The 72,089-nt window shown below is 36.9% G+C and overlaps 2 protein-coding genes across 13 annotated transcripts; both read right to left on the bottom strand.

Moving 5' to 3' along the window:
• Positions 1-14,258: 14,258 nt before the first annotated feature.
• On the bottom strand, positions 14,259-35,450 carry LOC149188176 (putative LRR receptor-like serine/threonine-protein kinase At1g67720). Of its 12 annotated transcripts, XM_089411604.1 has the most exons (15): positions 35,156-35,447; positions 34,458-34,986; positions 21,874-22,388; positions 21,628-21,760; positions 21,478-21,549; positions 20,801-20,869; positions 16,997-17,068; positions 16,841-16,912; positions 16,470-16,666; positions 16,049-16,257; positions 15,803-15,929; positions 15,546-15,614; positions 15,002-15,191; positions 14,758-14,890; positions 14,259-14,625 (listed from the first exon to the last, which is right to left on the bottom strand). In XM_089411604.1, exons 1-15 carry the CDS (start codon positions 35,391-35,393, stop codon positions 14,284-14,286), a joined length of 2,967 nt encoding a protein of 988 aa, XP_089267730.1. In that variant the 5' UTR covers positions 35,394-35,447; the 3' UTR covers positions 14,259-14,283. The 12 variants fall into 12 exon arrangements, 11 of the variants coding, with proteins under 11 accessions (XP_089267730.1, XP_089267729.1, XP_089267728.1 ...); XM_089411603.1 differs by having other exon boundaries at positions 14,758-15,191; positions 21,628-21,700; positions 35,156-35,448; XM_089411602.1 differs by having other exon boundaries at positions 14,758-15,191; positions 21,628-21,754; positions 35,156-35,448.
• On the bottom strand, positions 18,156-19,185 carry LOC149188177 (uncharacterized). Its single transcript, XM_089412953.1, has 2 exons — positions 19,098-19,185; positions 18,156-19,043 (listed from the first exon to the last, which is right to left on the bottom strand). Exons 1-2 carry the CDS (start codon positions 19,110-19,112, stop codon positions 18,642-18,644), a joined length of 417 nt encoding a protein of 138 aa, XP_089269079.1. The 5' UTR covers positions 19,113-19,185; the 3' UTR covers positions 18,156-18,641.
• Positions 35,451-72,089: the final 36,639 nt, after the last annotated feature.

Here is a 72,089-nt window from a genome sequence, read left to right on the forward strand (position 1 = left end):
CCAAGAAACAACATGCATTCATGCATGCCAAAACTAGCAACAAAATCAAACATGCAACTCGGTATCTGCAAGAAAAAACCAATGTAGTTGTTGATCACGTTGTCCTCTTACACTTTCCTACTCTTCCTTTTCCTTTTTTCTCCAAATCCCAAGTATGCCACCCTCCTCCAAGAGTGCTCCAATAAAACCCTAAGTGTCCAATAGTATGAGAGAGAGAGAGAATAGAATGAGAGCTCCAAAACTGAACTGATAAAAAGCTCAACTGACAAAAGCTATGAACTAATCCTCATAAGCATTTTTGTATTTGAGGCCTCTAATTTCTTCATTTTCCTTCAATTTCCTTCAATTTCATCCTCACATGCAACCTGCGACATTTCACCTTCTTTTTCTCCCATTTTCCATTATTTTCATAAATAAAATGCCAATTAATGCCACTTTACCTTTGCCAATGCATTTGTCAATTTCCTTAGCCATTATAAACCAAAATGAACACCCACTAGGATGATTTTCCCACTATTTAGCTTGGAATACATGTCCCATGACCTTGGTCTTATATTTTTTACATGAATTTTTAACCTGGGTTGTTACAGGTTTGAAGTGAGGCAAGGTGGCTCATTCAATGGAAAGTTTCAGTGAAAGTGTGAGCTTTGGGAGAAGCTAGGGAGACTTTCCAAGAAAAAATCCTTAGAAGAAAGCCTACACAAGACCTAGGGTTGACATATTTGATGGGATAAGAGTTCATCCAAGGAGAAAGGGTTGTGAACGATATACTTCAACAAGTACTAAAACATAAACCTTCAAAGAATCCCCAAGTTGAAGGATTAGCTTCTAGGTTTCCCAATTGGTTTCATGGCTAGAGAATCCAGTATATTGAGATTCCACTATCATAAATTGTTCAAAACTTGTGGATGACTAGAGGAGACACTAAGAACAACATATATTTAGATAAAATTCAAAATGCACCCTCCTATTGAAATTTCACGAATCCTTAGAGAGGCCTCCTTCTCCTTAAAGGGGTGACAAAAAGAACCAAGGAGAAGGTGAAAAGAAAGATGATTCATTGAATTAGGGGTGATCACCAAGAATTTAGGATGACTGCCTAGCTATTAGACGAATTGGAGTCAAAATGATCTTAATTTATTAACTCCACACTTCAAGGAGACATATAGGGAACTTTCCTAGCCCTAGTGGAGGCATCTACATGGATACTCTAGATATTTATACTTTGATCGAAAAATTTAATGGAGTTTGAAGGGTGAAACATGCATTATAACCACTAGGAACATTCATTCATTCATTATCCATGAGTAACACATGAAAAATATCCAATAGCTTCAATGTTATAACAAAATGTCATTAATTAGGGCACATTAAAGAGCATAGGACAATATTCCACACATTAGAAATTTATTAGAGCATAAATATAGCATCAAATAAAACTTACTAGAAAATGAAGAATATATCCTCAAAAGGATATATCTTGAGGATAAACCTCACAAGTAGGTTTGAAATGTCGAAAAATTCTAAATCTTATGCGATGGATCTAGAAACTATTCTCCAAAAAAATAATATATCCATCCATCAAAATACCAAAAGAGGCTCCAAGAGAGCGATATTTTTCCAAACATCAAAATCCATTTAATTCATCCAAATCACTCCACAAAATTACAAGCTAAAAATCTCTAATGAGCTAGCCAAAAATCCAAGTGATGATGCGTTTCAAATGAGATAGGTGCTCTCCTATTTATACATGACTTGTGAGTTTGTATTCCTAAAGAGTAAGCCCCTGAAGAGTCAAATGAGGTAACAAAACCCTTTTTTACAAGCCACCAAAATAGCTTAAACATTAATCAATATTAAATTTCTCCTTTAGCCCACATCATCTATGTTAGCTACTCTCCAATGCTAGCGGTGAGGCATCTTATGCTCAAAGAGTGGGAGAGGGATTCATAAGTGATGAAGAAGAGGGGAATACCCTTGTTTGGACTTTGTGGGCTCCAAATAGGTCTCATGGTTCTCCAAGTGGCACAAGATCAAGTCCATGCTCCATCAATGAAGACTAGAAGATGACACATGCCCTACCATGTCTCCCTAAGAAAGATAAAACCTCCTCCATGCCTTAGATCAGCTGTCAAGTGTTAGGTAAAATGTGTAGCCAGCTGAGCAATGTGGTCCATGTGCATCATCATTTTTTTATAACTAGGGAATGAATAAGAAATAGGGTGGTGTTGATGAAGCCCATGGCATGGAAATTAAGGCTTTACATGTCTGGAGGCCCATGGATCTCAATGTTGACCCTACAAGTGCCATTATTACCCTCTAGAAGGCTTGGATCCCATATAGGGAGGCCAAGTCCAATATGAAGAGCTATATGCAATATTTGATAATATCTAATGTGTTTCCTCACCTTCAAGTACAATAATTCATTAGTGCAATTGGGTAAATAAGCTTGATAATCAGGGCCAGAGATGGACATTTCATAGTAGCATGCCCTTCTAAATGGGCTTTTAATAGGTACTAATAATTCCCTCCTTGACATGAGAGGATAATTAAGGACCCTATAAATTGGTTTCAACCTCCAAGGAAATAGCAGGTCCACGATACATCCATCAAATGGTAGGTGTCATGTGAAATAGTGATGGAACAAAGTTGGGGCAAGAGGGAGGCTCCAAACCACATGTCATTGTACAAGGGTAGTTATGATGAGGGAGGCCCACATCATGGGTGTATGAATGTATGATGGAGAAATTGTGGTACATGAGTTACATCGACCTTTGTTTTTCCACCATTCTTCATATGTCTTTTACTTTTTATTTATTTTTCTTCATTTGTAATATGTAGTAGTGATTAACCCCTTAAGGTTGGGAAGTTCATCACCCACCAAGGTTGGGACAATAACGGGTTCCTCAATGATGTAGGGGGAACTCAGAGGGGCCTTGAGAACCAAGTTGATGGCTATAATGATAGGGGGTAGAGCTCATGTTTTGATTTTTCCCACCCACTAAATTTTATTATCCACGCCATATTTTGCAATTTTTGGTACATTTCCTATTATATGTGGCCATATTGTGCTTTTATCTTTATTTTTAGTTGCATCAACAATTGGGGCATCATTCCAGGCCTAACCCAAGGTGTGGACAAGGGGAAGGGGAAGCAAACACCATGTGGACCTGATGGACAAATTTGGACCCAGATGGAGAAAATGTAAAAAGGGCTTATAATGAGTGCAGGGGAGTGAGATAAATGGTATTGGGAAGCGAGACCATGCAACCAAAATCAAGGTTTCCCATGTATTTCCACTCCAAAAGCTAATAGCCAATAATGTAGACCCCACAGGACTAGGATACAAAATTAACCCCAAAACCCAAGATAAGGGAATAAGAGTAAATTCAAAGACCTTTCTTTCTTCTGAATCCCACCACTAATCCATGTCCAAATGTGCCAAAAAGCACAAGCAAAAACACCCAATTACATATGAAAAATCACACATTTGAGGTTAGGTAGACCACCTTCAAAGCTACGACCATAATAGATGAGCAAGGGCACACAATGGTTGGCTTAGGTGGTGGAGAATAGTAGCATATCAATCTATCTAGTGCCTACAAGGGGTCGTTGGCTACCAAATAAACACAAATCTAGGAGAAAATGTCTCCTATAGGGGTCGCCCACTATTGGTGGGTAACACGACCATTTCCCAAGAGACCTAGACAGACTGGAGAAAAATATATTATAACAACATTGGAATATCTAATGAAGTGGGAAGAGGTGGAAGAGGTCGAATTGTGTACAAAAGAAGTAGCAACAAAAAATATATATGAAAGTATAGTAACATCGTCATGTTTTCCTTATGTCATTGTTAGTGATAGAGGGACTCATTTTGTAAATGATTCAATTAAAACAGATATGAAGAGCTTATGATCAGACATAGGAAGACCACTCCCTACCACCCACAAGGAAATGACGTTGTCAAATATTTTGATAAACATTACATAAAGGATTAACAAATGTTTGTAATCAATATAGAGATGACTAGGATGACAAGGTACCAAACATCCTTTGGGCTTATCCCATAGTGTATAAGCATTCAACAAGATCAAAACCTTTCAAACTTGTCTATGTATAGGAAGCAGTCTTTCCATTCCATTGCTCGGTGAACGCAGTATATGAATTGCCTATATTGAAGTATAATATAAAAATGCAAAAAGAATGATTCCAACAACTACACCAACTAGAGGAAGATCAACTCCATGCACTCTATCACTATAAAACTATTAAATACCAACAAAAGACATGGCATGACAAATATTTACAAATAAAGAATCTTAAAGTCGGTGATTTAGTCCTGTTATATGACAATCATGTGAAGGGTAAACCAAGGAAACTAGAAATTGCATGGTTGGGACCCCTCATTATTGAAGACATATGACCTTCAGGAGTTGTACAATTGAAGACATTACAAGGGCATCTATTCAATTCACTTGTCAATGATGCCCAACTCAAGAAGTATGTCTCTTAACAGCAATGGCGTGTTCCTCGTGAAAACCTTCTTGAGACACCAAGGACATGGGTTAGCTTGAAAACCACTTTGTGGCAAGTTAACTGACTAAATAATTTGTATAATTAGTAGTTTTCTTTCTTAAATAGAATTGAGCAATTTCATTACAAAGAAAAGTTATAAATTAGAAATAAAGTAAATGAGAGAGTAGTTGGGGATCTAATGAAAAGAGGAAAAACACAATAAATTAGACAATATTGAGAGAAATATGCAATTAGAAGTGGATTCTACGTAATATCTTAAATCGCGGAGCTAAACAAAATATGGATTGACATCATTCCAAGGATGAAATATGGAAAGAATGCAAACATAAATTCAAAGAACATTATAAAGGATCTCACTTAGCAGAAAAATTAAGAAACCAACTCCAAGAGAAAAAGAATTATTTGGCAGATCGTGAACATAAATAATATATCGACAGGACAGATAACCCAGATAAAGGCTTTGACCATGTGTTGGAGGGAAGTTTAGAAAACTAGTTGCAAATAAATACCAAGCACGTGAGTCTGACAATGCAGTTCACAAGAGATAAAAATCGGAATTAAAAATTCAAAATACTCAAATACATCTGTTATGTAACCATCTCACAAAATATAAGAAAAGAGAGATCAACGACTTCAAAATTAGCCTCTACGAGGGGGAACCTCCTTTACATAACACAAATGAACAATTCTTGGATGATTCAAATGACATAACCTCCTTTCTATATATAGGAGTCTAAGGGGTCACAATATAATCAGTGTCGACATAGCAATAATAATGTAAGGGCACAACAATAACAAAAGTGGGCTTATATGGGGCACAATAATAACAATATGAGGACAACATGCGTACAACAATAACAATAAGGGGATACCATGACAATAATAATAAGGGAATACACTATTATTATAGGGAACTAACATGCCCCTCTCATTCAAAAAAAAAAAATCCTCAATACTTAAGTAGTTTTGGATGCTTCTATATAAAATTCTCATCCTCCCATGTGGAATCTTCAGCAGGTAAGTTCTTCCACTTGATGAGATACTCTGAAATTGATTGATTTCATAGCTGTCAATTTCTTGTTTTTGTGATTACTTCAAGTTCCAATATGATTTTTCCTTCCTCGTCAAGTTCTGGAAATATTGTTTGAACTAGGAGCTTGTCACCTATAACCTTTTTTAAGCATGAAACATGGAAATCTGGGTGCACTCAAGAAGATGCAGGAAGCTCCAATTTGTATACCATAGTACCAATCTTTTGTAACACCTTGTATGGACCATAATACTTTGGTGATAATTTATTATCCTTCTTAGCTTGCTTGAGGGACATTTGTTTTTATGGTTGTAGTCGTAGAAATACCCAGTCACCTACATCAAAGCTTCTTTCATTGTGATGTTGATCTCCCTGTTGTTTCATTCTATTCTGCGTCAAATTTAGGTTATCCTTTAAGAGTTGGAGAACTTGTTGTTGATGCTTAATGAAATCTTCCACTTTTTGAACCTTAGGAATTTCTTTTAGAGATGATGTTATGGATGGTGGATGATATCCATAAAGTGCCATAAATGGGGTCATTTTTGCTACAGTATGGAAGGAAGTGTTATACTACCATTCAACTAGAGGCAACCACTTGACCCATTGTGTTTGTTTATCAGATACAAAGCAACGAATATATCCTTCCAAACATTTGTTCACTATCTCAGTTTTCCCATCAGATTGAGGATGATAAGATGAGCTATGAGCTAACTGAGCACCCAGGCAAGAAAATAATTATGTCCAAAAATTTCTAGTGAAAATGGGATCTCTGTCACTTACAATAATCGTTGAGTTTCCATGTAGATTTTGAATTGTTTCCACAAATGCACGAGCAACTGTATTGGCTTTAAATGGATGAGATAATGCACAAAAGTGTGCATACTTGGTAAGTTTATCATCTACCACCATGATGACACTCTTTCCTTTGGACTTGGGTAAACCTATGATAAAATCCATTGAAACCTCCTCCCAACGTTGACTTGGAATGGATAAACGTTGTAACAGACCCGGAGTCTTAATTGTCTCAATTTTATTTTGTTGGAAAACCAAACATTCTGCCACAAACTTTTGAATATCAAATTTAAGGTCATCCAAAAACAAATCCTTCTCAACCCTGTGGTAAGTTTTCAAAAATCCCAAGTTCCCTCCTAAGGGAGAAGTGTGCAATTCTAAAAGAATCTTTTGTTTGAGTTGGGAATTCTTACATAGGTATAACCAATCTTTGTACCATAACGAATCATTTTTTCAATTAAATGTATCAGATGTACTGGGATCTTGCTGTAAATTTTGAATGAGTTCTCACACTTCTTCGTCCTTCTTCCACTCATCCCTTGCTTCATTTATCCAATCGGGTTGGATAATAGAAATCACACAAAGCAATGCTTCCACATCCTCATCCTTTCTTGAGAGTGCATCTAGAACAACATTTTTCTTCCCTTTTTTGTACATGATTTCAAAGTCATAACCCAACATATTTGTGACCCATTTTTGCTGCTCTTCTGAAGGTAATCTTTGTTCTAAAAATTATTTAAGATTATCATGATCCGTTTTTACCTTGAAGTGTCTTCCCATTAGGTAAGGTCTCCATTTATTAAGTGCAAGTAGTATTTCCAACATTTCCTTCTCATAAATAGCTTTGTGTAAATACATTCATTTGATTGGATGACTTTTGAAAGAAATGGGTCTTTCTTCTTGCATTAAACAGTGCCAATTCCATTTCTTGAGGCATCACATTCCACAATAAAGGTTTTTGTGAAGTCTAGAGTAGCTAAGACTAGTGCATGGCACATTGCCTCTTTAAGATGTTCAAAGACCTTCGTTGCTTCTGGATTCCAAGTAAATGGATCTTTCTTTAGTAATGTTGTTAGAGGTGTTGTTATTCTCCCATAATTCTTAACAAATTTGCGATAATACCCTGTCAACCCGAGAAATCCTTGCAGATGCTTTATGGATGTGGGAATTTCCCATTCCTTAATGGATTTAATTTTGCTAGGGTCTACCTTAACACCTTCATGAGATACAATATGACCCAGATAATCCACCTCTTGTACTCTAAAGAAACATTTGTAGGTTTTTCATATAATTATTTCTCCTCCAATAGTTTGAGCAACCTATCAACACGTTGAAGATGATTGTTCCAAGACTTTTTGTAGATTAGTATATCATCAAAAAATACTAACACAAATTTTCTAAGGAAGGGTTTGAAAATGGAATTTATCAAACCTTGAAATGTAGAAGGTGCATTGGTAAGACCAAAAGGCATGACCAAAATTTCATAATGACCCTCATGATTTCTAAATGTTTCTTTTGGAATGTCTTCAATCTTCATTCTGATTTGATGATATCCTGAAAAACGATCCAACTTGGTGAAGTAAATTTCTCCATGTAATTCATCCAATAATTCATCAATGGCAGGAATGGGAAATTTATCTTTAATAGTGAGCTTGTTGAGCTCCCTATAATCCCAAAAAATGCGTTATGATCCATCCTTCTTGTGCACCTATACTACTGGAGCAGAGAAAGAACTTTGACTAGGTTGAATTATACCAGCCTCTAGCATTTCTGCAACCATACGTTCAATTTAACTCTTTTGGGAATATGGATATTTGTAAGGCCTGATGTTTGGAGGAACACTTTGATCATGAACACGAATAGGTGGGAGGCCTTTGGGAGTCTCAAATACCTGGGAATGATTGTCCAAAACTTTTTGGAGATCTAGAGAAATAGATGATTTCAATGTTGGAACTGCTAGTGAACATAACAGTATAATTACACCCCATTGTTATTTCTTTAGAAGCTTTGTCATGGTGTTAGAGTTGATTATCTTTCCCAGTTTCCCTGTGATACCCCTTAATTCAACTTCCTTTCCTTCCCAAAAAAAATTCAAGAAAAGTTCTTGAAAATTAAAAGCTATCTTACCCAAAGATTGTAGCCATTAGACTCTTGGTTCAACATCAGCACCACCCATTGGAATGGAAAGCATTGAACTATTCAATACATATTCTCCCATGGATAGCTTGATATTATGGCACTATGGTTCCTCCATTTGAAACCATTACTTGACACTCTGGCACTGGATATAGGAAGTAATTCAATTCCTTGGCTATCTTACAATGAATAAAATTATGGGTACTACCTGAATCAATCAAAACTATTACTTTTTTCTTCTTGGTATGTCCTTCTATCTTGAGAGTTTGAGGAGTGGTAACTCATGCCAATTCATTTCAAGATATGTTCAGATTCATTTCTTCTTTCTCTAGGGTTATTTCCTGGTGTATATCCTTTTCTTTTGATGTTTCTTGTTCCTTTTCTTCCTCCTCTTCACAATCTACGTAAAATAATTTCTTCTGGGCACACTTATGAACTTTAGTGTATTTTCTATCACAACTGTAACAAAGCTCTTTTGCTATTTTTTCTTCCAATTGTTGAGGTGTCAACCTTGTAGGTTGTGGAAGGCTAGGAGCAGTAATACTTCCATCTTTATAGTTGTGAGTGGTAGACTTCCTTGTTGCCATAATTTTTCTTTCAATTTTTCTTGCCAACCTGAATTCCTTCACCAATGAATCAGGTTCCCAAAGGAGAACCTCATGTTGATGCTATCCTTTAAAGTCCCTATGAACACAACAATCCTATGCTCCTCTCGAATATATTTTACTCTTATATTCATTTTTTGGAAGTCCTCAGTGTGATCCACTATTGTACCCCTTTGTTTGAGATTTATCAATTGGCTAAAGAAGGTGTTGCTTTTTGTATCCTCATAATGTGCTATCATTTCCTCCATAAAACCTGACAAAGTGACAATTTGTTTACGACAACAAAGCCATCAATACCATACAAACTGATTGGTTTCCAAATATAAAGTTGCAACGCATACCTTTTCTGTGTTTTGCACGTTATGGAGATCGAAATGTTGTTCCATATGTAGTATCCATGTTAGGGGATCCTTGCCATCAAACTTCCCCTTATCGATCTTTGGATAATGGTGGGTCTTCAATCCAATTTTATATTCTATGAAATCATGATTAACATTTCTTTTGTTCTCATCATGAGTTTCCTCTACTACCTTTTCACCATTAGGAAGCGTTTCTTATAGCAACTTTACCAAACCCCCTTTCAAACCTTTCATGTCTTTATTCAAATCTTTAATGTTTACTTCTAAATCATCCATCTTAAATTCCACGCCATCCATCTTAGCTTCCATGCCTTTCTTTAAACCATCCATCTTAGCTTCTGTTACTTTTTGTAAGAGTGAAATTTTTTGCACTTGGTCTCGTAATTTTGATATATCATGTTGCATTTCTTCCTATTCTTCATGAATCATGCTAGATATTTCAGGTTTCTTACTAGGTGTTTCCATTTTATTTCTTCGAGGCATCAATTAATGATAATTATGCTTCACTATGCCCTTTGAATCGCTTCAAACTAATTTTTCAAACCAAGCTTATGCAAATTTTTAAAAATACTACACATTTTTTCTCTTTGTAGGAGCTCGATATTGAATCTATTATATCTCTGTAATTTCAGATCTACGGGGTCTAAAATTTCATTTTGTGATATCTCTCTGCATCATCTTTCCAACACCACAAGTCTGATCAAGATTGGATTCTCCAAGAAAGATTTATGTCAAATCTCCCTCGATGACTTGATTATACTCTGGTTCAGTAGAGCGAACTTGTATGGAGTTCCACATGTCACTATTTCGACCTTCGACTCTAAAAACGATACCCAACCAACTACATTCTGCACTATTTTTGTCAATCTTTACAAAATTTGAATCCTATGCTCATAGAGAAAGTTGTGATGATTTTCCCAAGGTCACTTGTTTGAGATGGACTTCGGGAGCTTCCAAAAACTCTAACTTCCTCAAATCGTATCTCTGAAAATATAGCGAGATAATCTCTGAAATTCGGCCACGACGTTTATCCCGATTTCTTCTCAACTGGGGTTTTTTTCAGCTTCTGAAGCTTCGTATAAAAAAATTTATAGCTAAAATTCCACGATGACCTTTTTGAAGCAGTGAAACCCTAGAATCCAAAACCTCTGATACCAAATGTTATGCAACCAGCTCACAAAATAGAAGAACAGAGAGATCAAGTACTTCAAAATCAGCCTCTTCGAAGGGTCAACCTTCTTTACATTACACAAATGAACAATTCTTGGATGATTCAAATGAAAAAACCTCCTTTCTATATATAGGAGTCTAAGGGGTCACAATATAATGAGAGTCGACATAACAATAATAATGTAAGAGCACAATAATAACAATATGGGGACAACATGGGCACAATGATAACAATAAGGGGTCACTATGACAATAATAATAAGGGAATATACTAGTATTATAGGGACCTAACAACATCAATCCAATTTTGACATGTCATATGCTCCACATGTCCCATCACTCTGCGAAGAAGGTAGCAATCAGGTGGCATGAACACACTACCTATTGTAGGAATTTTAGGTATTTTGTTGATTGTTTGTGATCAGATTAGTTATGGTGAAGAGAATGTGTTGGAGATACAATATTTCGTTGATGTTCTCATTGTATGTTGTGAGTCCAGTGTGAAAATGAGATGAAACAAAGCTCATTGTTTTTTTGTATGCATGTGATTTGGGCCATAGTTTGAAAATAGATGAATGAGGTCCATGAGATGTGTTGAAGGTCAGCGGTTTCAATGAGCAAGTGGTGACTTGCATATTTAGGGTGTAGTGGCATCCTTCAGGTAGTGGCTTGATAACTTAGGAGTGGTGGCTTCCATCCAATGGTGGTTGAATAGTCTGGTGGTGGCTAGGCAAGACTTATTGGGAGTAGTGCCTTCCAGCAGGTGGTTCCCTACATTGGCGAGGCAGTGGTGGCTTCCTACAATTGGTGGCCTGCAAAGTTCATAGAAGTTCTTGTCTGGAGTGAGTAGCAGCTCACACGATTAGTAAGTTGTGGCTCTCACACTAGTGGTGTCCAATGAATTAGATGCAAAATCATTTTTACATAATAGAAGAGACAATGACAATGACTATCTATCAACGATGGTTTTTACCCTTGTGGTTTCCACCTTACATACGGTGTCCTTGCATGATGTGATTATCGATGTGTTGTGATGGTTTATGGTTTATGCATTGTTGGTCTCATGGTTATATGCTCATTTTTTTTGTTGGTTATACACATGCTAACTACTACTAATACATTGTGATGTGCTGCTAATTTCGTGCATGATTCAACGGTTGAAAATAAAAGAGGTTAAAATTGGTATAAATTGGTCATAAGTTACAGTATTGATTCACCATCCCCCTTTCGGCAGTGCTCAAGGTTTCAAACAAACTGGTAAAAAATTTCTTGTGGTTGCTACATACACTATTTGAAACCCTCCACCTCTCCATGTGCCTTTAATTTTTTTGTTGGATTATGGAAGTCTTCTTTACATTCCTCCTTAAAAAGCAAGATAGATGTGGCATGTGAATTATTTCTTCCAGCAAGATATTTTTTATGACATTTCTTCTTGCAGAATTAACATACCATTAAGTACCAATAGTTGGAAATGTTATGTCTCAAGGTTCTTCTCTATCTCTGCCACCCGTAAGCTAAATAACTTTTGAACTATATATTTATATTCCTAGTATTTAAAATGGATACATGGCTTATGTTTTCTATGTAACATATACTGAGGATTGATTATTTGGCTTCTTTCTCTATGTCACCTACAATTAAGAATCCATATGATAGTGCAATGGAAAATGAATCTTACTTCTTAATGTATCAATCAATGTTAGGTCTTTAAGTTCTCTATACCTATATACCTTCTATTTTTTCACAAGCATAGGTTTTATGATCTCAATATTCTATTGAGAAAAGAATAACCATCAAACTGTAAATGAGCTAGAATGTTATTTGGATTTTTCTCTACGTTTATCTATTTCTAAGAACTTAATCAAAGAATCAAAAAAGAAGTCCCAAAGAACGCGTCAAGGACCACAAATATGGCTAGCAACCAGTGGAATTAGTGGGAATTCAAACATATTTTAACATATAAAGGATAGCTAAATCAACCATTGCCTACTAAAGAATTGAAGCCAAATATTCCCCACAAGTAGAATACATTTTTCAGGTCATTTTTCTTCAATAATATGCTTTCAATACCTTAAGAGAGCACTAGCCATATAGAGGAAGGACTTTTCAAAGTTCTTATTTCTATGAACATTAACTTTCTTAGATTTCACTAACCTATTTCTAGATCAACCTTGTTTCCATAAAGAACATCAGAATTTTCTCACACACTTGCAAAGATCTCTATGTTGAATTTAATACATTCTCGTAATCCAAGTAAAAGAGGTAACACCAAATATGGTGACTGACACTACCCATGAATATGGTAACCATACCTCAGACACCAAAATTCCCTTTCCCAATTACTTTATAACAACAATTCTCCTTCAAGGAAGACAGAGTGGTTGACACAATGGAATGTTGTCCCCTCCATTTAATTCAAATCCCATGAGGGCATCTTTAGCCCTTTTAATATTATATATAAAATAAAAATAAAAAAATAAACTACAATAATAAGCTCATGTTTCTTTAAAAAAAAATCCATAATAAGATAATGATTTAGAAAAATAGTTTAATCTGATTAGTGTGGTAACATCAATAAAAGCAAACAACATTATGAACAATGCAATTTTAGCTCCAAACTGTCATTATGAACGGTGCAACTTTATCTAGAATGAAAATAAATATACATAGATATTTGATTAGCAATAAAAAGAAAGCAATTATAAAACACAATGTTTGGGAGTCATATAGTACAATAATTGCTTCATTTCAACCAATACAAGGCTAATGGAACCATTTTTTAAACAAGGAAATAACAAATGAATTATAGAGGTAAATTTGCATCTATGAATGGTTTGTTATTTTTTTTCTCCTGACATTTTGGTTTAAGCAATATACTTTGAGACTAAATTAAAAAAGTCAACGACCAATGGATGTGTAAACTTAAAAAAAAGTCATCAATCAACACAGTAATTCTTACTTTCATAGCATAATAAGGAAAATTCAAGTGTTAAACGCTATAGATTATTAAAAGAAAATCTTTGGGTTTAGTATTTAAGTATTCCGCATCAAAATTTATGGTGATTAATTAATTCAGTACTACGGATCGGGTGTTTGTGTTCTTCTATTTGTTTCACATAATCTTCATTAACGCAGTTAATTAAAGACGAAATTGACTTATAAAGGATAACAAGCTGATAAGGTTTTACCGAAATACCAACAATTAAAATATTTACAGGTTTATTTTATATGCGAACAACTCTCAAAACAGTCTTTTTGGCTGCACTATTTTGATGATTCAATTTATTTGGGAATGTAATGTCTTCAAAGATATTAGAGGCGGTCTTATTTTGATGTCACTTCTCATATTGATTTAGTTTATTATGGAATGTGATGTTTCTAGAGATATTAGAGAAAGTAATGGGAATATATTAATATTGATTTTTTTAGAGTTTTGTTTTCAAAAAAGATCCGTGGAAAATTGAACCAGCTCATAATCACTTAGTATAAAAAACACTTTAAAAAAAACAATCTAAATTACAAAAAAAACTAATAATCTAAACTATTTTTATTCTCATAAACTTTAAAATGTCATTTCATTACTAATCCATACTCTATAATGTCATTTCATTACTAATCCATATATTTATATCAATCTCAATCTCGTGACATATCATCTTTGTTTAGATATTTTTGAGCTGCTATCAGTAGAGTCCATTTCTTTGGGTCCACTGAAATCTACAGATAAACAGGCCGAGCTCGCACCTAAATCTTCGTATTCAATATCAATTTCCGAAATTAGGGAATCCTTATCCTTCTCGAGTTTGATAACCTCTTTGAGCTTTGCCACTACCTCATCTACGCTCGGCCTAGAGGATGGTTCCGGCTGAACACATCGGATCGCTAATTTGGCAACCCCAATGATGGAGTTCATGTCGTATTTTCTACCCAACCTCTTGTCTATGATTTCCTCCATTTTTGCAGGATTTTCGTCCATCTCCACATACGGTGTCACCTATAATTAATACAATAATTATTATTATTGTTGGTCTATAGAAGAAAATTTACCAGAAAACCCATAATCAGAATTCGATGTTAAATACGTTGTTGCGAATTTTAATCATTGGCATTCAATGGGATCGCTTACCCATCGAATAAGGTTCAGTTGGTCTCCAGGTAATTTTACATTTATGGGCCGTCTACCGCAGATGATCTCCAGCAAAACAACTCCAAAACTATATACATCGCTCTTCTCCGTCAACATGTGAGTGCTAAAATACCTGTGAAAGCATCCCGTTGAAAAATAAGTTAAGAAGCTCAAACAAAAATGAATTACGTCTGCTAAATTAGCAATTACTCGGAATATTGCAAAAGTTGTATGTGTCAAATACGCTGGATCCAGGTATCCTAAGGTTCCTTTCACTGAAGTAATAACATAAGAAGCCTCCCCATCAATTGTCATTCTTGAAAGGCCGAAATCCGCGAGCTTTCCATTGAAATTCCTGTCTAGAAGAATGTTGGCCGTCTTGATATCCCTGTGAATTATCTTTGGGGTGCAACCTACATGCAGGTATTCCAGTCCTTCAAAAAGAAATTGCAGGTGGATGAGATCAGAAATATATTAATAGATAATGAGAACGACCTTTTATATCAAAAGATTTATAATGAAACTACATAAGAAGCCTCCCCATCCATTGTCATTCTTGAAAGGCCGAAATCGGCAAGTTTTCCATTGAAATTCCTGTCTAGAAGAATGTTGGCCGTCTTGATATCCCTGTGAATTATCTTTGGAGTGCAACCTATATGGAGGTATTCCAGTCCTTCAAAAAGAAATTGCAGGTGGATGAGATCAGAAATATATTAATAAATAATGAGAACGAATTTTTATATCAGGAAAAATTTATAATGAAATTAATTAAGAAGGAAAAGAGTTACCCTGAGCTGCATCTGAAGCTATTTGGAGCCTGGTTTTCCAATTTAGTTGAGAATGTTCTGCAATAGGACCTGGAAGGAAAAAATAGAAGGCAAATAAGTTTTATTTACTTCGGCTATTTAATATTAGTATACACCAATTAGCAAATTAAATTTTCGATATTTTGGCTATTTGATATATGATACACGCCAACTTAATCTAACATGTCTATGGTCAAAACATATTTACCCTAACATGTCTCTGGTCAAAACATATTTACCATATAGGCGATCCCTTAAGGACCCTCCAGACATGTGCTCGTAGACAAGCATAAGTTCTCTTGATTCAATGCAGTATCCCAGTAATGACACCAAGTTCTTATGATGGACTCTAGAAAAAAGTTCAACCTGGTCATCAAGTGAAACTTCGCATGAATTTTACTACAGATATATAATTTGAATTTTTTGTTAATACTAATGAGAGTAGATAGGGTCCAAAAATTGACCTATATTATATTCTAATTTACCTCATTAAGGAACTCCTGAACTCCTTGTTTGGAGACGACGGAGAGCACTTTGACCGCTATATCTTCTCCTTGCTCCAATCTACCAAAGAAAACCGATCCAAAACCCCCTTGACCAATCTTGTGACTGAAGTTTTGTGTGGCTGCCGTCATCTCTTCTAGAGTAAATGCGCGGGACTTTGTTGTATTGGGCACTATAACCATGGACTTACCTGCACTTTATCCATCGAAGTTGAATTAGATTTACTATGGGTCAAATCCTTATCCTTAAGTACATTTCTTATACTACAAACAAAATAAAATTTCTTATATCTTAAATTTAGGTTATTCATCACCTTATAATTAAATAATAATAATAATAATAGATAAGATCACCTACTACCATGGGTCATATAAACAATCGTAAAATCAAGGGGTTCCTGACCTTGGTCAACGACATGTTTGGATTCCTTTTCCAACCTGCTCGCTTTTTTCTTCTTGTATTTCTTGCGATCCACGGCAATAATCACTATTAAACATAAAACGATGACAAGGGTTCCACTTATTGTTATCCCGAGGATAAGCCTCAGTTTGTCCTTGTTTGACTTCGACGGGACACGTAGGAGGGGGTTCCCGGAGTATCTGCAACACATCAAACGAACGACAATTGATGCAACTCGATTCAGATTCATTTCTTTCCACAGCATTCGTTTCATAACTAGTAGTACCGAATTTAAAGCTAATCTGAACCAGAAAATCATATAATGCGAATCCGTGGGTGAACAAAACGAATACGAGCAATAAAAAATACATTACGTGAGATTCAATGAAGGCATGTCGTAAAATTGCGGAGGAATTACGCCACTGAAGTTATTGTTGTCTATAAACCTGTCAAGTTATTGAGCTTTATAAGACCATAACATTAAATATTACTATATTTTTTTTTGTTAAAAGAACGAGAAAGGGGCGTACAATTCTGTCAAGTTCTTGAATTCAGAGAGCCAATCTGGAATGGTACCGGTCAGATTGTTGTTTTGTAGATGTCTGCACAATAAGTAAATTGAATGGATGCATCCTTACTAAAACAAGGGGAGCTGCGACGCAGCGAGTCCCTGCGTGAAGTTGAGCCTGTAATATATAGTCAATGGCATAAAACAATGAACTGAGTTTTTCCTAAGTGGCATAATTCTTAAATGAATGTGACACTAACTCATTGAAATGAAGTGTTCGAAAGGTGTGGTCATAAAAGCGTATATAGCCGGAGGCCCTGGTTACTTTGGTTATGAAGTCTGCGTAAGCGCACCCAAACCTTACCATCTTGATCAAAAGTTATTCTTCGTATGCTTTACACATGCTCACAATGTTTTTGGAGGGAGTTGAAGATTTCTGCAGAGAAAAATTCCTTTATATAGTGAAGGAACGGCAATTCTGAGATATTGCTTAGTTTTGAGGCAATTCTGGTATTTTGCTTGGTTTTGAGTAAATTTCCTTTATATAGTGAAGGAACGGCAATCCTGGTGGATTGCTTAGTTTCGAGGCAATTCTGGAATTTTTGAGGGTGTGGTTTGATGGATAAGTAGAAGGTTTCGTTTCTATAAGTTTTATGGTCCGGGAGGCTGTACGTACCTGAGAACTACTCCAGCCAAAGCCAACTGAAGCTATTTCTTCAGTTGGAAAAAAATTCATGCTTGCTATATTGCCTTGGCGGAAGGAGAGCTTCTCCCGGAATCCAATGTGCTCTCCACTGCGCCATTTGCGTTCATGAGGAAGGCCCATTGGATCCGAGAAATGCTCCGGTTCTCCGTGCTCATTCGATTTCACTCCATTTAATAAAATTGCACGATTCAATCCTTTGACGAGATATGAAATACTATGCATTCTTTCGAGAAATGAAAATATACCAGATTATGGTAGGGTTTATATTGAGGTGCATTAACATATCAAATCCATTTTATTGTCACTGTAAATTGCTTTTCGTTATTTTGATTTCAGATGGGGCGGGAGAATATCACGCGCAACTGCCGAGGGTTTGGTAAGGGCCGGGCGAGGTAGGCGTGCCTCTGCGGCGTTCAGGAAAAATGAAATACTTATAACCTTTTAGGGAGAACACTGGATTTAAACTAACTAATCAAATTCCTGCTCCATTCCGTCTGCTAAAAACAATGCTTGACTCCCAATCATTTTCACTGCTCACGACTGTACTATGTTATAGGCAGCCGGAAACCATAATAGAAGGTTCAATGGAATCAAGTTTTATGTAATCAATATTAACAGCAACAACTAAATACACTAAATAATTTTTTCCGAAGTTCAAATTTTGATTAAAGAGTAGATATCGCTACATATATTATATTGCAGTACAGCTATGCGTCTTAAACCTGCAATTGCTTTGCAGTATAAATTGAATAATAAGAGTTAGCAATCAGTCAAACACTGAACATAATGCGCTGGCAAGGCTTGCACGACCATTCGGGAATCACCCTATGTAATCATATGCCAACAATAAAACTCTAGAAAAATCCCTTTTATCCGACGTGAGTGATGTTTTTTAAGAACTCAAGCAAGAAACAGACTAGGAACCAAATCAAAGGTGTATGTGGCACGTTCGAATGACTCATTAAAACTCCACGCGTGAAGCCCTTTCAGAAGTAGCTCTCCACGCGTGAAGCCACTCTCCACCCGTCAAACGATGATGTTGATGGTGGTAAGTATTAACGGCGAGGCAGATTCCACTGGTGTGGTCGGTGGACTTGGAGGCTGCGGCCACTGTCTTCTGAGGGCGCCGCAGACTCATATAAAGGACTGCATTTTGTTCGCCGAATTCGAATCTGGGGCTGTTCCAGTTCCTGCTCCCGAACGAAGGTGCAGGCGAAGGCGATGGCGATGACGCTCGGGGTGTCTGAAACCTTGATCTGCTGTTCTTGGAAGAATCCATGGAATTCTTTCGTTGGTGACTTTCAAGCTTGAGGACTTGGAACGAAGCAAGGGACCCGCCACGTCCAATCCTAAGTCTGCGATCCTGCTTATGCTATAGCATTATATTTTGTTACTTCATTTTGTAGGGCGCACTCACCTTCAAGTAATTCATCCATCACCTTCAAATGCCCACCAGCAACAGCAAGATGTAGAGTGGCCCCAGGACCTTTTGGGCCAAATGCAGGTACATTCACATGTGCACCCATATTGAGAAGTCGTCTCACCTACACCATATAAATAACAGAAGAAAGACTGTCAAGCAAGAAAGCACTTTTTTCCAATATTTTTGCATATGCAAAAGAATGGTGAAATCAACCAAGAACAGTGGTAAGTAACAGACGATTTCGTTAATTTCGAAATTTATATCCAATTAGAAAAGACTCTTCTTTTGCATGTATAGCTAATATGATTCTATCAACGAAAAACAGTGATCAGTACTCACAGACAAGGTGAACACATTTGAAATTAGGTTCTGTGAACACATTTGAAATTAGGATAAACATATGAAATTTCATTATTTGCGCAATAATCAGATGAAAAGCAAAAATAGAAAAAATAAGGCAGAGATTAAATATTTGTGTCTGGTGCCTTGTTTCTCCAGGATTTCTCAACAGATTTTAACCGACGCTAGCAACCCCCTGTGATTTTGTTGTCTGTTTTCCCAGGCTAACTGAACCTAATTTAAGAAAAAAAGCACGCCACTACTAATTGCTCTTCGAAAAGGAACATTTACCCAGAAAGGGGGTTTTTCACGCCTGATGAGATCAACATTAGTCCAGCAAGATTCATCAACGAAGTCCATGTATTCGCCCTTGTCTTTCAGGGCAGATGCTGCGGTTATGGACGAGGTGTAAGTGCAAGCGCTCAGAATATCCAGACTCCCATTCACCGCGGCTTGGATAACACCAGTCTGAAGCGCAAAAAAGGGAAAAAAAAAACAGAAGTTAAAACCCCATACTCACAAAGTTGAATGGGAACCCTAAATAATTATTTACCTCTTTACCTCTGGATCTTTGGTGTAATCCGTGGGAGTGGCCATGTGAACCACGAAGTCACAGCCGTGAACGGCAGAATCGAAGCTGCCCTGTGCATTAATGTCAGCTTTGAAAAGCGTAAGCCTCTCCGTGGCTCCCGGCAGCGACAGAATATGGCGAGTTGAACAAACCCCAGCAGAACCCCAGCAGAAGCTAACATGCAACAGAATGCAATAAAGAAGGAAGACCAGGCGCAGGGCCAAAGGCAGCATAGTACAGAAAAGACGATGAGCTCGGTTGACTGCTTTGCTCGACTCATCCGGTTCAGGCGTTCCCTTATGCAGCAAGGGAAAGTGGGCGGGGAATCAGCATCTGTTGTGCATGCAGAGTGACACCTCCCGCCATGCAAACATTGACCATACGGCCGACACCTGCGAAAGAACAAGCACGTTAGCAGCAAAAGAACAAGCAAGTTAGCAGACAACGAATTGAACACTTAACATTAAACATTAAGGGATTAATGTCAGCATTAAAACTAAACCGCACACCGTCAGGGAGACTTGAATATGGGTAAGTATCAGTTTAACATATGGTCCGGCCTCTTCCGCCTCGGGAAGAGGCCAAATAAGATCGCGAACAGAAGATCGGCTGCAAACTTTAGCATATAAGTGATAATACCACTAAAAAACCCCGCGATTTAATGCTATCTCCCCGCCGAACAGTTACTATAGTCCCTGCCGGATGCCAGATGGCAGGGACTAATAATTATCAGTCTTTGTTTTATAAAAAACAAAGGTACGGTTTATGTTGAGAAGAATATACTTACAGTCTCTCCAACATGGTTAAATTGGATAAATTGGGCAATTGTCCTATCAGATGGTTGTTCTCTATTGACCTGATAATGTGATCAATACGAATGGATGAGTGCGGGCGCTTCCAATTTGATATTGAAAAACCAACTATGTTTCTTTCATAAGCCATTAGCCAGGAATGGATGCAAAACATCTAAACCAAGAGTGGTGTCCAAAAAGTTGGACTTTGGAGAAAATTCAAAATAATCATTTTTTTATCGTTTTTTATATAGAAACCTAGGTTCTTGATTCCTGAGCTTATCTCTAGGGTTGATTCTTTGATTGACCACACCTATATATGTTGATTCCCAAATATTAAGGTGTTTATGTTCGTCTGATTGCTAAATATGGAGGGAATTTGATAGCCAATGTCTATCTATTGCTAAATATGGAGAGAATTTGATAGCCTATGTCCATCTATTGCTAAATATTGAGAGAATTTGACAGTCCCATGTCCATCTGATTACTAAATATAAATATTGAGGGAATTTAACAGTCCATGTCCATCTGATTGCCAAATATAAGGTAATCAACGATTAAGGTAATCAACGATCAAAAGTCCATCTGATTACTAAATATAAATATTGAGGGAATTTGACAGCCCATGTCCACAACGATCGAAATAAAAATAGAAGAGTAAAATTTTACTTACACGTTAACTAATGCGGTCAATTGTGCAATATTCTGAGGTATAGATCCTGTAAGATTCCTTCTGGACAAATTACTGGCAACAAAGAAAACTATTAAGTTTCTGCAATTTCAACTAAAGGTAGTAAAGCATAAAACTTAGAATTCAGCTTACATTTCAGAAATCCTCATAGACGAACCGCTTTTATCACAGCTAATTCCGTCCCAGTCGATAACATGGCAAGGATCTGAAATCCATTCTTTTATATCAAACATGCTTTTGATAGCGTCGAGAGCTTTAACTGCAGCTTTAAACTCTACTTGGTGAGGCCTAATACCAACGGCGTCTTTAATATCTACTTGGCTAGGCCTTATATCAGCAATTTCAATATGTCGAGTTTTATAAGGAGAGGGCACTTACTATCTTGCGGATATGTTAGCTGGTCCGTATCAACGATCGAGAAATACTCAAAAGCGTTGATTATTAGGGGAAGAGCAGAGTGAGGAGCCTGCTGCAGTTCCAAAGAGTAACTTGTATTCGTGTTCGGTAGTGATATTGGTACCTCAATGGCAGAATAATTTTGCAGAATAGTCATAGAGTTGGAAATTTTTTTCCCATTTATTCTAAGGTCAAAGGATATAGTTTCTGTTCTATGAACTGGGAATATATCTGCAAAATATAATAAGAGTAATGACTCCTGAGCTAATGATTCGCTGCTTTCTAACATCTCCCTAGGTAATGTTAATTCTATGGTGTTGCCATTGGCAAGGGTTACTAACGCCGTCTGCATCACAATACTTGGAGGAAGATCGGGGGTCTTGTTTGCTGAAATGCTTTTGCTTGAATTTACAACTGGATATCCTCCACTAATGTATCCTTCTCCAATGGCCACATTATTGGGTTCCCAGAAACGGCCGAATACGTCTTGTGGGTACCTGCACAATAAGAAAAAGTATCAAAGACGCCCATCTCATGTGTTGGGTATTTTTACATGGAGAAAATACCAAAAACCAAATATTCAAACACACAGAGGCAATGCTCTGTTTTTACTTTGCTCCAGGATCTTTTATGCACAGGGAGACTTAAAAAATTTCACAGAGAAACAGAGTAATTCACCACCATAAAACTTTCTATTCATTAAAAACTGATACAAAGATTTACCACTGTAAAATCATTTTCATATTCACTGCTGTAAAAAAAAACTTACTGCTGTAACAAAAGTTTACATGAGCTTACTGCTGTAAAACAAAATTTACATTCACTGGTGTGAAAAACAACTTAGGCTCCACCATTTTCTTTATCCACTACTTGTCCAAAACCACACATGGTTTTTCAGTTTTTACTGCATCTTCGTATTACAATGCTCCAGACAAAAACATTACAACATATTTTGTGCACTGCTGTGCATTCACCCTCTGGTTCTTCACATTTTACACACTGCTGTGTGTTTTTCTTTTTTTACTAAAAAAAAATGAGCAAGACCCGTGCATATATGTTTTACTCGCCATATGAAACATAATACATAAAAAAAATCTATATATCCGTGGCCTTTCTTTTTACATTACATATGGTCAACGCTCGATTTAAAATATAACACATATAAAATTTATGCCCATACCTCCCGCATAAAAGAAACATTAAAACTTCACCTACGCATATGACAGTTCATTAATTAAAACGTATGGTCAACCATGCTTTTAATTTACTCCACGCAAAATATGATTTGACCTTGGTTTGTATGCAGCTTCAATGGATCAACGGACGAAAATACGGGAGCAGATCCTACGGACGAGAAGGATATCGGAAGCCCTCACATGAGTGAACGATATCTCCCGATGGGTCAAAGTTGAGTACGTCAGGTGAGACCCACGTGCCTTCACCAAAACGCATCGGAGCACAACCATACGGAAACCACTTTTCATGGATGGTGGTGCGATATGATCCTGGGCAGTTTTGTGGTTTTGCAGGCGGTTTTGGTTGATAGCGTACGGCAGCGTTGAAATTAGATTTCAACACTCCCCTTTAATTTCAACAGCTGGGCATTCGGTCATACCCAAACACTTCCTCAAAAATTCAAAGCTTTTCTGATCCAGCGGCTTTGTCAAGATGTCCGCAACCTGTTCTTGAGTCCTGCAATGTTCCAAGACAATTTCTCCATTGTTCACCAATTCTCTGATGTAGTGAAACCTTGTATCAATGTGCTTCGTTCTCTTGTGAAACACTGAATTCTTTGACAATGCAATAGCTGAGCTATTGTCACAAAATATCACTGTCGCTTTTGCCTGCTCTTGGCCTAAGCTTCTCAACATTCTTCTCATCCACACTGCTTGACATGCTGCTGCTGTAGCTGCCACATATTCAGCCTCTGCTGTAGACAATGCTACAATGGACTGCTTCTTAGAAGCCCATGAAATGGCTCCTGAACCCATATGAAAAACATAACCGGAAGTGCTCTTCCGATCATCTACACTTCCAGCCCAATCGCTATCAGTGTAACCAACCAAATCTGAATGTTCTGAGGCATGATATAAAATTCCAAACATTTTGGTACCTTTGACATACCTCAAAATTCTCTTTGCTGCCTGCCAATGTGCCTCCTTTGGCCTCTCCATGAACCTGGAAATTAAACTAACAGCATACATTAAATCAGGCCTAGTTGCTGTTAAATACATAAGGCTGCCAACAATACTTTTATACAAGCTAGGATCAAAATCCTTGCTGCTGTCCTCTCTGCTGAGCTTTAATCCCATCACTGTGGGAGTGATTGCTGCCTTGCATTCTTCCATCTTAAATCTGCCCAAAACTTGATTTACATATTTTGCTTGAGATATGAAAATTCCTTTTTCATTTTGCTCTACTTCTATGCCTAAGAAGTATCTCAACAAACCCATGTCAGTCATTTCAAATTCATCCTTCATGACTGATTTAAAATTCTCAATAAGATAAATATCATTTCCAGTGAAAATAACATCATCTACATACAAGACAACAATTAAAATTTTACCATCCTTTTCCTTGATGTAGACTGTGGGTTCTCCTTCACATTTGTCAAATTCATTCTCCAATAGATATGAATCTATCCTGCTGTACCATGCTCTTGGCGCTTGCTTCAGCCCATAAAGAGCTTTCTTCAATTTGCACACTTTGTGCTCTTCACCTTTCTTCTCATATCCGAGAGGCTGTTCCACATAGACCTCTTCCATTAACACTCCATTTAGGAATGCTGACTTCACGTCCATTTGGTAGACTTTCCATTTGTTTTGAGCTGCTATGGACAGCACTGCTCTCACGGTTTCCATTCTTGCAACCGGTGCGAAAGTCTCCTCATAATCTCTCCCATACTGCTGCTTGTACCCTTTGACAACCAGCCTTGCCTTGTGCCTTTCAATCTTGCCTTCAGCATTGCTCTTGGTCTTGTAGACCCATTTCACACCAATGACTTCTTTGCCTTTTGGTAACTCTACCAAATCCCATGTTTTGTTTCTCTCTATGGCATTAATTTCCTCATCCATAGCTTCTATCCATTTCCTATCTTTGATTGCATCCTCGAAATGAATAGGATCATCAACATGACAATACAAGGCAAATAAGGAATTCATTCCTTCTTCATAAATGTCACTTAGATTTCTAAACTTCTTACCTCGTTCACTTGGTGTGCAAGTGCTTGAAGATGCACTTGAATTTCCTCCTTGTGGTGTGCTTGGAGAAGCACTCTCATTGATCCTCAATGGTGTTCCTTGCTGTCCTTGTGTTGGCCTCAATGGTGTTCCTTGCTGTCCTTGTGTTGGCGCTGCTGTTTGGGGATGTACTTCAGCCACTTCCTCTTCATCTTCATCATGAGACAAACAGTTCTTGACATTAACTGTTTTCTCTATGCTTCCATCCCAAGCTTCCTCTTCAATGAATTGAACATCCCTGCTGACAAAGAACTTCTTGGTAGATGGAATGTACAGCCTGTAGGCTTTGGATTCATCACTGTATCCAATGAAGATGCATTTCTCCCCTTTGTTGTCCAACTTCCTCCTTAGCTGATCTGGTATGTGTGCATAGGCCACACACCCAAAAACTCTCATGTGGGTGACTCCTTGCTTTCTCCCACTCCATGCCTCTTCTGGCACTTTGTTCATGACTGCCTTTGTAGGACACCTGTTCAATATATAAACTGCAAAATATACAGCTTCAGCCCAATACTCATTTGGCAAATGCTTTGCCTTCAACATGCTCCTTGCCATATCCATAATGGTCCTGTTCTTCCTTTCAGCAACTCCATTTTGCTGTGGGGTGTACCGAGTTGTAAACTGTTTATGAATTCCATTTTCTCTACAGAATCTTAGGAATTCCTTGGAGATATACTCACCTCCTCTATCAGTTCTCAAAACTTTAATGTGCAGCCCGCTTTGGTTTTCAACAAATGCCTTGAAGTTTTGGAATTTCTCAAACACTTCACTTTTGTTCTTGAGGAAATATATCCAAGTCTTTCTTGTAAAGTCGTCAATGAATGTTAAGAAATATAGGCTGCCTGCTAATGATGGAGCTTGCATTGGTCCACACAAATCTGAGTGGATAATTTCTAAGGGTGTCTTTGCCCTTATGCTTTTCCCTGATGGAAAACTTTCTCTGTGTTGTTTTCCCAAAATGCAGCCTTCACATATGCTGTCTGGTTTCTCTATCAATGGTAATCCCTTTACCATTCCTTTTCTGCTCAATAAGTTTAGACCTCCAAAATTTAGATGCCCGAATCTCAAGTGCCATAACCAGTTCTCATCCTTTGGCACGCTTTGGAAGGCCTCTTGGGTGACTGCTGCCATTTCCCTTTTGTTCTTCATGTCTGCCCTGATCCGGAGAGGGAACATCCTGTTCCTTGTCATCTTCACTTCAACAATGCATCTTTTGCTGGGTGGTATGTCTATGATGGTGCACACATCATTTTTAAAGAAAACATTGTACCCCTTATGGACAAGCTGTCCAATACTCAAGAGATTACATCTCATTCCGGGGACATAGTATACATCTGCTATGGTTTTCCTTTCTCCTTGCTTTGAGAGTATTTTTATTTCTCCTTTTCCCATAACAGACACTTTACTATCAGTTCCTAGTGTGACTTCTGATTTCACATTTTTATCTAGGGCAGAAAAGAAGGCTATGTTTCCGGTCATATGGTTGCTGCAACCTGAGTCTAAAAACCATATGTCTTCACTATGTGTTTCAGCCATGTTACAAGCTAACAAGACATTTTCATGACTGTTGTTTTCTCTTGTAACATTTGCATTTTGTCTGTTGTTCATATCATGGTGTTTCTTTCTACAATCACTAGCATAATGTCCATACTTTTTGCAATAATAGCATTGAACATTAGACTTATCATACCTTTGTCCTTGAGCATGATGTTGTCCTCCTTGTTGGCTGCTGCCTTGACCTTGATTCTAATTTGGATTGCTGCCTCTTCCTTGTGCATTTGATGGGTTGTTCCTTCCATCTCTGTTCTGGCTTCTGCCTCTTCCTCTTTTGTTTCCTCTTCCTTGACCTCTTCCTCTTCCAAAGGACATCTGGGTCTTGAAGGCTTGCTCAAGAGATGAGTTTTCATTCCTACTCAACCTCTGCTCATGAGTTATCAGTGATGCATGTAGCTCATCAACTGAATAGTTTGAGAGATCCTTTGTCTCTTCAATAGTGGTGACTATGGCATCAAACCTTGAGGGTAAGACCCTCAATATTTTCTCCACAATCCTCCTATCTTCAATGGTTTCTCCATGAGTTCTCATTTGTGTGATTACTCCAATCACATGAGTGAAGAATGAGTCAATGTTATCTGACTCCTTCATGTTCAAGTTCTCAAAATCCTTTCTCAGCAATTGTAGTTTTGCTGTCTTCACTCTCTCCATGCCTTGATAGGCTGTCTTAAGGGTTTGCCATGCTTCATTTGATGTTTTAGCTGCTGCTATCCTTGGAAATATACTCTGGTCTACTGCTAGATGCAACAATAAAATGGCCTTTGCATCCTTCCTCCTATTGCTCTTCAGTTGATCTCTCTCTCCCTGAGTTAGTGCATTGAACTCATTTTCATCTGCTACTTCTTCAAAACCTTCCTCAACTATTTCCCATAAATCTTGAGAGGCAAACAGGGCTCTCATAGTTATTGACCAGTAGTCATAGTTCTTCCCATTAAACTGTGGGAGCTGGGTGTTAAACAAACCCATACCAGTGCTTGTGCTGGCCATTCCTTGTATTCTGATCTATGCCTCTAAATCCTTGACTGTGTGTTTAAAACAGCTGACTGTTTCTTCAGCAACACAAAAAAAACTTTGTGAAATACCTGAGTATTCTCTTGACTGAGCCTTCACTTTGCTTGAGAAGTTTTACTGCTGCAACAGGTCCTTCTTTCAGCTTCTTTGTCACCTTCAAAGAGCCTAAACCTGGCTCCGATACCACTGTTGGGTATTTTTACATGGAGAAAATACCAAAAACCAAATATTCAAACACACAGAGGCAATGCTCTGTTTTTACTTTGCTCCAGGATCTTTTATGCACAGGGAGACTTAAAAAATTTCACAGAAAAACAGAGTAATTCACCACCATAAAACTTTCTATTCATTAAAAACTGATACAAAGATTTACCACTGTAAAATCATTTTCATATTCACTGCTGTAAAAAAAAAACTTACTGCTGTAACAAAAGTTTACATGAGCTTACTGCTGTAAAACAAAATTTACATTCACTGGTGTGAAAAACAACTTACGCTCTACCATTTTCTTTATCCACTACTTGTCCAAAACCACACATGGTTTTTCAGTTTTTACTGCATCTTCGTATTACAATGCTCCAGACAAAAACATTACAACATATTTTGTGCATTGCTGTGCATTCACCCTCTGGTTCTTCACATTTTACACACTGCTCTGTGTTTTTCTTTTTTTACTAAAAAACAATAAGCAAGACCCGAGCATATATGTTTTACTCGCCATATGAAACATAATACATAAAAAAAAATCTATATATCCGTGGCCTTTCTTTTTACATTACATATGGTCAACATATAACACATATAAAATTTATGCCCATACCTCCCGCATAAAAGAAACATTAAAACTTCACCTACGCATATGACAGTTCATTAATTAAAACGTATGGTCAACCATGCTTTTAATTTACTCCACGCAAAATATGATTTGACCTTGGTTTGTATGCAGCTTCAATCGATCAACAGCGGAGAACACGGGAGCTGATCCTACGGTGGAGAACGATATCGGAAGCCCTCACATGAGTGAACGATATCTCCCGATGGGTCAAAGTTGCCTACGTCAGGCGAGAGCCACGTGCCTTCACCAAATTGCATCGGAGCTCAACAATACGGAAACCACTTTTCATGGATGGCGGTGCGATATGATCCTGGCCGGTTTTATGGTTTTGCAGGCGGTTTTGGTTGAAAGCGTACGGCAGCGTTGAAATTAGATTTCAACACTCCCCTTTAATTTCAACAGCTGGGCATTCGGTCATACCCAAACACTTCCTCAAAAATTCAAAGCTTTTCTGATCCAGCGGCTTTGTCAAGATGTCCGCAACCTGTTCTTGAGTCCTGCAATGTTCCAAGACAATTTCTCCATTGTTCACCAATTCTCTGATGTAGTGAAACCTTGTATCAATGTGCTTCGTTCTCTTGTGAAACACTGAATTCTTTGACAATGCAATAGCTGAGCTATTGTCACAAAATATCACTGTCGCTTTTGCCTGCTCTTGGCCTAAGCTTCTCAACATTCTTCTCATCCACACTGCTTGACATGCTGCTGCTGTAGCTGCCACATATTCAGCCTCTGCTGTAGACAATGCTACAATGGACTGCTTCTTAGAAGCCCATGAAATGGCTCCTGAACCCATATGAAAAACATAACCGGAAGTGCTCTTCCGATCATCTACACTTCCAGCCCAATCGCTATCAGTGTAACCAACCAAATCTGAATGTTCTGAGGCATGATATAAAATTCCAAACATTTTGGTACCTTTGACATACCTCAAAATTCTCTTTGCTGCCTGCCAATGTGCCTCCTTTGGCCTCTCCATGAACCTGGAAATTAAACTAACAGCATACATTAAATCAGGCCTAGTTGCTGTTAAATACATAAGGCTGCCAACAATACTTTTATACAAGCTAGGATCAAAATCCTTGCTGCTGTCCTCTCTGCTGAGCTTTAATCCCATCACTGTGGGAGTGATTGCTGCCTTGCATTCTTCCATCTTAAATCTGCCCAAAACTTGATTTACATATTTTGCTTGAGATATGAAAATTCCTTTTTCATTTTGCTCTACTTCTATGCCTAAGAAGTATCTCAACAAACCCATGTCAGTCATTTCAAATTCATCCTTCATGACTGATTTAAAATTCTCAATAAGATAAATATCATTTCCAGTGAAAATAACATCATCTACATACAAGACAACAATTAAAATTTTACCATCCTTTTCCTTGATGTAGACTGTGGGTTCTCCTTCACATTTGTCAAATTCATTCTCCAATAGATATGAATCTATCCTGCTGTACCATGCTCTTGGCGCTTGCTTCAGCCCATAAAGAGCTTTCTTCAATTTGCACACTTTGTGCTCTTCACCTTTCTTCTCATATCCGAGAGGCTGTTCCACATAGACCTCTTCCATTAACACTCCATTTAGGAATGCTGACTTCACGTCCATTTGGTAGACTTTCCATTTGTTTTGAGCTGCTATGGACAGCACTGCTCTCACGGTTTCCATTCTTGCAACCGGTGCGAAAGTCTCCTCATAATCTCTCCCATACTGCTGCTTGTACCCTTTGACAACCAGCCTTGCCTTGTGCCTTTCAATCTTGCCTTCAGCATTGCTCTTGGTCTTGTAGACCCATTTCACACCAATGACTTCTTTGCCTTTTGGTAACTCTACCAAATCCCATGTTTTGTTTCTTTCTATGGCATTAATTTCCTCATCCATAGCTTCTATCCATTTCCTATCTTTGATTGCATCCTCGAAATGAATAGGATCATCAACATGACAATACAAGGCAAATAAGGAATTCATTCCTTCTTCATAAATGTCACTTAGATTTCTAAACTTCTTACCTCGTTCACTTGGTGTGCAAGTGCTTGAAGATGCACTTGAATTTCCTCCTTGTGGTGTGCTTGGAGAAGCACTCTCATTGATCCTAAATGGTGTTCCTTGCTGTCCTTGTGTTGGCCTCAATGGTGTTCCTTGCTGTCCTTGTGTTGGCGCTGCTGTTTGGGGATGTACTTCAGCCACTTCCTCTTCATCTTCATCATGAGACAAACAGTTCTTGACATTAACTGTTTTCTCTATGCTTCCATCCCAAGCTTCCTCTTCAATGAATTGAACATCCCTGCTGACAAAGAACTTCTTGGTAGATGGAATGTACAGTCTGTAGGCTTTGGATTCATCACTGTATCCAATGAAGATGCATTTCTACCCTTTGTTGTCCAACTTCCTCCTTAGCTGATCTGGTATGTGTGCATAGGCCACACACCCAAAAACTCTCATGTGGGTGACTCCTTGCTTTCTCCCACTCCATGCCTCTTCTGGCACTTTGTTCATGACTGTCTTTGTAGGACACCTGTTCAATATATAAACTGCAAAATATACAGCTTCAGCCCAATACTCATTTGGCAAATGCTTTGCCTTCAACATGCTCCTTGCCATATCCATAATGGTCCTGTTCTTCCTTTCAGCAACTCCATTTTGCTGTGGGGTGTACCGAGTTGTAAACTGTTTATGAATTCCATTTTCTCTACAGAATCTTAGGAATTCCTTGGAGATATACTCACCTCCTCTATCAGTTCTCAAAACTTTAATGTGCAGCCCGCTTTGGTTTTCAACAAATGCCTTGAAGTTTTGGAATTTCTCAAACACTTCACTTTTGTTCTTGAGGAAATATATCCAAGTCTTTCTTGTAAAGTCGTCAATGAATGTTAAGAAATATAGGCTGCCTGCTAATGATGGAGCTTGCATTGGTCCACACAAATCTGAGTGGATAATTTCTAAGGGTGTCTTTGCCCTTATGCTTTTCCCTGATGGAAAACTTTCTCTGTGTTGTTTTCCCAAAATGCAGCCTTCACATAGGCTGTCTGGTTTCTCTATCAATGGTAATCCCTTTACCATTCCTTTTCTGCTCAATAAGTTTAGACCTCCAAAATTTAGATGCCCGAATCTCAAGTGCCATAACCAGTTCTCATCCTTTGGCACGCTTTGGAAGGCCTCTTGGGTGACTGCTGCCATTTCCCTTTTGTTCTTCATGTCTGCCCTGATCCGGAGAGGGAACATCCTGTTCCTTGTCATCTTCACTTCAGCAATGCATCTTTTGCTGGGTGGTATGTCCATGATGGTGCACACATCATTTTTAAAGAAAACATTGTACCCCTTATGGACAAGCTGTCCAATACTCAAGAGATTACATCTCATTCCGGGGACATAGTATACATCTGCTATGGTTTTCCTTTCTCCTTGCTTTGAGAGTATTTTTATTTCTCCTTTTCCCATAACAGACACTTTACTATCAGTTCCTAGTGTGACTTCTGATTTCACATTTTTATCTAGGGCAGAAAAGAAGGCTATGTTTCCGGTCATATGGTTGCTGCAACCTGAGTCTAAAAACCATATGTCTTCACTATGTGTTTCAGCCATGTTACAAGCTAACAAGACATTTTCATGACTGTTGTTTTCTCTTGTAACATTTGCATTTTGTCTGTTGTTCATATCATGGTGTTTCTTTCTACAATCACTAGCATAATGTCCATACTTTTTGCAATAATAGCATTGAACATTAGACTTATCATACCTTTGTCCTTGAGCATGATGTTGTCCTCCTTGTTGGCTGCTGCCTTGACCTTGATTCTAATTTGGATTGCTGCCTCTTCCTTGTGCATTTGATGGGTTGTTCCTTCCATCTCTGTTCTGGCTTCTGCCTCTTCCTCTTTTGTTTCCTCTTCCTTGACCTCTTCCTCTTCCAAAGGACATCTGGGTCTTGAAGGCTTGCTCAAGAGATGAGTTTTCATTCCTACTCAACCTCTGCTCATGAGTTATCAGTGATGCATGTAGCTCATCAACTGAATAGTTTGAGAGATCCTTTGTCTCTTCAATAGTGGTGACTATGGCATCAAACCTTGAGGGTAAGACCCTCAATATTTTCTCCACAATCCTCCTATCTTCAATGGTTTCTCCATGAGTTCTCATTTGTGTGATTACTCCAATCACATGAGTGAAGAATGAGTCAATGTTATCTGACTCCTTCATGTTCAAGTTCTCAAAATCCTTTCTCAGCAATTGTAGTTTTGCTGTCTTCACTCTCTCCATGCCTTGATAGGCTGTCTTAAGGGTTTGCCATGCTTCATTTGATGTTTTAGCTGCTGCTATCCTTGGAAATATACTCTGGTCTACTGCTAGATGCAACAATAAAATGGCCTTTGCATCCTTCCTCCTATTGCTCTTCAGCTGATCTCTCTCTCCCTGAGTTAGTGCATTGAACTCATTTTCATCTGCTACTTCTTCAAAACCTTCCTCAACTATTTCCCATAAATCTTGAGAGGCAAACAGGGCTCTCATAGTTATTGACCAGTAGTCATAGTTCTTCCCATTAAACTGTGGGAGCTGGGTGTTAAACAAACCCATACCAGTGCTTGTGCTGGCCATTCCTTGTATTCTGATCTATGCCTCTAAATCCTTGACTGTGTGTTTAAAACAGCTGACTGTTTCTTCAGCAACACAAAAAAAACTTTGTGAAATACCTGAGTATTCTCTTGACTGAGCCTTCACTTTGCTTGAGAAGTTTTACTGCTGCAACAGGTCCTTCTTTCAGCTTCTTTGTCACCTTCAAAGAGCCTAAGCCTGCTCTGATACCACTGTTGGGTATTTTTACATGGAGAAAATACCAAAAACCAAATATTCAAACACACAGAGGCAATGCTCTGTTTTTACTTTGCTCCAGGATCTTTTATGCAGGAAGACTTAAAAAAGAATTTCACAGAGAAACAGAGTAATTCACCACCATAAAAACTTTCTATTCATTAAAAACTAATACAAAGATTTACCACTGTAAAATCATTTTCATATTCACTGCTGTAAAAAAAACTTACTGCTGTAACAAAAGTTTACATGAGCTTACTGCTGTAAAACAAAATTTACATTCACTGGTGTGAAAAACAACTTACGCTCTACCATTTTCTTTATCCACTACTTGTCCAAAACCACACATGGTTTTTCAGTTTTTACTGCATCTTCGTATTACAATGCTCCAGACAAAAACATTACAACATATTTTGTGCATTGCTGTGCATTCACCCTCTGGTTCTTCACATTTTACACACTGCTCTGTGTTTTTCTTTTTTTACTAAAAAACAATAAGCAAGACCCGAGCATATATGTTTTACTCGCCATATGAAACATAATACATAAAAAAAAATCTATATATCCGTGGCCTTTCTTTTTACATTACATATGGTCAACATATAACACATATAAAATTTATGCCCATACCTCCCGCATAAAAGAAACATTAAAACTTCACCTACACCTACGCATATGACAGTTCATTAATTAAAACGTATGGTCAACCATGCTTTTAATTTACTCCACGCAAAATATGATTTGACCTTGGTTTGTATGCAGCTTCAATCGATCAACGGCGGATCAACGGCGGAGAACACGGGAGCTGATCATACGGTGGAGAACGATATCGGAAGCCCTCACATGAGTGAACGATATCTCCCGATGGGTCAAAGTTGCCTACGTCAGTCGAGAGCCACGTGACTTCACCAAATTGCATCGGAGCTCAACAATACGGAAACCACTTTTCATGGATGGCGGTGCGATATGATCCTGGCCGGTTTTATGGTTTTGCAGGCGGTTTTGGTTGAGAGCGTACGGCAGCGTTGAAATTAGATTTCAACATCATGTAGTCCATCAAGTATTGACCTAGCTCGTTTATGAAACTTACAGTTCCTTCGGCAAAGCATATTAACTTCAAAGAGATTACCTGACCAACGACTTTCCACCAACATCACATCTTAATTGCAAACTCATCATTGTCCCTGGCTGAGCCCATCGATACATGCCATCTTGGAGGACCCTCAATTCGATAGCAGAGATGAAGGGATCATATCTCTCGGAGGTTCTGATCAAACAAATGTACAGAACACTGCCAGAACTAACCACGATTGTTTCATCACGAATCACTGGATGGGTATTGTTGATCGCTCTGTTTCTCACGGTCAACAGACTGAGTGTCTCAATAGAGTATCGAATGGTTTGGGTGTACGCACCGTAATTTCCAGCTGCAAACCATAGTCTCAAGAGGTAGCGCATATCGGTTTTCACAGGCAAATGATAGCAAGACTTGTTCAGAGGCTTTGGGAAGAATCGTAGATTTTGCAGGCAAGATGGAAAGGTTGCGTCGTGTGTGTCCTTTATCTGACCAGCTTCTATGAATTGGTTATCAGTCACCCATGTTCTATTGTGTTCAGTGTGATTCGTTTTCCCTCCACAATCGAGACTCAGAAATTCACCTACGTCCAAACCATATATTTTCCAATAAGGCATATACACTATAAACTACCAATGAGCAATGAGAAAAAAAAAAGCGAGATTTCCTAGAATGATTCGAAAATTAGGAAAACTCAGCAATCCTCCCAAGGAGGGTCGACATGAATTGTTCATAGAGGTAGAATTAATTACCTGGTAAAGCAATAGTAGCGAGTAAATGAAACAACAAGCTAGCAGCCACCAAGCCTGCCCATTTACCACAACCCATTTTTGACAGGTTTGCACCAATTTTTTTTAAAGGGACTCCATATTTTAACATGGAAGACAGGCATTGGAAGCAGGATACAGAAAGATGCAGATTAGTAACTCGGAAGCATTTGAAATGAAATCCGATATCGGTTCTCCAGAAGTGTCGGGACGGATGGTGCATCGGTGCCTCTGTCCTTTTGGTTTTAGTGTGGCATCCATTGAACTAATTAAAAAAACAATATGATTGGCCTATAAGAAATTTCCTCATCGACATTATTACTGGTGTTAGAGTTTTAATTGGAGTCGTCTAATGAGGCTGCCGTAGGAATTGCGGAGAGGTCAAAAGTTGTTGGAATGAATATATATATATTTGACTTTTTAATTATTATGTGTTTTGCAATTTTCTATTAAAATTAGCTCAAATAAATTTTAATAATAAAACTTTCTATTAAAACTGATTTTGATTTTAGTAATAATTTTTTCTTTTAAATTTATATATTTTTAATATATAAATACATTTAATATTCCGAAAAATTAACAAAATTAATAATAAAACACAACTGAATATAGTTTTTGTGATCTCAACTATTTTCACCAAAATTTAGACAAATTCTTTATATTAAAAAAAAAAATGCTCAACAACTCCGCCCAGGAGTGTAACTTTAAACCTTACTGTGGGCCGATCATTGAATGGCAAGTCGAATTCTGTCGAACCGTCTTACTCGTGTATCTTCTTGTCTTTGCGTGACCAAAACCTTACTGTGGGCCGATCATCGAATGGCAAGTCGGATTCTGTCTAACAGTCTTACTCGTGTATCTTGTTGTCTTCGCGTGACCAATAATTTCTCTGACATCGACGCATATTTGTTTGATTCCATAAAATACAGTGTACAAAATATGGGTCGATCTTCAAGATACTTTTAAAAATAAATGTTGTCTGCTATAAAGATGTTTTCTAGAATAAATATGGGCCGATTATAAAGATACCTTTTAAAATAAATGTTGCCCTGTGATAAAGATGGTTTCTACAATGAATGTGGCCCTCATATAGAACACGAAGCACACAATATCAAACTTACCATCTGTGAAGTGCACATTTGATGCAGCTCATTAGCTCATTTGTTCTTTTATGTAGTTATTTTACGTTTTAATTAAATTTAAGAAGGTTGAGAAATTGAATGGCATGTCAGTTTCTTTCGAAGAGTCTTTGCGTGCCCAATAATGACCGGCGCATATAAAGCGATAAATTTTGAAATGAATCGTACCGTGATGTATGTCTCTGACATCGACGTATATTTGTTTGATTCCATAAAATAAAGGTTGTACATTAGAATAAACATGGGCCGATTATAAAGATACTTTTTAAAATAAAAGTTGTCTGCTATAAAGATGTTTTCTAGAATAAATATGGGCCGATTATAAAGACACTTTTTTAAATAAATGTTGTGTTATAAAGATGGTTTCTACAATGAATGTGGACCTCATAGGGAGGGTCGCGATTACATGTGCGCCTTTCCCACCACGTCACATTACCACGCGTTAGGACACATGGAGTCGGTACGACAATTGTCCACCGTGGAGTTTCATGTGTTGGCTATTACTTTACTGCATAAAATTTCGGGTTTGCGTCATTTCACCGGTTTGTATGGGCTCATTTCTGCGATGTTCCATTTTTCCTTTGTCTTTCTGCTCGGGGCCGGTTGTTGGGCGAAGCCCCCCGCCGAAGATGGCGCGGGACGGCCCTATAATCTGCGCGCATGGTGGTTTATTCGTGTGCTGGGGGAATTGTTTGTTCGGTTGACAGGGTTTGTGTACCTGCGCACATAGTCGTTTATTCGTGTGCTAGTGCGAATGTTTGATGGAGTTTCAGGGTTTGTGGTTGGGACAGCGGTTCTGCTTTGCTTGTGCTTTTCCGCCTGGATTTCTTGGTCGTTCTGGAATGCCAGTTGTTTAGCATGGAATGCCGGTTGTTTAGCATTTCTCTGGTGGTGGTCTTATTCGGCGATTTTGTTGTTTGGGGAGGAGTCGGTCGCAGTTTTAATGAGCTCGAGGTAAAATAAGATTTTGTTGTTTTGCGCTGGTGTTTTTGGTGGTTTTCTGTTCTCTAATGGCTTTTTTCTTCTTGTTGCAGGTGTGGAAAAGGTCGTTGCAGGTGTGGAGAAGGTCTGGCGAGCTCCGGGGAAGGTGGGGGAGGTCGGCGACCATCCATGGCCTGTATCCGGTAGGATTTTAATCCTACCAGCAATTTCTCTGTGTTTTTCAACACAAGCAACTCTATTTGGATATTTTGTAAACTTTCTATGGCATTTTATGGCATTTTTTTGAGGATTTTTTTTTAGGGTTTAGGGTTTTTGGATATTTTGATCCTGTTTGTTGTTGAGGGTTTAGGGTTTTTGCGAAAATTTCATTGTTTTCTATGTTATTTTTGTTGTTTTAGCTGTTATTTTTGCCACCCCATGCCCTCGGCCATCCCGTGCCCTCGGCCGTCCCGTGCCATCCTCGGCGGTGTGACCTATTTGTGCGCTCTGCCTGCTACATATGTGCTGTGTGAGTTATTTGTTGTTTTCGCTGTTAAATTTGCCGTCCTGTGCCCTCGGCCATCCCGTGCCCTCGGCCGTCCCGTGCCATCCTCGGCGGTGTGACCTATTCGTGCACTCTATGTGCGCTCTACCTGCTACATATGTGTTGTGTGAGTTATTTGTTGTTTTCGCTGTTAAATTTGTCGTCCCGTGCCCTCGGCCATCCCGTGCCCTCGGCCGTCCCGTGCCATTCTCGGCGGAGGGCTTCGCCCCACAGCCGGCCCCGAGCAGAAAGACAAAGGGAAAATGGAACATCGCAGAAATGAGCCCAGACAAACCCTCGAAACTCTCTGTCGCTGCTCTCAATTGACTTGCATAACTTGTAAATTCATGTAAATTTCGAGTGGACTTGGCTTGGCACTTTGACATGCCTGTCAGAGTAGCCCCTTGTTACTGTGTTCGCTTTATAGATAAAAACGATGCATTTTTATTGTCCCTGCTATAGTATTTTTTTCATTGAATTCGGGATTTCATTCCATGTAGATATGACTACTTTTGTTCATTTTAGCAAGTTTAGTTTTTGAACTGTTTCTCTGGTTTGGTTGGCTCTAACATCATAACCTGACTAGGAAACTTTTGCTAACATAAACAGAGTCAAGACAGAACTGCAAGATAATCTACGCATTTGAACAATAGCTATTGCAACTTTTATATTGTCAACTCCTTAACTGCCTTCTTGTCGCAACATGATGAGTTATTCTTGCATGTTAACGTTTGCGTTTTTATGGTTTGTACATTTGAAGCGAGCAGGAGGTGTTTCTAATTGCGAGTGTAGACCTCTATTCAGTGTTAAGTGATTGTGGACTTGCCCAGCACTGTCATCACATGATAACTGTTTTTGTTTCTAATAAAATTTATATGCTAAATATGTTCAATCTAACCCCTTATTGTTATGACTCTCGCCTCTGCTTACTTGGTGTGACTCTCACCATTGTTGTGACTTATAGCACATGGTTATTGCTACAAATTTCTCAATACTGTTGTTGCAACTCTAAGAAGGGTGTTGTAACTTTGCGTCAATTATAACAATTCATTAGTTAACCAAACAATTGTCATATGTGAATCACTCATATAGTCAAACAATTGATCTACTCATGAAGGAAAATGAAAAAGGTGAATAGGTGCTTAGAAAAGAATTAATGACTAAGCCACAATTCGTCATATCGCTGATTAGGTTACTGTGCACCCAAATTTCTCTATCTTTTGGAAAGTTGATGTAACAAGATGGAACAATATGATTCTCATAGTTGTTCATCAACTGATTTGATTAATTTAGATACTTCCATCATTTATACAAACACATATAAAAACACATGCTCTCTTTAAGTTGGGCAGTAGTAAAAAAATAGGCTAGCTAGGTGATTGATAAAAATCATAACTATGTTCTTTATTTTATTTCTAGTTTCCAGCAATGTAAAGTTCTTATTCATTCTAATTCAATCAATAACATGCTAAGTATAGAGTTCCTTACTACTAGTGCCTCGTATAAGGAGGTAGGACCCCTTCCTTAGCAAGGTATTGTTTGTACTTTATAGAGTAGTTGTAGTATCATACTTATTTCCAGCAATTCTTCTCGCACTTAACTGCAACTATTATATTTCCTTTACTGCAACTTTCAAGATCAATCGTTCTAACTCTAATAATTTTTGAACTGTTTCTCTGGTTTGGTTGGCTCTAGCATCATACCCTGACCATGTAACTTTTGTTAACATAAACAGAGTCAAGACAAAACTGCAAGATAATCTACGCATTTGAACAATAGCTATTGCAACTTTAATATTGTCAACTCCTTAACTGCCTTCTTGTCGCAACATGCTGAGTTATTCTTGCATGTTAACGTTTGTGTTTTTATGGTTTGTACATTTGAAGCGAGCAGGAGGTGTTTCTAATTGCGAGTGTAGACCTCTATTCAGTGTTAAGTAATTGTGGACTTGCCCAGCACTGTCATCACATGATAACTGTTTTTGTTTCTAATAAAATTTATATGCTAAATATGTTCGATCTAACCCCTTATTGTTATGACTCTCGCCTCTGCTTACTTGGTGTGACTCTCACCATTGTTGTGACTTATAGCACATGGTTATTGCTACAACTTACTCAATACTTTTGTTGCAACTCTAAGAAGGGTGTTGTAACTTTGCGTCAATTATAACAATTCATTAGTTAACCAAACAATTGTCATATGTGAATCACTCATATAGTCAAACAATTGATCTACTCATGAAGGAAAATGAAAAAGGTGAATAGGTGCTTAGAAAAGAATTAATGACTAAGCCACCATTCATCATATAGCTGATTAGGTTACTGTGCACCCAAATTTCTCTATCTTTTGGAAAGTTGATGTAACAAGATGGAACAATATGATTCTCATAGTTGTTCATCAACTGATTTGATTAATTTAGATACTTCCATCATTTATACAAACACATATAAAAACACATGCTCTCTTTCAGTTGGGAAGTAGTAAAAAAATAGGCTAGCTAGGTGATTGATAAAAATCATAACTATGTTCTTTATTGTATTTCTAGTTTCCAGCAATGTAAAGTTCTTATTCATTCTAATTCAATCAATAACATGCTAAGTACAGAGTTCCTTACTACTAGTGCCTCGTATAAGGAGGTAGGACCCCTTCCTTAGCAAGGTATTATTTGTACTTCATAGAGTAGTTGTAGTATCATACTTTATTTCCAACAATTCTTCTCGCACTTAACTGCAACTGTTATATTTCGTTTACTGCAACTTTCAAGATCAATTGTTCTAACTCTAAGAGTTTTTGAACTGTTTCTCTGGTTTGGTTGGCTCTAGCATCATACCCTGACCATGAAACTTTTGCTAACATAAACAGAGTCAAGACAGAACTGCAAGATAATATACGCATTTGAACAATAGCTATTGCAACTTTAATATTGTCAACTCCTTAACTGCCTTCTTGTCGCAACATGCTGAGTTATTCTTGCATGTTAACGTTTGTGTTTTTATGGTTTGTACATTTGAAGCGAGAAGGAGGTGTTTCTAATTGCGAGTGTAGACCTCTATTCAGTGTTAAGTGATTGTGGACTTGCCCAGCACTGTCATCACATGATAACTGTTTTTGTTTCTAATAAAATTTATATGCTAAATATGTTCGATCTAACCCCTTATTGTTATGACTCTCGCCTCTGCTTACTTGGTGTGACTCTCACCATTGTTGTGACTTATAGCACATGGTTATTGCTACAACTTGCTCAATATTGTTGTTGCAACTCTAAGAAGGGTGTTGTAACTTTGCGTCAATCATAACAATTCATTAGTTAACCAAACAATTGTCATATGTGAATCACTCATATAGTCAAACAATTGATCTACTCATGAAGGAAAATGAAAAAGGTGAATAGGTGCTTAGAAAAGAATTAATGACTAAGCCACAATTCGTCATATCGCTGATTAGGTTACTGTGCACCCAAATTTCTATATCTTTTGGAAAGTTGATGTAACAAGATGGAACAATATGATTCTCATAGTTGTTCATCAACTGATTTGATTAATTTAGATACTTCCATCATTTATACAAACACATATAAAAACACATGCTCTCTTTAAGTTGGGCAATAGTAAAAAAATAGGCTAGCTAGGTGATTGATAAAAATCATAACTATGTTCTTTATTTTATTTCTAGTTTCCAGCAATGTAAAGTTCTTATTCATTCTAATTCAATCAATAACATGCTAAGTATAGAGTTCCTTACTACTAGTGCCTCGTACATTAGAAGCGAGCAGGAGGTGTTTCTAATTGTGAGTGTAGACTTCTATTCAGTGTTAAGTGATTGTAAACTTGCCCAGCACTGTCATCAAATTATAACTGTTCTTGTTTCTAATAAAATTTATATGGTAAATATGTTCGATCTAAATCAGGAAAGTATAGTGGTGTAGTGAATGCAGACCCATTAGAAGAGATTTACAATGGCACTTATTTTTTATAAGTTGTATGGTGTTCCTTTAGATAATGCTTATTGGAGGCATAAGTGAGTTTAGAGCTTTGTACAGTGCGCACAGAATAACTTATAGAAATAGTTTTATCATAATTAATATTTTACAGAAAGACATATTCCATTGAAAATTTCTTATCAACACACAGTTAGGTTGCCACAAGAAATCACTACTAGGTTGTAAGCCAAAATGTTTTTGTGCCAAGAAAAAGATACAATCCATCCAAAATCCACATCATAATGTGGTTAGAACCAAAAACATATGACACCCCTATTCTTTATGGCCCTGAGAATCTTGAGTGCCAAAACTCCCCGAGTTACCTTCTTGAGCCAGGTAGGTTGGCCTACCAGTCAAGGGCTGATTAGGAAATGGTTGATTGATGCCATATGATTGATTCCAATTTGCAGCTTCCAACCATGGAGGTATTGAGTACCCATACCTCACATTTGCACTACTGACCCCTGCATTAAGTGGAGGTGTGTAATGAGCATACAGAGAATTGACACCAGCTCTGGTAGGAACAAGGCAAGTGGGTAAACCCTCGGTTTGATAGTGGGGCACTTGAATGTTTATGAGATCTTGGAATAATGGTGTATTATCTGCAATGGAGTCCAATGAGTTTGAAATAATCCTGGTTTCATCGGCTATTCTTGTATCGTTGATCATCCCTTGTTCCTTTTCAAGCATTTGTTGTGCCTTTCGTTTTTCCTTTTCCTATCTTGCCATTTGCTTTTGTTGGTCCTTAACTTGCCTTGCTTTATCTCTTTCAATCCTTTCTTCTGCTCACTGTTGCGCTGCAACAATCCTTGCTACCTTCTTCTCCTTGACCATATCCTTCTTTTTCTGTTTTAATTCTTGCATTTCAAATTTCTTTTTTTCTGACTCAACTAACAGGTTTATATAGTCCTCTGAGATGAGTAACTGTGAGCTTCGACCCAGACGAAGACTACCCGGTGCACCTTATTTTTTTCTCATTGATACTCTCTCTACTGGTAGCTTTAGGAACTGTCCAAGTGTCTTCTCCACCCCTCCCACCTGCATGTCATTGCTTGGTATTTCCCTTTCAATATCTGTTGGAACTGATTGAACCATATCATTATCTTCATTTGATGCCCCATTATGTCCTTCATCTTCTTCCATTGATCTATTGTCCACAAAAAAATTAACAATTTCACTGTTCAATTCTGCTGGTTGTGAGGGCATGTTCATGCTTTCTTCATTGGTTGCTGAGACACTATGTGCATTCATATTTATCATTGCTTCTGCTAGCCATGAAGGTGGGGTTACTTGGCTTGGCAATGTCAATTGGTCATTGTCAACTGCATGTTCAACAATATCATTAGCAATATCAGCAACAGGAATTTGATGTTCTTGAGTTGGTGGAACAATCTCCATGTTACTAGGAATTTTTTCATTGTTATATTGTGTTTCACATACAGTTTCATCATCTTCAGCATATAACTGTCCTTGAGACAGGGAAATCATATTACCAGCTGCAACAACATCATCTTGGTCATCTACTTCTTGCACTTCAACACATGTTTGGACATTCCCTTCTTCGTGACCATCCACATGAAACGCTTGGCTACAACCAGTATCATGCATAAGAGCATCATAATTCAGTGGCCAGATTCCTGTCCTCCTAAAGCCAGCCTTGATATTTGATGGTGTCAAAGCCCTTTTAAAAGCTTTACTTGCAAGCTCTGCTAGCTCAAACCTTTTCACCTCAACCCCTGGATTCTTTGCCATCCATGCAGCACGCTCCGACCTGAAATAGTTCTTAAAAGGGCCAAACACACTAACATCAAGGGGTTGCAACCTATGAGTGGTATGAGCGGGCAATGTCAACAGGTCGATGCCTAAATTGTTTGCTTCCTCAATTGTTTTTACAACCATGTGGCTCCCATGGCCACCTAATATCAAAAGGTGTTTGTTATTAGGCGAGATACCACTTGGTACCGATGCAGCAAAGTGAAAAAGCCAACTTAGAAACAGTTCTTTAGTCATCCATGCATGGGGATGTGCAGCCATGCATGCACCTGGTTCACAGTTCTGTATATAGTTTTTCAATTGATTTTTACCTTTGAATAGATAAAATCCTGGGATTGAAGTACCAATTGCATTAACACAACATAAAATAGTTATCCACTCCCTGCTCTTGGGAAAAATCTTTGGCACATTTTGGCTCCCTCTCTTGGCAATTACCCGCATGCCACAATTCCTCCCTGCCTGTAAACCTGTTTCATCACAGTTCCATATATGGTCTGCTCCATAAGAATGTTTATCATAAGAACTAGAAAGTGTGTCATAGAATTTTTTCACAACTGCAGGGCGCAAATTTAATGCTCTGTCTCTGTCAAGGCCCTCAGCAGTACGCAATACAAGTTCTGGATGCCTTTTTTTAAACCCAAACCACCATGATTTACCAGGAAACCCATCTTTGAATGGGTTTGGCCTCCCTTGACAGATTTGAGCAACTGTTGATTTGAGTTGTATCAACTCTAGCCCATGTCCCAGTTGGGCCATCTCTTTACACCACTCAACCACCTCGACCTCCTCATCCTCAGTCATAAATGTAAGAGGCCCTCTACGTTTTGTATGAGTCAGTCCATTTATCCAATAACGTATTGATGAGGGAGGAATACCATGTTTTTTTGCAGATGCCCGAACTGAGTATCCATTAAACTCTATGTCGTCAATTGCAACTAACATTTGTTCTTTTGTCCATCCTCTTATAGCACTGATCTTTTTAGTTGAGATTGCCCCTTGGACTGTTGTTGATGGTGGTTCTGTGGCTGATGGTGTGTTAACATCAACGGCTGTCACATGCTCATCTTCAACAATGTTCCCTGGTGCATTGTTGGCATCGACATCAGCTGGCCTGTCATCATCAGACGATGTGCATCGCAGCTACGCACCCCTTGTCACTCTCCTGCCACTTCTCCTTGTACGAGCAGAGTAACTTCCTTTTGCCATAGATGCAACAACCTGTAAAATTATTGCATGCATTTAGACATTAGAATATATGTTAAATTATGCTGTATTACTTCTGCAAAAATTACTTTTCCTCTATTACAGGAAATTATCAACATGTATGTTGCATTTAGACATTAGAATATATGTCAAATTATGCTTTATTACTTCTACAAAATACTTTTCCTCTATTACAGGAAATTGTCAACATGTATGTCATTATTTTCATAATGAGAGCAAATGTTTCACTTTCATAGGGCAGTGTCAAGATATGCGTATACATTAGGATATAGAGCTTGTTACATTAGGATATGCGTATACAATGATTACAGTCTATCCATATGTATTGATTATGTATTACATTAGGATATGTGTATACAATGATTACAGTCTATTCATATGTATTGATTATGTATTACATTAGGATATGCGTATACAGTGATTACAGTCTATCCATATGTATTGATTATGGAGAGAACGGTACTCTATATACCAATAAGAAAAAAGATATTTATATAGTAGGAATGACTAAGAGTGAGAACCCCGGGATATCATGTTGTATATTGATTAACTTGTCACCTTTGTATCTTATCTAAGCTTATGACAAGCTATGCAATTAGAACACAGTAGTTACACATGACTCTTTCTAACCATGCTTGTTTACCTAATCACTTGCTTGTCTCATTCTCATTACACTCGGCATAAGTAATAGCACAGATATTTTACAAGTAACATCATCTAAAGGTTGACCTATCAGTGCTAACCTAAGAAATACATGTATAGATATGATAAAGTACCTGTATCACAGGTTGGTTATCTCCCTAATAGACTGGATTCAACTTTAATATACATATAACATATGTAATTATACAGAGCTTTGTTCTAGCTCACTCATAGATAAGGGTGAACTGAAACCATGCTCAGATACTAATACGAGCTTTTTAGTGTATAGAGCTTACTAGTGATAAGATGAATGAGATGTATTCAATAGGTTCAATTCCTGTAAGCTAAGGTTCAATTCCTGTAAGCTAAATAAGCTATGACTACAGTACTAACACGACATACGTAACCTCTGTGATATGTAAGCTTTAATCACTATCACATTTGATTCTATGGTCTCCTAGGTGTCATAGAAAATTGGTTTTACTTCAGTTTAATCGAGTTTCGTTGCAGTCATTTATTTTTTATATTTTTCATATAATTTATTTAGTTATTTTGAATATTGTGAAGAACAATCTCTGCTCCAAGATTTCTCTCCATTTTCTGTGACTTAATTTACAATGCTGAATTATGTAAATCCACATTCCTTTGGTCCAACTTTTACAACTCCGTATGGCTCGGGCTCTCCATACCCTAAGGTCTCGAGCTCAACGAGGTGAAAAGATATGAAGGCCAATAAGACTGTCATCTGCTATGTTACCTATAATTGTGTTTTCTCATTATCTAAAATCTTATAGTCATCTAATCCAATAAAGAGAAATGGTCATCCGCTCGGGCTTCCATTCTAAGAAACCATTCCTCAGTTCTATGGTCCATTCATTAGTAGTAGAAATTCACTTATTTGCATTCTTTCGACTCAATATCAAAATTTTTTCTTTCTCAACAGCTTCATGCTTCTGAAAATACATGTCTTTCGATTATGTTTCAATGTGATGTCTCAATGATGATTGTCAAGGTCTGAAAATATGTGAAAAATTACTAAGTTTATCAGAGTCATTAAATTTACAATTCGTTTTTGTTCTATGTTTTAACTCATTCTGCATAGAACCCAAGCCATAATAATTGCTCAATTCCTGTAAGCTAAGGTTCAATTCCTGTAAGCTAAATAAGCTATGACTACAATACTAACACGACATACGTAACCTCTGTGATATGTAAGCTGTAATCACTATCACATTTGATTCTATGGTCTCCTAGGTGTCATAGACAATTGGTTTTACTTTAGTTTAATCGAGTTTCATTGCAGTCATTTATTTTTTATATTTTTCATATAATTTATTTAGTTATTTTGAATATTGTGAAGAACAATCTCTGCTCCAAGATTTCTCTCCATTTTCTGTGACTTAATTTACAGTGCTAAATTATGTAAATCCCCATTCCTTTGGTCCAACTTTTACAACTCCGTATGGCTCGGGCTCTCCATACGATTTCTCTCCATTTTTTGTGACTTAATTTACAGTGCTAAATTATGTAAATCCCCATTCCTTTGGTCCAACTTTTACAACTCCGTATGGCTCGGGCTCTCCATACCCTAAGGTCTCGAGCTCAATGAGGTGAAAAGATATGAAGGCCAATAAGACGGTGATCTGCTATGTTACTTATAATTGTGTTTTCTCATTATCTAAAATCTTACAGTCATCTAATCCAATAAAGAGAAATGGTCATCCGCTCGGGCTTCCATTCTAAGAAACCATTCCTCAGTTCTATGGTCCATTCACCTGTAGTAGAGATTCACTTATTTGCATTCTTTCGACTCAATATCAAAATTTTTGCTTTCTCAATAGCTTCATGCTTCTGAAAATAAATGTCTTTCGATTATGTTTCAATGTGATGTCTCAATGATGATTGTCAGGGTCTGAAAATATGTGAAAAATTACTAAGTTTATCAGAGTCATTAAAGTTACAATTCGTTTTTGTTCTATGTTTTAACTCATTCTGCATAGAACCCAAGCCATAATAATCGCTCAATTCCTGTAATCTAAGGTTCCATTCCTATAAGCTAAACAAGCTATGACTACAGTACTAACACGACATACGTAACCTCTGTGATATGTAAGTTGTAATCTCTATGAAGCTGATGATCGAATAATTCCTGTAAGCTAAGGTTCAATTCCTGTAAGGTAAGCAACCTGTGACGTTGATTAGATGGATACGACTGTATTCAATAGGTTCAATTCCTGTAAGCTAAGCTTCAATTCTTGTAAGCTAAACAAGTTGTGACCACAGTACTAACACAACATACGTAACCTCTGTGATATGTAAGATGTAATCACTATGAAGTTGATGATATAATAAGCTAGAACACATACATAAACTCTGTATAAAAAAGGTTAACTGTAACTGTATAGGTTAACTGTCACCCTATGGACAAAACTGTAATGTAAGAAATCTGATAAATGAAAACAATGAAAACATAACTATAAGAAGAATGAGTTGTAATTCATATAACTAACTTGAATATATTGGCCACTGTTTTGTGATGTTGTCTTCAAGTTTGCTTAATAGTTTGAAAGCATAAGATGCAACTTCAACAGTGGGTGGACTTCTTTTATAGTTTTGGGGACTTGATTTTAATTGGTGGACATGGATTCACATGGATTGCAATGGCTTCATTTTGAATGTGTGGTATGGATTTAATTTGATGTGATCTAATGATTGGGAATTGTTTATTTGTTGATCCATGTGCTTTGATCTGTTTTAATGAGAAATAGAGTGAGTTGGGTGTCATTTATTGCAGTTATTGGGTCTGGGTGTCATTTATTGAACAAAGTGGATTTAATTGTTATTGGGTTGGGTTTCATTTATTGAACAAAGTGGATTTAATTGTTATTGGGTTGGGTGTCATTTATTGAACATAGGGTGTTTAGTTGTTGAACAACACAGCAGTTATGGCTGACATACATTCCTTTTGTTATGTGCAGGTAGGCATATTTATTTGGGATGCAAAGTTGCAGTTCCGATGAGTGGGGGTTGAAGTGACTGCTGTTTTGTACTTCTGGAATAGACCAGTTTGGAAGCCTTTATGGCTCTAGCTGTTTTCTACTTGGGTCAATATGTTTTGCAATATTAAGTAGTAAAATACTATTTATGGACAGTTGTGGGCCCAGTCAATGTATGGGTGATTTTTTGACATAATTTAATACTTATTTATACATAATGTTATTTATTTCTGTTTAAATTTTGGTTTCAAAAGTCTTAATCACTAGTGGTTTGGTTTCAAAAGTCTATTTAAATTTACCCTCTGTGAATTGCACATTTAATGCAGCTCATTTGTTCTTTTAGGTAGTTATTTAAAGTTTTAATTAAATTTAACAAGGTTAGGAAATTTGGGAAAGTTAGTTAACAGTGATTGATAATTTTCACTAAAAATCTATTAAAGGAAGAAAATTAAGGTTTATATAACATTAGTAATAAATATATTAAAGTTTAAAGATATTTAAAATCACTCAGATGAATAAGAAAGGAAATCAAAAAATAACACACTGAAATATATGTTTGTTTGATTTATTTGTTCAAGGTTATATGATTATAAAGATCCAAAACAGTTAAGAATAGCTATGTTAATCTTAGCTCACACATACATCACTAACTACTAAATTTAGCTTTCTCAAAAATAATTTGAACCAATAGTTAACTAGACTCAATGGCTTTAGTTAGCATGAGAGTTAATCTTAGCTCACACATACATGACTAACTACTAAATTTAGCTTTCTCAAAAATAATTTGAACTAATAGTTAACTGGACTCAATGGCTTCAGTGAGCATGAGAGATTATTCTCTAACACTTCCGCTGAATTTCAACCACTAATGTGTGTTTGTGTAAATCTTAGGCTTACAATAATTGAAATCAAGTCAAAAACTTGTTTTACTTCTTCACGTTGCATGTTGTCCTCAGCTTCGTGGTGTACAAGTTTTTTCTTACATTTGCTCCAAACTCTATATTTTGCATATATTTTCTTGTTTTGTAGCTTCAACTTTACTTTGTTCTTCTCCTTCAATATGTCCTTGTCTTCTTTATCCAATTTCTTTTGTGCATCTACATATAGCTCAATTGTTGCTAGTTAACCTTTTTGTCAATCCCTGTAAGTTAAAAGAAACATCCTTATTTGTTTTCATCTCTTCCCCTATTGCAAGTGATTCAAAAAATTTCATGGTTGTCCTTATCTTTATGGTTCCATCATCTGATGTTAATATGGTAGTTTTTCCATAAACATTTTCTATATTATACTTAGGCATTACAAGTCACTTTTCAAGAAAAACTAACTCAAGTTCATAATCAATTTCAACATTCACTAATAAGTTCTTTCCCCTATTGTTGTTGCTGCAAATGTGGTTTAAATTTTATCCTTGACACATATATATGTATACTCAATGTCACTCCTTTTACCATGTTTATGCATTGTATCTTGTACAAAATCATTATTTTCTTCTACAATTTCTTCAACTAGCTTCACTATATTACATATGATAATTGTAGTGTCCACGTCTTATTTATGTTCTTCTTCTCTAACATGGTTTTCCATAATGTCTCCGATTATTTCTAGAATATCAAAATCTTCTGCAGTTTCTTCAACAAATTTCTCTTTGACAATTGTAGACTCTTGTCATGTATATCTTCCTCTTCTTTGGCGGACTCTTCTACAACTTCTCATGTTACTTCTATTACAACAAGCACTTCATTAACAATTGCAATCCCTTGTGGCTCATTTCAATGTTGATCAATGTTGCTCCCCCTTTCATTGTATGCCATCTCTAGAATGCTTCAAGCTTCTCGAGATGTCATTGATGCGACAATCTTATGAATAATGCTATCATTCAAACCTTGTCAACTGAGAGATGATGATGTTGCATCACCCTTCTTATTAGTTATGAGTTGATCTCTTTGGTATTTTGTTATACCATCATAGGCTGCTTGATTTGGGGGTTCCTCAAACCCATCCAATACAATATCCCATAATTCATCCATTTATAATCTGGTTCTCATCTTAATGGCCTAAAATTTATAATCTTTATGAGTAAAAATAGGAGGAAGATAAATACTGCTAAAATCCATGTCATGCATCTAAATCACCAAAAACTATTTAAAAAAAAACATTTTCTTAAGAAAATAAAACTTTTTTTTCTTCTCTTTTATTTTTCTTCAACTTCCAATACTTTTTTTCCTTTTATTTCTTATATATTTTCTTCTTCTTTTTCCAATAATCCTTAATCACTTTTTTTTTTTGTAATTAAACTTTACTTTCCATATATATATATATATATATATATATATATATATTCATTCCAATAAACATTTACTTTTAACGTGCTTATTGAAAAGCTAATCTCAGGAAAAATCTACTAACTGTAAAATTCTTCACTAATAAATTAATAACCTGCTCATTACTTCATGGACTATGTTTTCATGACAAAAGCTATTTCTGGTCGTTCGTCCATTGGTTTAACATGCACTTCTTTCCCAAGTGTGCTTCCAACTGTGACTCTCTTAGTTGGCCAGCTTATCAACGAGCTACGGCTTTAGTTCTGTGACAATTGACAGCTTCGGAAAATTGGACAGTAACAAACCTTGAACGAACACTCTTTACATTGTTTTGTTAGGACAAGAGAGTAACTCCATGAATGAATTGTGCTTTTCATTAGGAGAAAACATGGATATATACAAGGAGAGGGAGACTATTCCGATTCCTCTTTAATATCTCTTCATCTTTCACTTTCCTTTATTTTGATATTTTCAATATTTACATGATTTTTCCTAATCTCAAATATTAGGTGTCAACATCCCGCCCCGCCCCCTTAATCTGAAGGGATGTTGGTGAGTCCAATCATCATTCTGAATCTTTCAAATTTTTGTCTTTCAAGCGCTTTGGTGAAGATGTCTGCAATCTACTCATTTATGGAACAATGTGGTAGATGGATCGTCTTGGCCTCAACATGATGTCAAATCAAGTGATACTTTGCATTAATGTGCTTGGTTCAGTCATGGAACTTTGGGCCCTTAGTCAGCTTTATTGAATAAATTTTGTCAATCAGAAGAGTAGTTAAATGCAATTGTTTCTCCTGCAAATCTTCCATAATCTTCCTAAGCCACATAATTTCTTTCGTTTCTTTAGTTACTACCACATATTCTTCCTTAGTTATGGAATTTACAGGAACTGATTGTTTGTGTAACCTCCAGAAGACAACTCCTCATGTAAGACTCATAACATAACCTGAAGTAGCTACTCCAGTTTCTTTATCTCCTTCAAAAATTGAATTAGATTATCCAATCAAGTTGAAGTCATCCACCTATGTATACTTGAGTCCAAAGTCTTGATTTCCCTTCAAGTACTTTGGAAATCTTTTTGCAGCAGGCCAATCACCCTCACAAGGATTTTGCATAAACATGGAGAGGATTCCAACAACAAATGAAATGTCTATTTTGGTAGTAGTGAGGTAGTTGAGACTTCCTATGATTTTTTTGTACTTTTTTGCATCCTCAAATTCTTCTCCTTCAGTGGATGTGAGCTTTAAATTTTGTTCCATTGGAGTAATCAAAGGATTGCACTCAACCATGCCAAACTAGTTCAACATATCTCTAATGTACTTCATTTGAGAGAGGAATATAAACTTCAGATGTTGGGTTACTTCAATACTAAGATAGTATTGAACGTCCCAAATCTGTCATTTCAAAACCTTTCCTCTATTGTTTCTTTATGGATGAAATGCAATTCTCATTATTCCTTTTCATTAGAAGATCATCTACATATACCAAAAGATATACAATTGTTTTTCCAACTTTCTTGACAAACAAAGTTGCAACATCAATATCATAATGTTTGAAATTGAGTTTCAGAAGATTCTCATTCAATTTCTCGTACCAGGCTCACGGTTGTTGTTTGAGGCCATACAAGAATTGAGAATCTTGCATACTTTGTGTTCCCGACCCTTCACAATGAATCCTTCTGGTTGGGACATAAAAACATTATCTTTCATATCTTCATTGAAGAAAGAATTTTTTACATCTGTTTGATGGAATTTATAACCGTTATAAGATACTAAGGCAAAGAGAGTTCATATGGTAGCCCATTTTTCTGCAGGTACAAAAGTCTCCTCATAAACAACCCCTTCCTTTTATGAAAAAACTTTTTCCACATGATTGACATTATGCTTGTTGAGTGAGCCATTTGCTTTATACATGTTCTTAAAGACCCACTTGTAACTTATTGGTTTGGTTCCTAATGGAGGATCAACTAGCTTCTAGGTGCCATTCTTTATCAAAGCATCATATTCTTTCAGAATTTCTTATTTCCATTCATCATGAAAAGAGAATTCTTTAAAGGAAGTTGGTTTAAAATATATAAACAAATTTATTTCACAATCATAAGAAACATCCATATCAAGAGGTGAATCAAGATCATCTACATCACCTCCATTATGTCTAGTTGATTTTCTTGTTCCCGTGTTTCCAACCTCATTGGGATGAACACTTTCAAGTGTATTTGTGAGCCATTTTGGAGGACCTTTTGGAGATGGCCTAGGTTGCTCAGTAGATCGAGATGGGGCTAAATCAAGATTTATCCTCCCAATTCTCTCAATCACATCACTCAAAATGCCTTCTTGATCAGTGGCTAGAGCTTCATGAGTGATCCAGGTGGATGTTGGTGGCCACCCACCTATCCCATTTGGACCCCACAACTGTCTCTTTCAGTTTTTCAGTTTTCGTAATTGTAGCATAATTTAGTATTTTTAGCACTTTTTCGGGTCCTGAGCTTCCGGAGCCGTTTTAAGGCCTTAAACGATATTTTTTGGGAAATCTGGGAGCAACATGGGTCCATGGACCGATGTTTCTCTTCCCAACGTGATAGTTCTAAAATAGATCTTTATAAGTAGCTATTGTACGCATCAAACGGAGATCGGGTGCCAAAGTTACGACCCCGGGAAATTGATGTACCAATTTACCCAAACAGGGCCCACAATTTGGCGTTTCATCTTCTAGGGTTAGATTTTGGGATGTTAAGGGTTTTCCATTGTTTCTCAACAATAAATAGGCCTTTGAGCCTCATTGTAACATAGCTCAGAGGCATGTAGCCACCACATCTCTTCTCAGAGATAAGCTAGCATCGCCCTAGCTGTTTATTTCCATTTTCTATTTGTAAGCATATCTCAGTATTTTACATTAATGAAATGAAGTATTATTTCCGCTACATCTTTGTGTTTATGGTTATCTCTGTAATTTTTTGCGTTCCTGTTTAAATCAGGATCAGTGGTATCAGAGCGATCTGCTTTTTCTCTGTTTTTCTTTGCATGTCCCCAATGAGTTCGGGATATAGGGAGTTAGGGATTGAACTGGTCGAACCTTTGCAAGACCAGCCTCGCAAATCCCGACAGCCTCCCATGGTGGATGAGAAGAAAGACAAGGGGGCAGGAGATCCTATCAAAATCTTGCTCGAAGAAGCACTCGAGCGACAAAGGAATGTGATGATGTATATCTTTGCGCAAATACTTCAGCAGCTACCCAGAGGTGACACATCGGCTACTGACAGCTACTCTGGAAATGCCACACCATTTGAGGTACAAGTAAATTTTGAAATCCCCATCTTTGAGGGCCAAATAGACGCAGATGTTGTAGATAAATGGTTAAATCTGCTAGATGGGTATTTTTTGTTCATGAATTTTTCAGACGGGAAAAGATTGTTTTCGCTCTTCTCAAAGCAGCTCCCCATGTCAAGGACTGGTGGGAAACCCACTGCGAGCAAAAGGATGAAAGCACGGGCTCACTATTTTGAGCCGCACCCACTTGGGATTCATTCCATGATGTTGTCAAGGAGTAGTACTACCCTTTCAATAGCTATGAGGACAAATACATCAAATGGACTACACTGTGGCAGGGAAGGGACCAAGATGTGCAGAGTTCACAAACATTTTTCATACCCTTCGCACACAATTGGGTATCAAGGACTCTGAGCTGAATTTGGTACTCAAATACCGCGGCTGCCTACCCAGATACATCTAAGAAGAGATGGAATTCCTGAACATCTCCTCGCTCGGCACAGCGTACCGATATGCTGTCAAAATCGAGCAAAAGTTCAAACAAAAGAACTGAGACTTTAGATCTGCAAATCCGAAGACCAAAGGACAAATCCAAAGTGGGGTGACCCAAGATAACCCGTCGAAGCTGCAAGAAAATAACAACACCACAAAGTCGAAGAAGGACACAGGAAAGTGGTGTGAGTTCCACAAGAGTCCCACTCATAACACAAGTGAGTGTCGGACCAAGCAGTCGCTGGTGGCCGAGTTGAAGGCTTCAGAATTAGATGCATGTTCCAACCCTGAGTTAGAACCCAACAAGGGGAATGGCAAAGGGAAGCAGATCATTGATGCGGATCCCAGTGCCACTGTTGCCACCGCCAAGATCCAGAAAAATGAGCCCGAAGATCCAAAGGAGGGGGAGCATCTTTTCCACTCACAGATGTGGGGAAGGGTTCACTGCTACAATTCATTGTCGATGGTGGCAGCCAAAAGAACCTCATTTCAGCAGAGGTCGTGAAGCGGTTGGGTCTACCGACTACACCACACCCGCAACCGTACAATATCGGGCGACTTCATGAAGGACAAGATCTCAAAGTTCGCCAGCAGTGTCGCCTTCCCTACAACATCAAGCCCTTCACAGATGAGGTATTGTGTGATGTTACACCTCTAGATGTTTGTGATGTATTATTAGGTCAGCCATACTTATGGAGGCAACATGTTATGTATGAGTCAAGGCCTTGCGCTGTCATTATTTCTTTGGATAATTCATTATACAGGATACCGGAGGTAGCCCCACCTACCGCCACCTCTCTGATCACTACTAAGAAAGGCAGCAAGCTCATCTCACAGACTAGGAAATTTATTTTCTATCTGGTTCACTCCCAAAGTAAGGGGAAGATCATTGCTACATCCATGACCCCCACAAAGGGTTCCTCCATGCAACAACAGCAACAAAGGGATACAGTCATGACAGAACACAGGAACAACTTCTCCTCACCCACAGGGGTACCACATAAGTTTCAGGTGGGCGACAAAGTTTGGTTACATCTACAGAAAGAACGCCTTACAAGAGCCCATCAGAATCTCAGACCACTCCAACATGGTCCTTCCAACAGTACCAAGGCAGTGGGGAACAATTCTTTGGAGAAAAACATTCCTCCATTCCTTTGCCTACACCAAGTGTTCAATGTGGACCGCCCTCGACCATGCTTCCTATCATTACTGAACACATCCAAGATTACAGAACAACTCACTAGGGACCAAGTTCAGCTGATGGAGGAACTCAACGCAATGGGGACCATTGCTTCCTAAGGGGGGAGGAATGATCTAGGTGGATGTTGGTGACCACCCACCTATCCCATTTGGAACCCCACAACTATCTCTTTCAGTTTTTTAGTTTCCACAATTGTAGCACAGTTTACTATTTTTAGCAATTTTTCGGGTCCTCAACTTCCAGAGTCGTTTTGAGGCCCTAAACGATGTTTTTTGGGAAATCTGGGAGCAACATGGGTCCACGAACTGATGTTTCTCTTCCAAAAGTGATAGTTCTCAGATAGATCTTTTTAACGAGCTATGTACACGTCAAACGGAGATGTGGTGCCAAAGTTACGACCCTGGGAAATTGATGTACCAATTTACTCAAATGGGGCCCACAATTTGGCATTTCATCTTCTAGGGTTAGGTTTTGGGATGTTAAGGGTTTTCCATTGTTTCTCAACAATAAATAGGCCTTCAAGCCTCATTGTAACATAGTTCATAGGCATGTAGCCACCACATCTCTTCTCAGAGATAAGCTACCATCGCCCTAGTTGTTTAATTCCATTTTCTATTTGTAAGCATATCTCAATATTTTACATTAATGAAATGAAGTATTATTTCCGATGCATCTTTGTGTTTATGGTTATGTCTGTAGTTTGTTGCATTCCTGTTTAAATCCAAATCAATGAGGGAGAGGGAGTGCTTGTTCCAAGATATTTTGCTTCATTGATGTATTTAGACTTGCATGTAAAAAGAGCATGAAAACCACGCGTCTATATTCCTTAAATAAGAGGAAAATCAAAGGCAAACATAAAGATAAGGAACACACAAAACTTTATAACAGAGTTCCTCCAATGTGGACTATGTTTCGGGGCCCTACTCAAAGTGGGGAGGCCTCTTCATTCATTAGCAACAAAATCAAATGAATACATAACAAAAATACACCTTATAACTCCAAATCTTGGGACGACTTGAAAATGGGTTGCTTGAATTCGAAAATTATCTACACCAAAATATTCCATGAAAAGAATCATGAAATTTGAATATAAATACGACCTCTTTCTGTCATGGTTAAATTTGGGCTCCCTTGGAATATTTTAGATTCCTCACAAGATTCTCTTATGAAGGTGGGCAGTAAATCAAGTTCTGTGATAAAGAAAGAGACCGCACCATCAAACTCCTGGCGAAAAATCGATTGAGATGAGTATACACTTGGCATATTTCTGACACTGTCAAAATATGGCCCCCAGGGAATATTTTAGATTCCCCACGATTGTGTTGCAAGAATATTCCCTCAAAATTTAGATATTCTCCTAGAATATTCTAGAAAATATTCTGCAAATATTTCACCTCTTAAATCATGCCTAGGTGGAACCCCTCTAGTCTTGGTCTTTGTTCTCATGATTATGCTTTCGGTCCTCCTCCCCATCACATGGAAAAAATCGGTTTTATATATAACTTTGGGGCATTAATGTCAAAGCCAACCTCGCTGGCATCTAGGCTGACACTCATTATTTGTGTCATTGGGTTGTTGGACGTTTAGGGGTCGACCCCCACCCCTTATGGGACTTCACAACAAAGCATCGACGCTTTTTGTTTTATTTTGTTTTTTAATATGGTAATGGTATGGTATTTAATGTTTTTTATTTTGTGTGATGAGGTCGCCCAACTGGGTCAGGCAGGTTCGATCCCCTTCGGCCCCCATATTAAATGGTGGTTCATTTGGTGGGTCCACTAATGACATCCCACCCATATTTGAAATATATATGTTTTAATATATAGTCAATGATTGGTGGGGTTGTTGGTCCGCCAACCAAATTTTGTTTTTTAATTAATAATATAAAGTATTGCATCAGATTTTGCTCGACACACGGGAAAAATTAAACAACCAAAAATTTGGTCATTTCTGGCCACTAATAAGTGCCAAATTGGCACTCAGTTAGTGGCCACCAATTTTAGTGAATTCCACCAAATTTAGTTGGATTTCCAAATTTAGCAGGCCTCCAAATTTAGCTAGTGACAAAACTACTTCTCCCTTTAACTTGAACTTTGACTGTGAATAACTTTCACATATGAGGTCGGATTTGAGTCTTGTCTGCACCATTGACTCAGGATGACAAACTCTTCATTCTGGTTCCAGTTTCAAAGAAATATGAAGACTTCAAATTTTGAGCCTCTTAAGAGCCACCTGGATCATTCCTTCCTACTCAAGAGCTTTTCGTCATCCAAAAGTATAAATATGACTGCAACTTTGATCTGCACAATAGATTCCTCTGACTCACTACCTTACTTTTCCTTCACCTTTGGTCTTTGGAACTTGGAATGATGAAACGGACACGTATATCATATGCAAACCCCTAATTTCTAATACATGTTCAATTACAAAACCAATCATGACCCAAGAAAACCCATACTTGCCAAGATTTTATAACACAATCATGGTCAAGTTTACATCAAAATCATAATAGAATTCATATCCCAAGCTATCAACTAAAAGGTCAAAAATATCACCATGTTGCATTCATAAGTGATGGAAAACACTTCACCACTTTTACAGACATTTCACAACATGTGATTTACAAATGTGGCCATGATCAAAAAATGTTTTGATGCCACCATCTCTCACTCATCAAGGTGAATAGGTCTTCTTCCTATAGTTGATTCTCTACTTCACTAACTCGTTCCTGCATAGGTGCTTTATGGTCATGGGGCTCCCTGTTAGGCCCCTATACTACTAGTGTAACCCCTTATTGTTATTAGTACAACCAACTTATTATATTGATGTACCCATGTAGTGCCCATTTTGTTACTATTGTGCCACATAGAAGCCCACTATTGTTATTATTGTGCCCTTACAATATGATTGTTATGTCGGCTCTGATTATGTTATGACCCCTTAGACTCCTATATATAGAAAGGAGGTCTTTTCATTTGTATCATCGAAGAATTGCTCATTTGTGTAATGTAAAGGAGGTTTCCCCCTCGAAGAGGCTAAATTCTAAGGTGTTGATCTCTCTTTTCTATCTTTTTGTGAGTTGGTTTCATAACATTTGGTATCAAAGATTTGGATTCTAGGGTTTCGCTGCTCCAGACAGGTCATCGTGGCATTTTCGCTATAACTTTTTTCTGTGACATTTCAAAAGCTAAAAAAAAACCCATTTGAGAAGAAATCGCGTTGAATCTCAGGTCCGAATTTCAGAGCTTTTTGCGCTATATTTGCACAGATATGATCTGAGGAAGTTGGTCTTTTTGCAGACTCCTGAATTACATTCCAAACAGGTGACCTGGGGAAAATCGTCATAACTTTCTCTTTGAGCGTCGGATTGAAATTTCGTAAGAAAGTACAGAAAGAGGATGGACTGCAATTTCTTGTATATGTTTTTTTAGAGCCAAAGGTCGAAACAGGGACACATGGCACGTTGTACAAGTTCGCTCTACTGAACTAGTCTATAATCAGGTCATCTTGGGAGATTGTGCATAACTCTTTCTTGGAGAATCCAATTTGGTTCAGACTGGTGGCATTGGAAAGAGGACGCAGATGGCTACTATAGGTCGCAATTTCAGAACTTAAAGATCCAAAAGTACATAGTTACAGTCGTTTCAAGATCGAGCTCATAAAATCAAGAAAAAGCAAGATGAGGAAGTTTGATGGCAAGGATCCGGTAAATTGGATACGTCAGATGGAGCAATATTTTGATCTACATGGTGTACCACTATTACAAAAGGTATGTATTACATCTTCATATGTAGAACCAAATTAGTTTTTATGGTATGAAGGGCTTTGTTCTCGTAAACAACTTGTTACGTGGTCAATTTTCATAGAGGAAATGATAGCAAATTATGAGGATACAAAGAGCAACACCTTCTTTAGAGCAACACCACAACAATTGGAAAGAGTAAAAGGGCTTTGTGACATAGTTGAAAGCAAAATTATGGAAACTAGGAAGCATACCCCTCACAACTATAAAGATGGAAGTGTTGTTTCTCCCAGCCTTCCACAACCTACAAGGGTTACACCACAACAATAGGAAGAAAAAAGAGAAAAAGGGCTTTGTTACAATTGTGATAGCAAATGCACTAAAGTTCATAAGTGTGCTAAGAAGAAATTATTTTACATAGAATATGAAGAGGAGGAAGAAAAGGATCAAGAAACATCAAAAGAAGAGGATATACGCCAGGACCCCACCCCAGAGAAAGAAGAAATGAATCAGACCATATCTTGTAAAGCATTGGCAAGAATTACCACTCCTCAAACTCTCAAGATAGAAGGACATATCAAGAAGAAAAAGGTGCAAGAAGTGAAAGATCACATCGAGAAAGAAGAAATGAATCTAACCATATCTTGTAATTCATTGGTCGAAATTACCACTCCTCAACTATCAAGATAGAAGGACATATCAAGAAGAAAATGTTCAACAAGTGAAAGATCACATCGAGCATCAAGAAATGAATCTGACCATATCTTGTAAAGGATTGGAAGAAATTACCACTCCTCAAAATCTAGAGATAGAAGGACATATCAAGAAGAAAAAGGTTCAAGAAAAGACAGATCACATTGAGCATCAACAACAATTTCTCCAACTTTTAAAGGATAACGCCACTTCAGTGCAAAGTCAAACGAAACAACAGGTAGATCAACATTGTAGTGAAAAATGTTTTGATATAGGTGATTGGGTATTTTTAATGCTACATCTCAATTAAGCTATTTATGAGAAGGAAATATTGGCAATACTACATGCAATTAAGAAATGGCGACCTTACCGAATGGGAAGACTCTTCAAGGATGAGGATGTGGAAGCATTGTTTTGTGCTATTTCTATTATCCAACCAGATTGGATAAATGAGGCAAGGGATGAATGGAAGAAGGACGAAGAAGTATGGCCACTTATTCAAAAGTTGCAAAAGATCCCAATTCAAACAATATTGCCAGAAATTGAAGAGGAAGGAAAAATCATATTGGAACCTGGAGCAGTCATAGAAACAAGAACCCGACAGCTATGAAATCGATCAATTTCAGAGTATCTCATCAAGTGGAAGAACTTACCCACTGAAGATTCCACATGGGAGGACAAGAATAGTATACAGAAACATTTTCTACTCAAGCATTGAGGATAACGCATTTTGAAGGAGAGGGGCATGTTAGGCCCTTATACTACTAGTGTAACCCCTTATTGTTATTAGTACAACCCACTTATTATATTGATATACCCATGTAGTGCCCATTTTGTTACTATTGTGCCACATAGAAGCCCACTATTGTTATTATTGTGCCCTTACATTATTATTGTTATGTCAGCACTGATTATGTTATGACCCCTTAGACTCCTATATATAGAAAGGAGGTCTTTTCATTTGTATCATCGAAGAATTTCTCATTTGTGTAATGTAAAGGAGGTTGCCCCCTCGAAGAGGCTAAATTCTAAGGCGTTGATCTCTCTTTTCTATCTTTTTGTGAGCTGGTTTCATAACACTCCCAAACTATGGCTCTTTGATGTCCACTCTTGTTGCAATAACTACAATGGTTCTTTCTCCTCTATACTTTCTTCTCCTTCTTTGAACGACTATTTCTGGTGTGTCTCTAGTGAGGAGAACTTTTATTAGCTCTTTTTATAGAATACTCACTATCACTAGAATTTTATGATGTGCTCTCAACATTTTTCATTAATTGATCACTAGTTGTCTTGGAGCATTCTCCAACCTCCTTTATGACACAACCAAGACGTGCATAGAAACGCAATTCCTCCACTTTGATGGGATTCAAAATTCCCTCAGGTTCTGAATCTAAAGTGGGCGATCATGGTTTTTCATGTTGCAACTTGGCTTGTAATTGATGTTGTAACATTTGTCTCTCCTCCTCTACTTCTTATAGAATTATCCTCATTTCAACATTCTCTACTTGAATTCTTTGCTTGATCTCCTCAAGTTCTTGTAGCCATGCAATATTTGGTTATTTTCTTATATTTGGCTCAACTTCTACTGAAACCTTCATCTCATTTCCTAAATTAGAACCTAATTCAATAGGTCCATCACCTATAATCCCAAGAGTTGTGATCTTCATCGCATCACCTAAATCAAATCCCATGTCAATTGGTCGAACACCTGCAAATCTAACATTTGTCACCTTCAACTCATCCTCTAAATTAGATTCTTAGTCTTGTTGCATTGTGGATACCTTCTCTTTTTTCTCTTTTCTTCCATTCTTCTTTGGCTTTAATTCCGGATGTCATTTCCAACAGTGCTCCTCATCATGCTCTTCTTTCTCACAATGAGTACAAGAGTGGTTCACCTCATTTTTCCTTATTGTCGCTTGCTTCTTTGCATAGTTTCCATGTTCATGCTTTCCCCTACTTTCAAGGTGAATGGATTTCACACTAGCCGAGTTAAGAGTAGTGGGTTCAAACAATAATAAACAATGTCAAAGATAATCATGTAAAGAACCAATATACTTCATCAAAGTACCAGGTGAATATAACGGAATGCCTAATGGTAAAGTTTTTTTTTCTAAATTCCTGTGAAGCTTTAAACATCTTGACCTTTGCCTTGTTTTAAATGTTGCCATTCTATCATGGATTTATACCAATATGCTAATGTATAAAATTATCCTTTTAGGGAAGAAAGAAATTTAGACCAAGAAGAAAGGAGCTTACCCACATTGTTACTTACTTTCTGAAGTTTGTTCTCCCACCATGTGAGAGTAGTGCCTCCCAGTTGAGGAGATTCTAACTAGATCTTAGCCTTTCTCCTTCAATTCGCTAAATACGAAAATACACTTCAATCTATCTGATTCAATTATTCAAATTTTCTACATTGGACTCTCTGTTAAACACGAGAAAATAAAGCTTTACATCCAACTTGATAAAAAGGATTTTTATGAGTTTTTCTATTGTTATAATGACAAGAAGATGAAGAAGAGGTGGAGAATTCACTAGCATGTTCTCTTGTTGGTTCTTTTCTCTTCTCCTTCTTTACCATTGTCTTCTCGTGTTCTGCAAATAATTTGTCCACTTTGTCAAGCATGTTGTAAAAATATTTACGAAAACACGATCTACCATATGAGCATCATGATATACCATTTTCCTTCTTCGTGTTGCATGCCCTGCTTTTGGATCAAAGGAATTAAGTTTACCTTCACCCTTTTGGAGTTTGTTTCTCATTTTCATTCACACTTGCAATTCACATCAGCCAAAGACCCGCTCTGATACCAAAATTGATCTAGTATCTTTTACTTCATTGATGTATTCAGAGTTGCATGTAAAAAAAGCATGCAAATAACATGTGCATACACTTTAAAGAATAGTAAAAAAAGTAAACCATAAAGACAAGTAACATGAAAAACTTGATAACGGAGTTCATCCAATGTGGACTATGTCCCTAGGCCCTACTCCATGTGGGGAGGCCTCTTCATTCATTAGCGGAAAAATCAAATGAATACATGGAAAAAAATACACCTTATACCTCCAAAGCTGGGGATGGCCTAAATATGGGATGCTCATATCAAAAAATAGTATGCTCATATCAAAAAACCCTCTGCAACATCATATTCCTGGTGAAAAATCATGAAATTTGAGTGTAAACACGACCCCTTTCTGTCACGGTCAAATCTAAGCTCCCAGGGAATATTTTAGATTCCTCACAAGATTCTCTTCTCAAGGTAGGAGATAAATTGTCTACTCATATAAAGAAACAAATTGCACCATCAAACTCCTAGCGAAAAATCGGTTTAGATGAGTATAAACTCGGCGTATTTCTGACACTGTCAAAATATGGCGCCCATGGAATCTTTTAGATTCCTCAATATTCTACTACAGGTATATTCACTTGGAACCTAGAATATTCTCTTAGAATATTCTACAAAATATTATTGAATATTTCACCTTAAAAATCGTGGCTAGGTGATACCCCTCCAGTCTTGGTCTTCGTGCTCCTGATTTCGCTTCCATTCCTCCTCCCCATCGCATGGCAAAAGTTGGTTTTATATATAACTTTGGGTTGTTAATGTCAACGCCAACCCCACTGACATCTTAGCTAGCATTCATTTTTTGGGCCGTTGGGTTGTTGGAGTTTCTAGGGTCGACCCCACCCCTAGTGGGACTTCACAACAAAGTGCTAGTGTTTTTTTTCTTAAATATGGTAACGATATTGTATTTTTTTTGTTTTTGTTTGATGGGGCCACTCATTGGGTGTTCTGACTAGTTAGATGGGCTTGTTCAATCCCCTCCAACCCCCATATTAAGCGATGGTTCATTTGGTGGGTCTGCTAATGGCAACCCACACATATTTTAAATGTATATTTTTGTTATATAGTTAACAATAAGTGAGGTTGGTGGCCTTCCAATCAAATTTTGTTTTTCATTTTCTATTTTTTAATTAACAATATACAACTCTCTACCAAATTTTGTTAGGGTCACCGAAAAAATTAAAAAGGTGACAATTTGGTCATTTTCGACTGCTGATAAGTCCCAATTTTCACTATATTAGTGGCCACCAATTTTAGTGGATTATGCCAGATTTAGGAGGAACACCAAATTTATCAAGCCTCCAAATTTAGCTAGCAACAAAAGTATTGCTCCCTTTGACTTGAACTTTGACTGCCAATAAATTGCACATACAAGGTCAAATTTGAGTGTCATCTACGTCATTAGAATGAGGATGATGAGATCTTCACTCTGGTCCTAGTTTCGACAGAATCCAAAGAGGTCAAGTGTTGAGCCTCTCTAGAGCTACCTAGATCAGTGCTTCAGAAGGAGATTCCACATATTGATCCAGTATAGCAATCTCCCCTTCAAGATGTGGAATCTCATTATCAATCTCTTAGAAAGTTTTTGCATGCTTGAATCTATCCAAGCAATCAAGATGTCACTCAGCAACATTGTTAGGCTTGGGAGATTCAAGAAATATCACATGTCTAGATATTACAAACTTTTTATTTACTTCATCATAGAGACGGTATGCTTTGGAGGTATCTGAGTACCCCAAGAAGATACATTTGAGAATCCTTGCATTGAATTTGTTTCTTTGTTCGTTAGGTATGAAGGCATAACAGGTCGAACCAAAAACCCTAAGATGCCTCACCGAAGGAATGTGACTAGACCACATTTCATAGGGAGACTTGTTTTTCTAAGCATGAGATGGACACTTATTCTTTATATACACAACACTTAGAACTGCATCGGCCCAAAAAATTAGTGTAATGTTCTTGAAAAACATCGTTGAGCATACCATATTTAATATTTTCCTACTCATTCTTTCAGCTACTTCGTTCTGTTGGGGATTATAAGGCATGGTTATTTGATGTTTGATCCCATGCTAGCGAAGATAGTTTTCAAATTCATTTGAAGTATATTCTTTTCCATTATTAGTATGAATGGAGCCAATATGAGATTGTGTGTTATTTTTGATCCATGCATCAAAGTTCTTGAATGCTTCAAAAGCTTCAGATTTGTTCTTCAACAAATAAACCCAACCCATTCTGGTGTACTGATCAATAAATGTAATCACGTATTTATTATCATTTGCAGAAGGAACAAACACAGGGCCACACAAATCATAATGAATGAGATCAATATTTCTATGTGATGTGGAATGATAATCATGAAAAAAATGTTTGTTCTGCTTTCCTAAGAGGAAATCATCGCATTGGTTAAGTTTCCTAGGAATGTAGGAAAACCAGTAACACCATTTTTCTTCAAGAAACGAAGGTTGTCATAGTTCAAATGTCCAAACCTAGCATGCCATAAAAGTCTTGATGGAAGTATACGTTCTTCATAATGAGAATTGTACAAAAAGTTTTGTGCATAAGCAGAGGTTCCTTGCAACTTCAAAAGTCTTTCTTCTTCTATGCCAGTCATGACAAGTGAGTTATATGATGCTTTTATAACCTCAACCTTTCCATGAAATATGTGAATGGAGTGTCTTTGGTAGAGGATGTGAACCAAGGACAACAAGCTTCTCCTCAACTCCGAGAGGTAAAGAACATCATGTAGAAGAAAGTTTGGAAAACTATGCCATTTGAGCTTGATGATGCCAAGCCTTGATTGCTTGAGTTTTGACTTATCTGCAAATTAGACTACTCCATCAACATTGTCAGTGAATTGTACAAAGAAATCTCTTCTAAAAGTCATGCGGCAAGTTTCTCCTGAATCAAGCAACTAAGCATCTTTCCATGAAGTAAGTGAAGAATTAAATAAGTCTTCAACTACTCCAATGTTGCAATGTGCCACAACATAATGAGTGGACTTGGGTGCTTTCCCTTTCCCTTTATTTGATGGTTTTCCTTTCTATTCATCCCTTTCTTGTCTAATCCTATCCCATGAGATCTTACATGTGGAAGCATCGTGACCATTTATGTTACACCTTATGCAATGAAGATCATACCTTTCTCCTTGGAAATGCATTCATCCTTCGTTGTCCTCTTCGACCACCTCTTCCTTTAGAAGAATCTTGTCCCTGATTCTTCTCTTTTTGTGCAAGGCATACAACTACTTCAGGAGACTGAGCAACTGTCTTATTCTTCTCAATATTTTTTTCTCTTTGAACAAACTTGTCCACAAGATAGTCAAAATAAATCTTTGAAAGTTTACCACTAGATTATAACGACTCAAGATAATGGGAATAAGTGTGACACATACAGTTCCTTGACAAAATATGTGAGAGGAACATCTATTTTAACACCAGTGGCTTCTATGTCATACATAATGGCTCTTATCTCAGAGGCTAAGGAAAGGGGATCATCATCCTGCAATTCTAAATTAAATAGTTTGATAATCAATTGAACAACTTCTAGCACAGAGTGTGAGTAACATAATTCTTTCAGCTTCTTTAAAGCACAAAAAACATTTGTAGAAGGAGTAATATGATGACTCATCTCTTCATTGACGAATGTTGTAATCAAGGCATAAGAATTAATGTTCTTGTTCTCCCATATGGCAAGCTCCTTTTCAGAATTAGGCTTCGGAGGAGGATTGCCTCTTTCTCCTTCACAAACCCCCTTCCATAACTCAGTAAAAATCAAGGTGTGATTTATCTTCCCGAAACACTGATGGTAGTTATCTTTTCCAAACAGAACCAATCCAATTATAGAGATAAGTGAATGCATCGTAAAAAATGATTATTTTCTTTCAATAAAACAGACACAACCTTTTTTGATGTCTTATATTTAAGTAGAGCACTGATTTAATATGTAAATGAAAAAAACATCACTCTTTATTGTGCATATAAATAGTCACACCACCATATAATATATCGCTACTCATATAATATAATATATCGCTACTCTTATAATATATATATATATATATATATATATATATATATATATATTATATATATATATATATAGATATATATTCATACTTTATGGTCTTAAAAAAAGACAGAACACATTTTCATATACTTATGGTCTTCACCATAGAATACACACTTTCCATATGTTAGAACCTCATCGGACAATACGCACTAATATAATATGCCATTACATATAATATAACCATAAAAATACTTCAATTAGTTGTAAGTGCCCAACATGATCTTCAAAACATTCAACAACCAATGCACATACCACACATATCTTTAAAAAAATCAACATTCACCATACATGGCAACTATTCAACACAACATCATCAACGCAACAAGAATTTCACTATACATACCACTGAAATGTAAATGAAACAACCTTGCACCAAAACGCATGAGTCGGACTGTTATGCATCATGAAGTGACACCACATACACGAATTGTGGCAGTTACCATCACACCATAAGCATTACACGGTCTCCAACGTATTGCAAGAAAGACGAGACTCAAACACACCAAGCATAATTCACAACATAGTTCACGTAGAGAATGCACAATAAATTAATCAAAAAACATTAAAGGGATGATTGCAACACAAATACACCTTCCATTTTTTTATTCTAGTTCTTAATCAAACGCAAAATTTGTAGAGATATTTCAATACTTTGTCCAAACACACAGAAACTATGGATAGAGGGACAATATGGCCAGAGTTACAATAGAAAGGGACTAATTTTAGGTATCTGCTATGATATCATGTTAGGTTGGGAGAGTAACTTCATGAATGAATTATGTTTTGCATTAAGAGAAAACATGGATATATACAAGGAGAGAAAGATTATTAGGTTTCATCTTCCAATGTCTCTCCATCTTCCAATTTCCTTTATTTGACTATTTACAATTTTCACGTGAATTTACCTAATCTCAAAGATTAGGTGTCAACGGTCTGTACACCAAACAAACTTGATTACGGTAGCTCAGTATTGTGCATCAATTCATGCAGTCTTAGATTTGTAGATTGCTCCAAAGACAACCACTGCGCTCCATGACAGTTGTGGAAGCTTCTCAATATTTTGATGGTTTCTTCCAAACATATGGGTTTTTAAACCCTCAATGAGTAGTGTTGATGCAACGACATTGTAGAACCATGACCAATCATGTTTTTCAATTATAATGATTATTGTTCACATAAAAGATGTGCAAAAAGAACAATGCTAACTTCATTTCTCTCTAAGTAGCTTGGGAAAATATTGTTGCACACCTCAGATATTTTGCCTCTTTGAATTTTTTGCTCTCATATCAATTTGATAAAGGGATAGAGAAGGAAATCACAAAATAACACACTAAAATGAGAGTTGTTTCTTAGTGGATTGCTTGATTCAATTGCTTAACGTCTTACATGATTATAAAGACCTAAAATTGTGAAGAATAATCATGCTAATCTTACATAGCACACATGACTCACACATGACTAAGAAATCACTGAATTGGATGACTTACAAGGAAAATTATGTTGAAAGGCTTATTCTACAACCTAGTATGAGGGCAATGTGTGATTCTGTTAATGCTCAACGAGTTGACATGTGACCCTTTTAAAAGAAAAAAAAAATATTATCTAAAAAAAATCTGCTATAATAAAACACAATATTTTGTGTGGGAAATGTTATAAAAATATTTCACTCTTTTACTCTCAACCATAAATAAAATATTTCAATATCCATGTGAAGTATGTAATTTTATATTAACTTTAGAGAGAGATAGAGTAAGATATAAACAAGATGTACAATTCTTATACCTCTTAACAATACTTCAAAACACATTTTTTTTTTTAATATCTATACAAACTAATTTATTTCAAGATCAGTTTGATATATGTATATAAGGAGAAAAAGAATTATATAAGTAAAAAAATCAATTAGTTCCTAATGCCCATGTTAAATAAAATATTTCAATCATATATATATATAGATATATATATATAGATATATAAAAATATGAAAAAAATAAAATCTTAAGTTTAAAAAATTTAGTAAACTCACTATTTTATATTTTGGTCTATTTTCAAGTATATTTTTTTGTCAATTTTGTATGAAATATACTAAAAATTGATTAGAATAGAAAATTTAAAGTAAATTCATCTCTACAATTCAACTGGCCAAATGATGAAATTTAATATATATATATATATATATAACCATCAATCTATCATGTTACAAGTAAAAAAAACCAAATCTTTTAAGCTGCAAACTTTTTTCCATATTTTACAGACACTTCAAAATATTTGATCCCTACTATTACTTATTATTATTATATCTGTGAAAACAATATATTATATCTAATTTATTTTAAATTTCATTAAGTCACTCTTATCATATAATAATTTTACTTCACTACGAATTGTATCTCACCAACCAAAAGTTTTAATAAGGTATACAAAAAATAGTTTAGTTTTAATAAGTTCTACAAAAGACATTGACCGATGCCACTAAGACCTGGGACCATCCAAAAGTTTTAATAAGGTATAAAAGAAATAGTTTAGTTTTAATAAGTTGTACAAAAGACATTGACGGACGTCACTAAAGCCTGGGACCATTCGTACAGTTGCATACTGACGTCATTTCCATTTGTACAATTTGAGATTTGCGGTGCATACAGACCTCATTTGAGATTTAATGACGGCGACAGCTTGACAGGTTGCTTGAATCGACATATCTTTTCTAATACGGCTGTAATACGAAAACCTCAAAGTTCACGTTCTTTCCACTCATTTTTTATTATAAAATTAATTTATTTCGTTTTTTATTATAAAATTCAGGTATTTTCTAATAATTTAAATAAAACACTTTTATTATAAAAATTATATATTTTTAATTATAAATTTAATATATTTTATAATTATAACTTCACCCAATGACTCGTGGTAAAAAGAAACCATGCTTGGCTCGCGAAAAGAGGTTAAACAGCGTAACGGTAACTTTATCCATTTATTGTTTAACGCTATAGGTAATTTAATTAAGTTAAACATGGTAACATTCAAGCTAAGCCGCCTCCACCTATAAAGGAAGTACCGAAAGGTAATGGACGTCAAATGTACAGTTTTGCATTTTTTGCCCCGTAACTGTGAAGTTTCAGGACTCGTCAATTATGGGCACGAAGTTTAAAAATGATGCGGAAACATCAAATTCCAAGCCAGTGAAAACATTTTGTATTTACAATAATGTTAATTAAATATGAAGATAGTTTAAATTTGACCAAAAACATAGGACAGTTAATCTAAATGCATGGACGTCAAATGTACAGTTTTGCAAATTTTCACTTTCAGGATTCTTGTTCTCCGTCAATTATGTCCACAAAGTTAAAAAAATCTTGTAGAAACATCAAATTCCAAACCTATAAAAACATTTTATTTTTACAATAATGTTGTGTAAATATGATGCTTGAAGTTTGACTAGAAATTTCATATTGTGGATTGTAAAGATGGTGCTAAATTCAATCAGAATTTAGATGTCTTTTGTGATAGTATTTTTTTTATAAAGTAACTCCCATTTTTAAACCTTCTCGTGAAATTTTAAGCAGTGAAAACTAAACCCATACATAACAATTTATCTATCTAGACCGGATGGCTTTCCATTTAATAATACGATATAATTCAATTTGAAATATCAACAACAAATATTTTAACGGTCAAATTCTATCAATTATGGATAAATGGGTAATGATGCCACATGGAAAGCTAATTCTCGTCCTTTGGTGATATGCATTTCCGTCTTCTTCTGTGTCTTATTTTTCTTGATTTTAGGTATTCGCATCCCAAAAGGTGAGAGGGATACGTTTGTCATACTCTCGTGTGGAAGAGGTACCTTAATTTGATCATTCTTTGTCTCGTTGCACCTTACCTAAAATGGAGTTGTCCAATGAAGCGAAATTTCACCTTCTAACTTTTACATCAAAATTGGATGTTTTTATTTTGGAAAAGTTTGATTTACAAGTATTTTAATCTAAATTTTTACTAATTGGCTCCTGATTTAGCACTCAATTAAAAACTGTAATCTCAAAATTTTTACTAATTTTTTAAAAAAACATTCTAAAAAAATCTATATTTTTTAATCAAAATTATCACCTACTTAAACTCCTCAATTAAAAACATGGTCCAAAACATTCTTAAACAAATCAAATAAAGCCTCCAACTCCCTCCCCAAATACTTAAATACGCCCTGATGGGTGGATTTAATGCGACTCCATCGTTTAAGTGAACTTACTCCAATATTTTTTGGTTTTTGTTTTCTCAAACCGTAAAATATATATAAAAATTATAATTTTAGATAAAAATAAATTTAATGTATAGAAGAAATTTAAAATTATTATATACTTCTTATACTAAACTAAACTACGACAATTCTTATGAATTGATATTTTTTAATAATCATAAAATTATTATTATATATATATGTATATGGTACATTTTAAGAATTGTATTATTATGAAATTAGTAAAGCTCACTAGTATAGAATATAGTTGAAAGCACTATTTTTTTTATGTTTTTAGTCATTAAGTTAGATATATTTTTTTATAAAGTAGATATTCATTTTAACTTTGCATTATTTATTTTATAAAAAATTATATGCATGACTTTCATGAGGCATGTTATGACTGATATGAGTGTGTTAAGGTAGCAAGGTGTCATAGTTATGAAGACTATTTTGATGTGAGGAAGACTTTCCAAAGGATGGATTCCTCGATTAGGATGGATTCTTCGAGGGATTGAGAAGTAGAGAGATGGATACCTGAAATTGGAAAGTGAGTGATTGCACGAAAAGATGAACTGCATCCCCTGCATCTAGACGTCCGAAATTGGAAAGTGAGTGATTGCATGAAAAGATGAACTGCATCCCCTGTATCACTCGAGAGACTGAGGAAGCAAAAAAGGGATGTTGGAACTTCAAATTGAATTGGTCTTAAAGAGTCACCAGAATGCTAATTGGGATCATAGGTATATTGGGTATTTCTTGACTAGTAATGAGCTTAATTTGTTCATTGACGAAGCATTGAGCATAGTGGAAAACCTGGCTAAATATGGGAGGC

The sequence above is a fragment of the Pinus tabuliformis genome, chromosome 3_1 (genome assembly GCF_031772625.1).
Source record: "Pinus tabuliformis cultivar Carrire ecotype Pingquan chromosome 3_1, CPIR1, whole genome shotgun sequence".
NCBI classification, from domain to species: Eukaryota; Viridiplantae; Streptophyta; class Pinopsida; order Pinales; family Pinaceae; genus Pinus; species Pinus tabuliformis.

Excerpts from the sequence above, each read along its gene's own strand:
- LOC149188176 (XM_089411601.1), bottom strand. The coding sequence starts at position 35,393 with ATGCACCATCCGTCCCGACACTTCTGGAGAACCGATATCGGATTTCAT. Across the intron at positions 22,389-34,457 it reads GGTGGAAAGTCGTTGGTCAG|GTACCCACAAGACGTATTCG; the intron begins GTAATCTCTTTG and ends CTTATTGTGCAG. Across the intron at positions 21,550-21,627 it reads TCTATGAGGATTTCTGAAAT|TAATTTGTCCAGAAGGAATC; the intron begins GTAAGCTGAATT and ends CTTTGTTGCCAG.